We start from the raw sequence: 72089 nt of genomic DNA, 5'->3' as shown, positions 1-72089 counted from the left end.
CGCTGGGCGCAACCATGAGTGCGCTGGGCGCGTGACTGAGGTTTTATTATATGCTGGTTAATGTTGTTTCATGCTGAGATGAGTCGAAAATGGATGTATATGATGTGATGACTAATAGAGACCGTTGTTGTTGATGTTGAGTTGTATCCGGTGAATGTTGTTGCAAGTTGTGTTGACTCGTTGTAAGAGGATGTGTTGTGCTGTAAATTAGTGTAGTGTTGTATGATGGTTGAGTTGTTGTAGGCCTTAATGGCTGAGTTGTTGTAGGCCTTAATGGCTGAGTTGTTGTAGGCCATAATGGCTGAGTTGATGTAGGCCGAAAGGCTGAGTTGTCGTAGGAGATCTCCGAGTTGATATGCGTGACGACGCATTGTATGCTTATTGATGATCATGTTGAGAAACCGACGAGATGTATGTTGATGAAGTGTTGATAGTTGTAGTTGCTTATATTTCTTAAACCTTTCTATATGTTGTTTCTTTTATGCTAGCTTACCCTTTTGTTGTTTCCATGTGGTTGGACTGCAATGATCATACTATGTATAGGAGCAGAGCAGGGATAGGCGGTGTATCGGTAGCTGGCAGGTGGAGCTGACTCCTTTTGATGTTTTGTTTGTTTCAGTCACTTGGCATAGTGGCTTTTGATGTAATTTTTGTATTGTACGCCCTAACTGTAGTCGGATTCGGGACATCTGTATATATTTATATTCTAGATCTTATATTTATATACTTGTTTTATTCTGTCTAGTGTTTCCAGTGTGCTATGATTGTGAGTGTAGTGGTTAGCCGGGTCGTTACAAAAATAAATTCAAAATCATATCTTAAAATTATAAATAATTATTATTTTGAAAAGAGTATATGGATCCAAATTTATAAGTTAAAGAATCAAATCAAAATAAATTTTAAAAATAAAATAAAGAACAATAGTTTAATTTAGAAAAAAAAAAATAATGATCTTCAATAGAATTTTTCTACTTGATCACGTTGTCTTCAGATCCAAATGGATACTTTATTTGGTATGATAAAATAAAAATCTGAAAGGCTTGCCGTGCCCCGGGGATTGTTGAACTAATCAAACTTTTATAACTAATTCGATGATTCCTATTAATCAAACTTGTTTTATGAAACTAAATAAAAATCAATTTGTTTCGTACCAGTGGGACCCACCACGTTTTTGTTTTAACTCTATAGCAAATACTAAAATTATACATCATTTATCTTTACTTTTAAGAGGTAAATATAAAGCAATATAAGCTACCACTATATATAACCCTACACGAATCAATCTGATTGTAAGTGAGAATCGGATATATCTTCTTTTTAAATAAAAAAATTATTAAATCATGAAAATAAATCTCCTTTAATGATTTTTTTTAATAATAACAAATGAATTTATCTAGCCAGTTTTTCTCAACATATTAATACTTTCTTAATACTTCATTCATTTCAAATTGGGGCTATTTAATTAATTTACAAAAAATCATGAAACTGAACAAGAAAAAATATAATTATTTAATGTTTGACTTAAAAAAATTATAAAATAAGACAAATTAGTTGAAGAAAGATTATGAAATAAAAGTTATATATTTTGTTATTAAATAAATCATAAGACGACTAATTCCTATCTCATGTACAAAATACCCAAAAATAAAAACACTTAATGAACTAACTTTATTTCCAAATAATGAGAAAAAAAATATTTTCATCTAATGAAGAGAATGAGGGATATGTTTCCATTTTATAGAAAGAGGAAAATTCATAATATTAGAAAGGGTATTTTTAATAAAAAATATCTATTATTTATATTTATTTGATAATTAATAATTTTTAAAAAAATATTATTAGTATTTATGAATACTTGTTTGCATAAGTGGATTTTTTTTCTTCATACATGTATAGGGAGGGGAATGCTTGAGCAGATAAATTAATATCTTATGGGATTGAAGATAAATTTAATTTTGTTTGGTAGGCTCTTCTTCCTTCTTTTACTGAGAGGATTTTTATCATAAATGTTATAGTTTACTTTTATTTCATTTTTGTTGACTTTTATAGTGAATTTTAATACAGTCTTCCATGTTCTTTGTACATTTTACGTTTATTATTTGTTCTCTATTAGGTATGTTAGAGGTGATTGATAGACCTAAGAGTGTTGTTATTAGGATATCTAAGTTCTATAGTGATATTTTTCACTCCTAGCTTTTATTTAAAAGATTTAAGAATACTTTTTAAAATTTAAATCCAGAATTTACCTACTTTGTGACACCTTTACTACCCCAACACATAAAGCGTAATAATGTAATTAAATTAAGGAAATAAATTTTTTCAACAATGGTAAAAGGATTCACATAAAAACCTTCACAAATGTTCTTCAATATCCAAAATGATTGAAAAGGGAACATTGCAAAATAAAATGTAAGAGTTTACAAATTATAGTGTTGTAAAAACTTTGTTTCTTTTGGTTATATATTGTGGTGTTGTATTTGCTGTCAACTTGGACTTCTGAATTTGCTTTGATTGTTGTTACTCTTTTATAGTTTTGTAACAGATATCAAATGTTTGATTACCATTGTTTTTTATGTTGTTATTGTCTTTTTTATTTGACATCTTGTTGTCTATATTATGGGTTTCTATTGATAGTTTGTATATTCCCATTAATTTTTTTCTCTTATAAAAAAGTTAATATTATCCAATGGAATTTGGATTATGTTATGAGTACCTCCTTATTTTTTTGTATACAGGTTAAATGTAATTTAGATTAAAAAAATAAAATATAATGTGAAATTAAAAAAAAAAATCATTTAGATTGAGGAGGTCAAAAACCCCCGCTAAACAATGGAATTTGGATTATGTTATGAGTATCTCCTTATTTTTTTTATACAGGTTAAATGTAATTTAGATTAAAAAAATAAAATATATTGTGAAATTAAAAAAAAAAATCATTCAAATTGAGGAGGTCAAAAACCCCCGCTAAACAAAACGCCGCAGAATGCAAAAAGGTAGCGGAGGTTGGTAAATATCGCCGTATAATGCTAGTGGCGAACGTAACTGCAGCGTTTTTTTAAAACGCCATTATTTATTTTGAGGGGGGCAAAAACCGCCGCAAAATGAAGAAAAAACCGCCGCAAAATAACGAATTTCTTGTAGTGCATGTCCTAGAAATCCTCTGTCCCGATTTCACAATATCAGAGCATATTGTAACGTAGTTTAAAAAAAATGATTCAGTAGCCAGAACGGGCCGTTCCCAAACTGGAACAGGTCGTTCCAAACTACTGAATTGACCTATACAACGTTGTTGAGAACGGGCCGTTCCAGAAAGAGAACGGGCCATTCCGGAAGGAGTACGGGCTGTTCTGGATGAGTCCTAGAACGGGCCGTTCTGATTTTAGAACGGGTCGTTCTGCGAGTGATTTTTTTGCGTATTGATGGATTTCAGAATGGGTCGTTCCGATATCGGTAAAGGCCGTTCTGGGCAATCCGAAAAGTCTATAAATAGGGGTTGGGGGCCTTTAGGAGAATGTGAGTTTTTAGAGAGAAGTTTTAGAGAGAAGGTCTCTGGGTCTGTGAGCTCCTTTCTCTCCCAAATTTCTCTGTATGACTCCTTTCCTTTTCTAGATCACTAACGCCTTCTGACTTTTCTTGAAATTGAGATTAGGAAGCTTACTTTGGGAGGATTGAAGTTCCGGGTTGAGATTCGGAAAGGAATTCTACTTCTTCTTAGTTATTGACTATTTTGAGCCAATCTTCAGGTGAGGGAAGCTAGAGTGTAGATTGACTAAGTTGTTTTTATGTTGTTTATATAAGTTGACCTTATAGATGAATTTTAAATATGTTGTATATTGCTGAAGTTGTTTATAAAGTTGTTAAGTTACATTAAGTTGATATTGTAATGACTATAGTTGTTTAATTAAGTTGTTTGCATGTTGTAAGTTGTCTATTGTCGTTAAGATGTATATTGCTGTAAAGTTGATGTGATGTCTATTGCTGAAAAGTTGTATGTTGTTTAAGTTGTTATGCTTATTAAGTTGTGAGTTGATTGTGTTGTTCAAGTTGAAAGTTGGTTGAGATGATAAGTTGAAAAGTTATGTGTTGTGTAAGTTGTTGAGCTGATATATGTTGTTGGTTTATAAGCTGATTAAACTGTGATGATAAGTTGTTGATCACTAGGACTAGGGGAGATGTTTTTGAAGTTGCTCATCCCATTGTGTGGATTGAGATAATTGTGGTGCTCTAAGAGCCCAATTTGATAAAAAACCCTCCTTGGGAAGTTGTCCCTTGGAGTGGACGTTGTATTGTTCTCCTCTAGGACTTAGTTGGTCCCGTGTGTGGGCAAGGTCGAGGCACACGTGTACAAAGTGACCAAAGTATAGGGTCCAGGCCGAGCTATACTGATTACAAGCGGCCAGAAGTTGAGATACATAGTACTAAGGTGATAAGTTAAAAGTTGTTTTAAAGTTGAAAGTTGTTTTAAAGTTGAATCCCTTAGTACTGTGTGGGCGACAAGGAAATAGTCGATCCATGTCATGGTTGAATGACCAATTTGAGTAAGGTATCTAGTTAGAGATGCAGTCTTTGACTAGATACTGGAGGGTGCGTGGTACTTGGAGGACAGTGGGTGGGCTAACTCCACATGTAGATTGGTGAAGCTAGCAAAGGCCGTGGTAGGCTCATACCCAAACCCTTCTACCCTGACAGTAGTACTGGACCTCCGAGTCTAAGTGGCACACTTGAGAAATTGCCTATTGTTGTCTATACCTGGTTCTCTTTAGAGTTCCTAACGTTGTACTATACCTGACCTGGTGGAGATAGGTCAAACGTTGGATTTGGTAGGGTTGATGCCACCTAGACTGCTCAACTTCAGTTGTTGGAGATCTCCCAGTTGTACATGCGTGACGACGCATTAAATATTAAGTTTTATGTTGTTATTGTTGTTGTATTAAAGTTGCTTCTAAGCTGTATGAATGAGTTGGGTTTTATGTTGAACTGCATGGTCGTTTGTGATGATGATTGTTATGTATTTATTGCATGATTTTTAATATGTTGATTGTATGGTATGGACTATTGTCTGTACTTGTATGATTGATTTTTTTAAACTCTAGCTTACCCTTCTGTTCCATGTGGTGGAACTGCGATGATCATACTTGGTATGGGAGCAGGTCAGGGCTAGCTTGGAGTTGAGGTGACCACTGCGAGACGGGGAGTTTTGATCCTCGTGTTAGAGTTGCCACCTTGGGTAGCAGTTTTGTGCTTGACTGACACTAGGAGATAGTAGTTTTGGATAACTGTATAAATACCTAATAATTAAAAACTTATTGTTTTATATATATATATATATATATTTTTTTTTTGTATTTGTAAGTTATCCAATTTTATTATTTATCTTAGTTCACTATTTTTAGTGAGATTCCACTAAGTGTAGGGACCACGGCGGGTCGTTACACTTTTATGGTATCAGAGCCGGTCGAGTCTTTTGGGATACTCTGTGGGGAGTGATCCTTCTAGGTTTTTGCTGTGTCATATCTCTGATATGTGTTAGTGTTGGTGAGTTGTAGTGGTGAAGTGTTAGTAAAAGAATGTTTGAATTCTTTTAGTATGGTGATGCCTCAATTTGATCAGATCGCTAGGGCTATGGAGATGATGGCCATGGTGATGTAGCGGCAAAGTGCTCACTTTGCTCAGATGGAGGCAGGTAGAGCTGCGGTTGAGGCAGCTAGACTGGTGATCTCTCAGGATGGAGAGATTTAGCAGAGTTTAGGAGATGTTAGCTTCCTCAATTCAAGGGGGGTTTCAGATCTTGATGTGGCAGATTAGTGGTTGTGTAAGATGGAGAGGATCTTCAGTGTTTTGGGATCTTCTAAGAAGAAGAAGCTGGCCTATGTAGTTTATATGCTGACAGATGAGGCTGAGTACTGGTAGGGAGGCACTAGGCAGAGTTGTGGTTGTAGATTGGGATTGCTTCAAGAAAGTTTTCTTGGAGAAATATTTCCTGGACGGCGTTAGATATGCTATAGAGGCGGTGTTCATGAGATTGCAGCAGGAGAGTCTATCTGTATCAGAGTATGCCATGAGGTTTGAGTATCTGGCTCGTTTCTACTCTCAGGCCGTATCTGAGGCTTGGAGATGTAGGAAGTTGTAGAGGGTTTGAGGCATGAGCTAAAGAGGGTTATAGTCCTTATGTCCATAGTGGAGTTTCCTGCCTTGGTTGAGAAGGCAAAGACTGTTGACAGATTGGAGGGTGGTGGTAGCAGTGGTAAGGCTGCTAGAGTTCAGGAGGGGAGACTAGTAGAGAAGACCCTATGATAGACCTGCATAGTCTCAGAGAGGAGCTGTTAGTAGGGGACCTCGTCCTGCTACTCCTTAGAGTGGAGCACAGTCAGTGCGGTGCTACAGATGTGGAGAAACCCACTTGGTTAGAGATTGTTCCCATTCGGGGAATGTTTTTTTCCAGATGTGGCAGGCTAGACCATATTTCCAGAGATTGTCAGATGCCATCGACACTATCTGGAGTGCCTCGAGGCTAGTCAGGCCTATGGTTGCAGAGAGAGTTATTTTCTTTATCAAGTGTAGAGGCTTCCATTTCATCAGATTTGGTGAAGGGGAAGGTGAAAGTAGCAGGTGAGGATGTTTTGTTTTTGTTTGATTATGGTGCCACACATTCATTTATTTCTGTTGATTGTGTGGGGAGATTGGGTTGTCAGTGTCTACATGACACATTGATTTGTATGTATCTACTATGGCTTCAATTTCTTGGTGACATCGGAGATGTGTCCAAGATGCCGATAGAGGTGTTTGGTAGGAGGTTCCGAGTGAACTTGATTGTGTTGCTCAGGGTAGATATTGACATAATCTTAGGGATGGATTGGTTATTTTTCAATCACATCATTATAGATTATGTTCGGAGAGAATTGGTATTCTCTTAGTTTGAGGATGAGGTGTTGTTATCAGCAGGTCAGGCTCAGTAGTTGATGAGAGATGGAGCTGAGTGCTTCATGTTGTTTGTCATTTTGAGTGTTGAGATGAAGATGGTCATCACTGGGATTGGGTTGTCATTGAGTTTCCTGAGGTGTTCCCAGATGATGTGTCGGGATTGCCACTTATGCATGATGTTGTGTTTAGCATTGATCTGGTACTGGGTGCAAGATCGATATTAGTGGCTCTTTATAGGATGACTCCAGCTGAGTTGGTATAGCTAAAGAAACAGATTGAAGATTTGTTGGAAAAACGGATGGTGAGGTTCAACGTTTCTCCTTGGGGTGCCCTGGTACTATTAGTAGAGAAAGATGGCGGAACCCGTTTGTGTGTTGATTATCGGCAACTGAATAAGTTGATGATAAGGAATAAGTATCCCTTTCGAGGATTGATGATTTGATGGAACAGCTGAGGGGAGTTTCGGTGTTTTTGATGATTGATTTGAGATCCGGATACCATCAGATTAGGGTAAAGGAGAGTGACATACCAAAGACTATTTTTCAGGACTAGGTATGGTCCCTGTGAGTACGTAATGATGCGTTTCAGTGTCATTAATGCTCCAACAGTGTTCATGGATTACATGAACAAGATTTTTAGGTCATTCTTGGACAGGTTTGTGGTGGTCTTCATTGATGATATATTAGTGTATTCTAGATCTTTGGAGGATCACCGTGAGCATCTGAGGTTGGTTCAGAGGTGCTAAGGGAGATGTAGTTGTATGCCAAGTTGTCCAAGTGTGAATTTTGATTGTCTGAGGTGAGATTTGGGGGCATGTGATATCGGCAGAAGGGATTGTAGTGGATCCAGTCAAGGTGGAGGTTGTGATTCAGTGGGAGCGTCCGAGGACTGTTACGGAGATTAGGCATTTTGTTGGGTTAACGGGTTACTATCAGAGATTTATAGAAGGTATCTCTCGAATAGTAATGCCTTTGACTTAATTTACTCGGAAAGATCAACTTTTTGTTTGGATGGACGCTTGTGAGCAGAGTTTTCAGGAATTGAAGGGGTGATTGACTACTTCTCCAATTTTGGTGTTACCTGACACTGGTGAGTATTTTGATGTGTTCTGTGATGCTTCTCACCAGGGGTTGGGCTGTTTGTTGATGCAGAAAGGGAGAGTAGTAGCGTATGCTTCAAGGCAACTTAAAACTCATGAGAGAAATTATCCTACTCATGATTTGGAGTTTGCAGCTGTGGTGTTTGCCTTGAAGTCGTGGTGGCACTATCTGTATGGTGCGAGATTCAGTGTATTTAGTGATCACAAGAGTTTAAAGTACCTGTTTGATCAGAAGGATTGAATATGAGGTAGAAAAGATAGATGGAATTCCTAAAGGACTTTGATTTCCAGTTGATGTATTATCCTGAGAAGGCGAGTGTGGTAGCAGATGTATTGAGTAGGAAATCCATTCATGTTTCGGTTATGATGATTAGGGAGTTGGAACTGATTAAGAAGTTTAGAGATTTGAGACTAGAGGTGGAGGTTGTTCAAGATCACATTAGTTGTTGTATGATCACCATAACTAATGAGTTCTTGGGATAGGTGGGAACTAAGCAATTACAGGATCCAGAGTTGTTGAGGATTTTGGGATTGCTTGGTACTGAGAGGGCAGCTGGTTTTAAGCTTAGTGCTTTGAGCTTAGTGCTAATGGAGATTCCCAAGTGGAAGTATGATAGTGTCACTATGGACTTTGTGGTTGGGTTGCCTAGGATAGCTAGAAACAGTGACTCTATTTGGATGATTGTTGATAGGTTGACAAAGTGTGTGTACTTTTTTCCTGTCAAGAGGTGGTCCTTGGAGAGGCTTGCACAGTTGTATATTAGAGAGATAGTACGGTTGCATGGAGTGCCTTCCAGTATTATCTCTCATAGAGATCCAAGGTTTACTTCCGGGTTGGCAGACTCTGTATCAGGCTTTGGGGACGAGGTTGAGGTTGAGCTCTGCTTATCATCCACAAATAGTTGGTCAGTTAGAGAGGATAATTCAGTCATTAGAGGATCTCTTGAGATCTTGTGTTAGATCATCTGGGTAGTTGGGAGGAGGTGTTACCATTGGTAAAGTTCAATTATAATAACGGTTATCACTTGAGTATTGGCACGACGCCTTTTGAGGCTTTGTATGGCAGGAGGTGTAGGATTCCATTATATTGGTATCAGGAGGGTGAGTCAGTAGTGGTTTGTCCAGAGTTAGTTCTTTAGACTACTGGGATGGTGAGATAGATTCAGGAAAAGTTGAGGGCTACCCAGAGTCAACAAAAGTCCTAGCTGATAGGAGGGGGAGACCTCTAGAGTTTGAAGAGAGATAACATGTTTCATGTTTCATAGTTGAGAAAGTACATTAGAGACTCGAGTCATGTGGTAGAGATGGATGAGGTGCGAGTTAGATTGAACTTGACCTATGAGAAAAGATTGGTAGCTGTGGTTGATCACAAGTTGAAGGAGCTTCGTGGCAAGTCCATCAGCTTGGTGAGGATTGTCTGGGATGCAGCTACTGGTGAGGTTACCTGGGAGGTGGAGAGTCAGTTCAAGGAACAATATCCATTCCTCTTTTCAGGTTAGCCTATTTTCGAGGACAAAAATTCCTATTTGTTGGGAGGTATTGTAACGTAGTTTAAAAAAATGATTCAGTAGCCAGAACGAGTCGTTCCCAAACTGGAATGGGCCGTTCCAAACTACTGAATTGACCTATACAATGTTGTTGAGAACGGGCCATTCCGGAAGGAGAACGGGTCGTTCCGGAGGGAGTACGGGCTGTTCTGGATGAGTCCCAGAACGGGCCGTTCTGATTTTAGAATGGGCCGTTCTGCAGGTGATTTTTGTGCGTATTGAGGGAGTTCAGAACGAGCCGTTCCGATATCGGTACAGGCCGTTCTGGCCAATCCAAAAAGTCTATAAATAGGGGTTGGGGGCCTTCAGGAGAATGTGAGTTTTTAGAGAGAATTTAGAGAGAAGGTCTCTGGGTCTGTGAGCTCCTTTCTCTCCCAAATTTCTCTGTATGACTCCTTTCCTTCTCTGGATCACTAACGCCTTCTGGATTTTCTTGAAATTCAGATTAGGAAGCTTACTTTGGGAGGATTGAAGTTTCGGGTTGAGCTTCGACAAGGAATTCTACTTCTTCTTAGTTATTGGCTATTTTGAGCCAATCTTCAGGTGAGGGAAGCTAGAGTGTAGATTGACTAAGTTGTTTTTATGTTGTTTATATAAGTTGACCTTATAGATGAATTTTAAATATGTTGTATATTGCTGAAGTTGTTTATAAAGTTGTTAAGTTACATTAAGTTGATATTATAATGACTATAGTTGTTTAATTAAGTTGTTTGCATTTTGTAAGTTGTTTATTGTCGTTAAGACGTATATTGCTGTAAAGTTGATGTGATGTCTATTGCTGAAAAGTTGTATGTTGTTTAAGTTGTTATGCTTATTAAGTTGTGAGTTGATTGTGTTGTTCAAGTTGAAAGTTGGTTGAGATGATGAGTTGAAAAGTTGTGTGTTGCGTAAGTTGTTGAGCTGATATATATTGTTGATTTTTAAGCTGATTAAACTGTGATAATAAGTTATTAATCACTAGGACTAGGGGAGATGTTTTCGAAGTTGCTCATCCCATTGTGTGGATTGAGATAGTTGTGGTGCTCTGAGAGCCCAATTTGTTGACAAACCCTCCTTGGGAAGTTGTCCCTTGGAGTGGACGTTGTATCATTCTCCTCTAGGACTTAGTTGGTCTCGTGTGTGGGCAAGGTCGAGGCACACGTGTACAAAGAGACCACAATATAGGGGCCAGGCCGAGCTATACTGATTACAAGCGTCTAGAAGTTGAGATACATAGTACTAAGGTGATAAGTTAAAAGTTGTTTTAAAGTTGAATCCCTCAGTATTGTGTGGGCGACATGGAAATAGTCGATCCATGTCATGGTTGAATGACCAATTTGAGTAAGGTATCTGGTTAGAGATGCAGACTTTGACTAGATACTGGAGGGTGCATGGTACTTGGAGGACAGTGGGTGGGCTAACTCCACATGTGGATTGGTGAAGCTAGCCAAGGCCGTGATAGGCTCATACCCAAACCCTTCTGCCCTGATAGTAGTATTGGACCTCCGAGTCTAAGTGGCACACCTGAGAAATTGCCTATTGTTGTCTATACCTGGTTCTCTTCTGAGTTCCTAACGTTGTACTATACCTGACCTGGTAGAGATAGGTCAAACGTTGGATTTGGTAGGGTTTATGCCACCTAGACTACTCAACTTCAGTTGTTGGAGATCTCCCAGTTGTACATGCATGACGATGCATTAAATATTAAGTTGTATATTATTATTGTTGTTGTATTAAAGTTGCTTCTAAGCTGTATGAATGAGTTGGGTTTTATGTTGAACTGCATGGTCGTTTGTGATGATGATTGTTATGTATTTATTGCATGATTGTTAATATGTTGATAGTGTGGTATGGACTATTGTCTGTACTTTTATGATTAATTTTTTTTAAACTCTAGCTTACCCTTCTGTTCCATGTGGTGGAACTGCGATGATCATACTTGGTATGGGAGCAGGTCAGGGCTAGCTTGGAGTTGAGGTGACCGCTGCGAGACGGGGAGTTTTGATCCTCGTGTTAGAGTTTCCACCTTGGGTAGCAGTTTTGTGCTTGACCGGCACTAGGAGATAGTAGTTTTAGATAACTGTATAAATATCTAATACTTAAAAACTTATTGTTTTATATATATATATATATATATATATATATATTATATTTTTGTATTTATGAGTTATCCAATTTTATTATGTATCTTAGTTCACTATTTTTAGTGCGATTCCACTAAGTGTAGGGACCACGGCGGGTCGTTACACATACCCACAATTCAACCGTTGGCATTCTAGATGCCACTCATAGCCGAATCTTCCTCACCTAAAACATCCACAATTGCACGGTGAGAAAAGATAACATCTATATGTAAAGCACTCAAGGAAAATCACAACATAATCTCGTCAATTATTGAAGTCTTTACAAGCATATCCATACATTCTAATTCTATCAATCATGCATCATATTCACATCACGATTTCACAATTACACTAGTCTATCACAAATCTTGCAATTAACACTATGCCAATGGTCACACCACCTCAAGGTCGTGCCACTCTAGACATAAGTGATACGTATTAATTGTCTCACTCATCCCACACCATGCCAGGGGTACGCTCGTCCTTGTAGCATCACTTACTCAAGGTTCATCTCATCCCTGGTCATATGTGTGAGGAACCACAATCACATCACAATCACAACCATCAAAATCTTACTATGTCAAGGTCACGCTACCTTTTTAGTAGCCTAGGGTCGTGCTCACCCCTGACATAACACTGTGCCAAGGTCACGCTACCCTTTTAACAGTCTAGGCCCCTGGTCATCAGTATGAGGATCCACAACCACATCTCATTCACATTCCACATATCTCATTTCATAACACAAATTCATATCACATACACAATTTCATATCAGATACACAACAGATAAGTCCAACAAATCCACATCTAGATCATCAATTCTTAACAAGTAATATAAGAATAACATCTATAAATTAATATAATAATCAATGGAATTACCAATTTAATACAATCTTAACATAAACGGTAAAACCCCCAATTATTCTAAAACCTAACTAACAGACACTTTTCTATAATTTCGTTCTCTCTCCCAGATCATCATTCTTACAAATTTAATATATATTCATAATCCTAAATACATACAAAATCATATAAGACCAATAATTCTCCAAACAGACAATTATAAAATTACTCATAATCCTACGAGCTTCCTCTTCTACCCAATTCCCTCATGTAACTTTACATATAAATAATTCCCTTTTCCCTCGTACCTTGATATGTGGAAGCTGAACATACACAAGATCTGGTTGGTCTCCCTCGCTGGGTTCCCCTTGGTCTGAAGCAGAAAGTAAAGGGAAAGAAGAGAGAGCAGAAGAAAAGAAATCAGAAAATGAAAGGTGTGCTTTTTGGGAGAGAGCTCAATTTATAGGCATCAAGCTTCACCGGAACGGCCTGTTCCAAATCCGAAACGGCCCGTTCTGGACTCTGATGGCATATGTAAAATTCACATCCAGAACGGCCTGTTCTCAAACCAGAACGGGCCGTTCTAGGGTTGCACTTAACCCACAATGGCCATATCTGGAATGGCCTGTTCTCAATTAGGGTTATAGACATTTTTGGTGATTTGGAACGCCCCGTTCCCATCTAAAAATTGTAGAGAATTTTTGTATTTTGGAACGGGCCGTTCTAGTTTGGGAACGACCCGTTCTAAACTACAAAATCACTTTCGTTTTAGTAGTTTGGAACGACCCGTTCTGGGCTACTAAATTACCCTATTTTTAGTAGTTTGGAACGGCTCGTTCCAATTTGGGAACGGCCCGTTCTAGGCTACTAAATTACCCCTATTGGGCTTTTGGGCCCTCAAACAATTTGTAAAAATTGGGTTGTTACAATTCTCCCCTCCTTTTAGAAATTTCATCCCCGAAATTCACCTGAAAACAAAAATAGGTAGGCTCCTCGCATCTTATTTTCTAATTCCCATACAACCTCACGACCTTACTCATGTACAACTCTAACAATCTCACTAAGGAATATCTATTATCAATAAGGGTAAGGCAAGTAAACTTGGTGAGTCTAACCACTATAACCCAAAAAGAATCAAATTTCGTAATCATCTTAGGCAAGCCTACAACCAAGGTTTATCTACACACCATCTCACTTCCAAAATGGAACCTTTAAAGGCTGCAAAAGTCCCAAAGACTTCTAGCATACTAAACATGAGTACACAAATTCCTCTACTCCTCTCTTCGCCTTAGGCCACTACGCTTCCGCTGCGCCACTCTGATACATCCTCCTAAGGTCCCGATACATCTCAGTAGCTCCTAAATGAATGTTAGGAGTACTCTTATGTCCTTCCTCTAAAATCATATTTCTTAATTCAAGGTTACTAAGCACCCAAGTTTGTTCTGCACCTCAAAACAACATCGATTTCTACTCAGAAATGGTTATCTATACTTCTACCGATCTTCTCCACTTGGTTCCCTAAGAAAGGATCTGACTCCTAGGCTTCCCTAATCTCATCCATTAATTCACTAGTCACTTTCAACATAATCAATTCAATGCTCCTAAGGATAATCTCACACACCAAGCATAAGTCTCTAAATTCTTCAATCAAATCTAACCCTTAAATCATAAAAATGATATATCAGAGGTCATCATAATCATCTGCCACAATATTGGTTTTACTTCTATGATCATCTCTAAAGATCAAGCACGTAAGCGTAAGTTCACTAGGTATACATATCAGATCTCTAATTTCACCACTCCATCTACACCCAAGTCAAACTCTTATCCATCACCTTATCCTATAGCCTTATATCTTGTCACCAAAATGAATCAACTAATTATGCTTCTCCAATTTCCTTCAACAATCCATTCGTTACTCAAGTCATACTTAGTCTCACACTACTAAGGGTAACCTTATAAGCCAAACTTAAGTCTCTAATTTGAGCCAAAAAGATCCATCTCTCTAATCATAAGGGAGGATAGATGTAGAGGTTTTTTACTCAAAACATTGGTCACCATAATGGCTTTACTCAGATAACAACTAAGTTTGAAATATTAGTCCTCCAGAAATTTAAACTATCTCTTTTGTCTCATAATTTAATTCCTTCAGTCAACAAATAATTAAGGCTCTAATGATTAATAAATACCTCAAGCTTAGAATCATATAGGCAGTGTCTCTAAATATTACAACCGCTAACTTAAAATCATAGGTAAGGTAATTCCTCTAATGAGTTTTCAATTGCCTAGAATCACAAGCTACTACCTTTCCTTCTTGCATCAACACTCCACCCAAACCTATCTTAGAAACATCAACCTATACTACAAAAGGCTTACTAGGATCGGCCAATGCTCATACTAGTGAACTAGTCGATCTTTCCTTAAGAATTTGGGAACTACTCTCACACTTACTATCTCACACAAAAACAACACTCTTCTTACTCAATATGTTCAAAGGTAATGCTATCTTAGAAAGTTACTCAATAAATATCCAACAACAATGAGCTAATCCAAGAAACTCATAACCTCACTAATAGACTCAACTATCTCTCACTTAAGCACAACTTCTATCTTAGATAGATCTATGTTATAACTCTGCTAGAAATTACAGGGCCTAGAAAACCCACTTCATACAATCAAAAATCACACTTAGCTAGATAACAACTTAAAACTATCTTGGATACATCTTCATCCTCATCTCTAATATGATGATATCACACCCTAAGGCCAATCTTACTAAACACTCGCTAATTGATCCATAAGATCATCTATCCTCATATCAACATACATGCATATCAAATCATATTAGAATACCTACTATAAACCTTCATATATACCATCCCTAATCATGTACGAATCAATCATCGTTTACACCATATAGCATGTACATGAACCAACCTTACCACATAGTATCATATCATCTTAAACAACCTCTCAATGACAAAACCTCAAAACATCATATCCAAATCTATTTTTATCTTTGCTATGCCTAACAACTCAAAAACATCATGACAACATATACCTACTTTCAACAACTGTCAAAGAAAATGACACACAGAGAGTTTAAACTCATCCAAATGATCTCAAACCTATCTCAAAAGAAAGCTAAGAGAATAAGCTACAACTCTTATGAAGACATAAGATTTCAAAAAAATCATCCTCTTAGCTAAAAATTAAAAAAAAAACACAATAGATATATTCAGCGCTTACAGCTAGATCTCTGATCACTAAAGTAATTATAACTAAAGTTCTAAACCTCCGTTTTATCTGATTCCAGTTCCATTGGAAAGATAACATCCAAGGCTTCAACTTTCTTGAAGACTACAAAATCTAATTTTGTCATTACAGTACTCATACCGATACAACAAAACTGCAGCAAAACATCCTCTACAGTAGATAGCAACATTATATCAACATCTAAAACCACGAAAATACCTCAATCCTTTCTAACTCACTCCTTTCCACCTCAAACTCATATTCAAGCTTCCCACTACAATCCTAAAACAAAACAACTCACATATTCCACACAAAAGACATATATTTGAAATAAAATCCTCATGCAACCTAACCCCTAACTAGGTTAATATGTAAGCATCAAAACTTAAGGAAATCACCAAAACTTTGACCTTTCATCAAGAACACTCAAAGCTCTAATGCTCAACACATAACCTCTTGGATTCAATCACTACAACTATAGCATTTGGAAACTCCACCAATCGAAAACTCTTAATACACTCGACAAATAAATGTCTTACCCACATCCAAGGTTCTAACAGTCCTAGTTGGCTAGCACAAGGCTTCGTCAACTACTACTGGCACATATGCTCGCAACACGAGCGATACCACTTAACCACTACTTCTTATGTAAGCAAGAAGTATCAAAACAAATAAGCAATCATGAATAACATCAACTAAGCTATATCATGTCTTTTAGCCAAACTATGAGAAAACAAAATGAGTGTAAGCACAACATTAACAACGCAAGGGAAACATCATTATCATTAACTTCATCATAAAGAAAAACATTGTTAGAGTACACACAATAAAATAAACAACAAACATAGTCGTTCATCATTAGCACATCAATAAGTTCCACAATTCATTTCATCATTCATCTACCAAACAAGCATAGTAGACTCATAACTCACGGCTGATTGGATCGACCTGTTCTAATACCACTAAATGTGACACTCTTACTACCCCAACACATAAAACGTAATAATGTAATTAAATTAAGGAAATAAAATTTTTCAACAATGGTAAAAGGGTTCACATAAAAACCTTCACAAATGTTCTTCAATATTCAAACTGATTGAAAAGGGAACATTGGAAAATAAAATGTAAGAGTTTACAAATTGTTTTTAACGTAATTAGTAAAACTCCAAATCCATATAAAAATCCATGTCCTAGAAATCCTCTGCCCCGATGTCACAATATCAGAGAATACTCACAATTCAACCGTTGGCATTCTAGATGCCACTCATAGCCAAATATTCCTCACCTAAAACATCCACAATTGCATGGTGAGAAAAGATAACATCTATATGTAAAGCACTCAAGGAAAATCACAACATAATCTCATCAATTATTGAAGTCTTTACAAGCATATCCATACATTCTAATTCTATCAATCATGCATCATATTCACATCACGATTTCACAATCACACCAGTCTATCACAAATCTTGCAATTAACACTATGCCAATGGTCACACCACCTCAAGGTCGTGCCACTCTAGACATAAGTGATACGTATTAATTGCCTCACTCATCCCACATCATGTCAGGTGTACGCTCGTCCTTGTAGCATCACTTACTCAAGGTTCGTCTCATCCCTGGTCATATATGTGAGGAACCACAATCACATCACAATCATAATCATCACAAATCTTACTATGTCAAGGTCACACTACCCTTCAGCCTAGGGTCGTGCTCACCCCTAACATCACACTATGTCAAGGTCACGCTACCCTTTTAGTAGCCTAAGGTCGTGTTCACCCCTCACATAATACTGTGCGAAGGTCACGCTACCCTTTTAACAGTCTACGGTCGTGCTCACCCCTGGTCATCAGTATGAGGATCCACAACCATGTCTCATTCACATTCCACACATCTCATTTCATAACACAAATTCATATCACATACACAATTTCATATCACATACACAACAGATAAGTCTAACAAAATAAGGGTTTACACACCCCTCAAGCAATCCACATCTAGATCATCAATTCTTAACAAGTAATATAAGACACTACAAGAAAATTCGGTATTTCAGACGACAAAAATCCGTGGGAAATGCCCAAAATCCGTGGGTAATGAGGCATTTCCGACGGATTACCGACGGACACTAATCCGTCGGTAAATTGGTCGTCTAAAATTTACCCACGGATTTTTATCCGTGGGTAACTTTCCCACGGATTTTCCCACGGATTTATCCGTGGGTAATTTCCCACGGATTTATGCGTGGGTAACTTTCCCTCAGATTTTCCCACGGATTTATCCGTGGGTAATTTCCCACAGATAAATCCGTGGGAAATTACCCGAAAATTATAATTTTTTTTAATTTTAATAAATTTATTAATGTAACAACCCTCATATTTAGCCTCTCAAGGGTTCTATTTCACGATATGTCATTGTTTAGTGTGTTTTATCCTTACTTGTGCAATTTCTGGGAAACTTCCCCTGTACTACTCCAGGTCAAGCACGCTTAACTGTGAAGTTCTTATGAGTAAGCTACCGAAATGTATATGTATGTTGTCAGTATAACTTGTACAAATTAATTCATTTAAGTCATCCTCAAATATACAATCTCATATTTGTACTATAATAATAATATATAATAATTTTATATTACATATAATAATAATTAATAATAATAATAATATATTTAATTATTATTTATTTATATGTACTTACTTTTATAATTAACGTCTACTTATTTTTATTTAAAATTATAATTTAAATTATTTAATTTTATAATTTATAATGATAATATAATTTAAAAAATTATAAATATTTATTTAATACATACTTATAAATTAAATTTTAATATTTTAAATAAATTATTAATTAATTTAATATATTTATTTACCTTAAATCAAACATATAAAATTCAAAAAATGTATTTATCCTTGTTGTTTTTTTTTCTAATTATCAACTATTAATAAAATACTAACTTAAAATCTTATCTAATTATATATAATATTCTCATATCAAATTTAAAATCAGATATTAGTTATACAAAAATATTAAGATCATATAGTAAAACCAGATATTAATTATACAAAAATATTAAGATCATATAGTAAATTGTCAATAAGATTTTAGTTAAATAATTTAAAATAATTAATGTTTCAATTATATTGTTAATTCACAAATAATTTATTCCAAAACTAATTAATTTTTTATATTAATTATTAGTAAAATTTAGTAACTTTTAATTTAACAATTAATTAGATCGATAAAATTCAACACACGCCATGAGTTACTGAGCGGAATAACTTTCCCAAAGAGTTATTTTATAAGTTATCTTAAATCAAACATATAAAATTTAAAAAATGTATTTATCCTTGTTTTATTTTTTTATTATCAACTATTAATAAAATACTAACTTAAAATCTTATCTAATAATATCATAATATTTTCATATCAAATTTAAAACCAGTTCTTACATTTTCGACAAATATAAATTTGTCTGAAATATTTTATCAATAATATAGCTTTTCCTACAAAAATTTTCTCATCGAAAATATAAATTTTTCAACAGATTTAATTTTGTTTTATAAGAAATCATCTTCGATTAATATAACATTTTGTATATATGATTTAAGAGTAAAATATTTTTAATTTAACGGTTGAATTTATAAAATTCACATTTAATATAAAGTTATACGTCATCTTGTAACTGATTTTGTCTAAAAAATAATAGATAATCATACCCTTAACTAATTTTTATTTTATATATTCTAATTTTATTTGTAATAATATGATTATATATTTAAATAATTTAATTTAAATAATTTTTTAAGTATATTTTTGTCTTTTCACTTAAAATATTTGAATTTCCATATTTTAATTTGAATTATTTTTTAAGTATATTTTTGTCTTTTTGTCTTAAATTTTTGAATTTCTATATTGTAATTTAAATAATTTTTTATTTCTATTATTTATTAATTCTTTTCTTTTTTAATGTTTTATAACATTATTAAAATTTTATAATTTTAATCTCTCTAATTTTATCTTACTTTTTATTTTATAAATATAATTTGGATTATTCATTTTATAATTAAATTAATTTTTTTAAAATTTTTTATGAGTTTACATTCTAAGAATGTATTGAAACTCCTCAATTTTGAATTTAAAAAAAATAATTTCACAGAATTTCCCACAGATTTATCCGTGGGAAATTCTGTGAAAATTTATTTTTTTAAAATTCAAAATTTTATTAAATAATTATCCTATTTAAAGATATTAAATCAATCATAATTATGTAAATCAAAACAAGTTCATTCATACAAAATAAAATGTCATACATAACAAATAAAGTTTAGGAGTTCAAATTTAAAAATAACATATAGTACGATCATTAGTAGAATTATAACATAATGTCTAATAATCAGAATATTCATGTTGTTGCTATCTAATAATTAAATATTGAGGAATTTCAATACATTCTTAGAATGTAAACTCATAAAAAATTTAAAAAATTTAATTTAATTATAAAATGAATAATCCAAATTATATTTATAAAATAAAAAGTAAGATAAAATTAGAGAGATTAAAATTATAAAATTTTATTAATGTTATAAAATATTTAAAATAAAAAGAATTAATAAATAATAGAAATAAAAAATTATTAAAATTAAAATATAGAAATTCAAAAATTTAAGACAAAAAGACAAAAATATACTTAAAAAATAATTCAAATTAAAATATAGAAATTCAAATATTTTAAGTGAAAAGACAAAAATATACTTAAAAATTATTAAAATTAAACTATTTAAATATATAATCATATTAGTTCAAATAAAATTAGAATATATAAAATAAAAATTAGTTAAGGGTATGATTATCTATTATTTTTTTAAACAAAATCAGTTACAAGATGACGTATATTTGCCTTTATCTATTACTATAGATAATCAAACAACTATATATTTAACTATTTTTCTTCTATTCATTTTCTCTGTCTTTATCTCTACTTTCTATATATAGATTTATTGAATTTTTAAATACTCATATTTATACTCGTTACTTTGTATTTTACTGATTTACTTAAATATAAAATTCAGAAATCAATAAAATGTAAATTTAAGAAATTACTACAACTTAAAGAGAGATTTTTAAATCAATAAGTTATTAGGAACAAAAATAATTATTTAGTGTAATTATTTTAACTTTAATGTTTTAAGTTTTAAATAAAGAAGATTTAATCTAGAAAAAATTTCATTAACCCCTACTTGAAGTTTTTCTCAATAACGTCATACATATATCTCTTCTCAAATTTTTAAGTGAGTATTAATTTTCTTATTTATTTATTTAAGTGGCACATACAACTACTTATATAAGATAATACTGTTTATATACTATTAAGAGAAAATAATTAATTAATACAAATATCAATAATTAAATGAGATTTGATCTCTTATTTCATTATTTCAACTTTTTTGAAATTTATTTTAAATATCATGCACACTGTGATTTAAAAAAATATATTAAATTTAAGTAATAATTTTAAAAATGAATTGAAAAAAATCTTATTTTCAAAATTGAAGATCAATGAAAGTTTTCATCAAAATGACATAGTATTGGATGTAATTTAGAAATAAATGATAGATACATATATATGATTTGTAGAACATAATTTAACTTTTTCCCCCTTATTTAATTAATAACGTTATTTTCAAAGAGATGAGTGATTTTTAAAAATTAAAGAAAAGATGTGTTATTCTTAAATTTGAACGTCATGTGTTGGTATTTTTCAAGATAAGTAACAAAAAACACATTTACGCTAATTAGTTTATAATTTATAATAACCTAAACATATAATTATATATAGGTAATATAAGTCATACCTCACACACTTTGATTTATATTTATCTTATCTATATTTTGAAAACACTCATATAATAATGAAAATATTATATAGTGCATTGTTGTGTGTATTGATGCGATTAGGATTGGTTGCATTTGAAAAATAATTGGCTTAAATTTTATTTAATAATTTCAGACGTGGGAAACTCCGTCAGAAATTTCAGACGGATTTTAATCCATGGGAAACTTCGTCAAAAATTTTAGACAGATTTAAATCCGTGGGAAATTCCGTCGGAAATTTCAGACGGATTTAAATCCGTGGGAAATTCCGTCGGAAATTTCCCACAGATTTAAATCTGTCGGAAATTCCGTCGGAAATTCCTTCATGTAAAAATCCGTGGGAAATTTCCCACGGATCTAAATCCGTGGGAAATTTCCGACGGATTTTGGTCCGTGGGAAATAATCCGTGGGAAATTTGACTTTTTCTTGTAGTGAGAATAACATTCATAAATTAATATAATAATCAATGGAATTACCAATTTAATACAATCTTAACATAAACGGTAAAACCCCCCAATTATTCTAAAACTAACTCACAAGCATTTTTCTACAATTTCGTTCTCTCTCCCAAATCATCATTCTTACAAATTAAATATATATTCATAATCCTAAATACATACAGAATCATATAAGACCAATAATTCTCCAAACAGACAATTATAAAATTACTCATAGTCCTACGAGCTTCCTCTTCTACCCAATTCCCTCATGTAACTTTACATATAAATAATTCCCTTTTCCCCCGTACCTTGATATGTAGAAGCTGAACCTACACAAGATCTGGTTGGTCTCCCTCGCTGGGTTCCCCTTGGTCTGAAGCAGAAAGTAGAGGGAAAGAAGAGAGAGCAGAAGAAAAGAAATCAGAAAATGAGAGGTGTGCTTTTTAAGAGTGGTAGAGAGCTCAATTTATAGGCATCAGGCTTCGCCGGAATGACCTGTTCCAAATCTGGAATGGCCCGTTCTGGACTCTGATTGCATGTGTAAAATTCACATCCAGAACGGCCTGTTCTCATACCAGAATGGTCCGTTCTGGGGTTGCACTTAACCCACAACGGCCATATCTGGAACGGCCCGTTCTCAATTAGGGTTATAGACATTTTTGGTGATTTGGAACGCCCCGTTCCAATTTGGGAACGCCCCGTTCCCATCTAAAAATTGTAGACAATTTTTGTATTTTGGAACGGCCCGTTCTAAACTACAAAATCACTTTCGTTTTAGTAGTTTGGAACGACCCCTTTCCAATATGGGAACGGCCCGTTCTAGGCTACTAAATTACCCTCTTTTTAGTAGTTTGGAACGGCCCGTTCCAATTTGGGAACGGCCCGTTCTAGGCTACTGATTACCTCTATTAAGTTTTTGGGCCCTCAAACAATCTGTTAAAATCGGGCTGTTACATATCTTAAACTGAGCTAAACTCTACACACTTGTTGGGAAAATATGAACGCAAATCGCATATTTATCAACTTTGATTATTTTTTACACCTTAATTTTTCTACTCATTGTATATATAATTTTATCTATTTTTTTTCAACCGTATTATATTTATAATTATCATTGTTCAATTCATTTCTAAACTTTACACACATCCTAAACGATGGTGTGAAAAATTCTTCTTTACATACGTATATTTATTCAATTTCCCCTTTGATATGAAAGATGATTGACAAAATGTTTGTAAATCCTATACCTACGAAATATCAGAATGTTATATATTAATGGATATATAGTTATTTTAAATATAAAAAATTATTTTTTAAAAATGACATATAAAAAATATCACTATAGGTATATAATATGTAGGCATAAATTTATTTAACATATAACTATAAATAATTTTAGTGTTAATTTTAAATGAGATTTAACAACATATATTATATGTCATTATAGTCTATACCTGTATTTTTTTTTAATAATATACTAACATATATTATATCTACGGTACAAGTAAAAATAATTTTTAATAATAAGATATTTTGTCCTTATAGGACAATTTTGTTGCAATGTTCCTTATAAATAATATCAACTTTCAAATCAATCACACAACAATAATGAACACTAAAATAACTGATATAAGATTATTTCAACTTAATTAGTAGTCTCGAGTTTGAGTTTTAAATATATAATTATGTTAAATACTTTTGAGAGATAATCTGCTTATAATACAAGTGATCTACAAAAAAAAATAATATCATGATATATATATATATATATATATATATATATATTAATAAAAAATAATAATAACAATAATAAAAGAATCTATAATTAGTTATGTATATTAATATGGTTTTTAGATGTATTATTCATCTAACAATTCAAACAATTAATTTTTATTTTTATTCTTTATCACAATATTTATAATTATGTACATTTCTATCATTTTCTTCTTTTATTATAAAAGGTATTCTATAAATAATTTTGATCTAATTTATATCTATCTCTCACGAAAATTCTTATTAGAGGATGTTGAAGATCCTTCACCGAATTGAATGAAAAATAATATTTATTATAAGTTTTTTTTTATTTTAAATTTTAATACTCAATTAATTCTCTTTTCTTAAAGTTGTATTGATATTCAAGTCTATAATGACCCATCATGGTTGGCATACTGAATGAAATCACTATCACTAATAGCAGAAATTAGATTAGTAAGACATACATGATTAAAGGAAAAAAATGCATCATACATATATATACATAATATAAGTATAAAAGTAAAACATCTGAACTAATATAAACAAGTCATATATATGTGTACAGTAATCGCAAATGATCATATATCCTAATGTCAATTAAGTACGACTATACAAGTGACATGTAGTAGCACTATCATCAACAAAAGATCATACCCTTACCAAAAGTAGCTCCTCATATCTAGTCCTAATCTGCTCTCATACAACGTATGATCATGCAGTCCAAACTCCCATAAAAACAAAAAGGGTAAGTTAGAGTTTGAAAACATGTATATATAGAAAACAATCCTATAACATACAACATTACACCACAATCATACACATGAAAGTTACACCACTCCAAGTAAACATGTATCTAATCCAAACCATGTCACACAAGACATCAACAATGCATGTGAACACACCTCAACACCCATCATATGCAAACATATTAACCAATGTGTCATCACGCATTCACCTATGGAGATCTCCTAACAAAATGAACAGTTTAAGTGAGTTCTGTCCTATTAAACCAACCTAACCATTTTCAAACCCGAAGTGTCTGTTCGATCACAGTAAAATGGGATACCAATCCCACTTCTTATTTCTTGGGCCTTATCACTTACACTAGGAAGGTCTGGTTCCACCATTAGGAATAGTACAATTGGATATAGACTTACCACGACCTTGACATGTATTATCAAGTCACTTATAGAATTCGCCCACTAATTATTCTCAAGAAACACTACAAGAAAACTGTGAATAAGCGGCGAAAAATAAACGTCGGCTAATAGCTGACACAAATAGTGTCGGAAAAGCCGACGCTATTTTAAGATATAGCGTCGGCTTTTCCGACGCTAAACTTAAAATAAATTTAAATTAAATATTTTAAGTTTAGCGTCGGAAAAGTCGACGCTATATTTAAATAATATACGTGCTTTGAGAGAGATAAGATAATTTTTTCAATGTTATATAAGCATAATGTGTTCTAGTACACTTGGTTATCAAGTTCACTTAAGACCTCAAGGTTCACGGATCGAGTCCCAGGAATGTTAAAAATGCAAACGAATAAATGATTAGCGAGAAAAAGAAGATAAAGAAAAAAATAAAAAAAATTTTGTGTCAACATAGTGTCGGCTTAACCGACAATAAAAAACTAAAATAAATAAATTTGTTAGTGACGGCTTAGCCGACACAAAAAAAATTGTGTCGACTTATTTAGCGTCGGCCAAAAACTGACAAATAACTGACAATATTACGTCGGTTTTCATGATTTAGAGTCGGCTTTTGGATGACTCTAATTTGAAACATTCTTGTAGTGAAACCACACAACTTTTTCATTAAGTACTTGGTTAAGGGTTATAGCCCTCAACCTCCTACCTTATCAACCACTAACTAAGGACCTAGAGGAAACTCAACACACCTTAAAAAACCCACTCCAAGAGACATGCCTACTCAAGAAAGGTTTTCCAATAGTAGCCTACCCGAGCACCACACCAAGATACCCTATGTGAGATCTTTCATTTTCAAAATAATTTTCTCTCCTCAAGTCCTAAGTTAGCCAACACGCTTTAATGCCATATCGTATTTTCAACATCTACACCTTACCATAATCTGCTATATACATCACATCCAATCTATGTATATAGAGATCAACAACATCAATCATGTATAGTATACCAATGCTTAACACCTCAACCAAGAATAACATACCAAGGCTTAACAATTCATCCAAGTATAACATATCAATGCCCAACAATTCATTCAATAATAATATATTAAACATACATAGCATATCAATACTCATCACCATTTCAACCACACAAATATAGCTTATCAATGCTTATTATCATCATCCTACATCATGCAACATACAATAAATACAAATATTTTATTCATGTTCACCAAATTAAACATCATAGTACATGTATCAACATACAACTTATCAAAATCACTTATTATACAATGACAACCTTTACATAAAAAAAATACATAGAAAATTCTACTACTTCTATCATATTCATCCTTATCTCGTGAAAAACAAGAGGATTTTCTACAACTCTCATGAAGACCTCAGGTTCTAATTCCATCATCTACCATGTTCAAAATTATAAAAACTGTAATAGTTTGTCTAAATGTTGATAGCTTGACCTTTACTCACTAAAAAAGTCATAACTAGAGTTGTAAATCTCCTTTTTATGTGATTCTAAAGTCATTAGAAAGTTAACATCCAAGCCTACAACTTTCATAAATATCCCAAGACCAAATTTGGTCACTTACCCTTCTGCTTCAACACTCAATTTGACGCTTTAGTGTTGGATTTTTGCCAGCTTAGTTTTTTTCCCATTATTATAGTGCTCAACTGTAGTTGTAGCATTGGATCTTTGCCAATCCAATTTTTCGCCATAGTTACAACGCTCAACTGTAACTATATCGCTGAATCTTTGCCAGATCCTATTTTTCACTACTGAAGCACTAATTTTTTCGTTGCAGCATTGGATCTCTGTTTGAACCTCTTATTTGGAGTACTACAAGCACTCTAGCATCGAAACCAGTGCTCCAATTAATGTCAAAACCAATGCTCTAGCATTAAGTTCAAAGTTCTTTTGCATTTCGCGAATATTAGACCTAACAACTAAGAACCCTATCAAATTTCCAAAATCCTCTCACCCAACTAATAATTCATGCTTCCAAATTCAATATTTCTCACCCATTAGCAACATATAACTTAGATTTTGAAGAAAATCAAACATGCAACCATAAAACAATAATTAGATCATTAAATCTTTCTTCTTTCACCAAGAACACCAAATTCTTCCAAGGCCACTACCCACCCCAAATTAAGCAAACCACCTAGCACTCAACGAGAATCAAGGTATATGTAACACCAATTCCACAAAAAATCAAGTTCTAGCTCCCTTACCTAGATTCCAACCACGGAAAGAAGAGAAGAGAAACAAAAAGGAGGAGAAGAGAATTTTGCAACCTTTGAGCTTCTGAGGTAACACCCCACAACCATCACAACTTGTTTTTCCTCTTTCATGAGTCAACCACGAAGAAGGAAGGAACACTTCAGCCACAACACTCTCAAGGCTTGTGAAGAGAAAAAGAAAGAAAAGAGACTCAATGTTACAAAACCTATACCCATCTTTTCAGTTAACCTACTGGACTTTTTGTCCATTCTAAATTAAAAGAAAATAAAAATATCGAAAAACTATTTACCAGAATAAATAATTTATAGCAACATAACACCATATTAAAGAAAACGCTTCTAGAGGAGTGACATTTTCTGAACATAGAATATTTGAACAAAAAAAAAACCTCCCCTTATACGTTTTTTGTTCAAAAAAAAATTTTACTCTCAAAATGTTTAAGTTGTAATCTAATTTACTTTTTAATTTTAAAAATTATATTTTTTTTTTTGTATTATTAAATTTTAAGTTTATAAATTTAAATGTCAATTTTATTATGTGTAGATTTAATATAAAACCCGTGAACATTTTCGATCTGTTCAAATATTCTATATATGTTTAAAAATCGTCACTCCTGAGACATTTTCTTTAATCCTGTGTCAGGTTAACACAAAGTATTTATTTTGATAAATAATTTTTAAAAAAAATTAATTTTGGTATTTTTATTTTTATTTTTTAATTTAGAATGGGCAAAAGGCATATATAACCCGCTGTCGGCTGTCGTGATGCCGATAGATGCACGTATTCATGCCATTTTAATACTATTACATATAATCAAGAAACGTGTTGCGTGTTCATATTCTGCACAAACACAAACACGTGACGTAGCTGATGTAACTTCTAACCTGTATAAATACCTGAATCTGCCTTGATAATTAAGCAGCGAATTAAAGAAAAGACACTACACAAGTACGCATATCTTGAGTCGTTATTATTGCATAGTCATTCATCATCTATAACAACTGAAAGCCAATGTCGAACTCTCGGCATGAGAACTCTTCTTCATGCAGCTTCTACTTCCCACTAGTTACCATCATCATCCTCTTTCTTTTACGCACACTCTTCAATCTTGTTCTCAAATGGAATAATAATTCCAATTCTGCAACAACACCACCATCTCCTCCAAAGCTTCCAATAATAGGAAACCTCCACCAACTTGGAACCCTAACTCACCGCACTCTCCAGTCCTTTGCTCAAACCTATGGCCCTTTGATGTTACTTCACTTTGGAAAAGTTCCAGTTCTTGTGGCCTCAACAGCTGAGGCTGCTCGTGAGATTATGAAAACCCATGACCAAGTTTTCTCCAACAGACCACATCGTAAGATGTTTGATATCTTCTTGTATGACTCCAAAGACGTGGCATCTGCTCCATATGGCCACTATTGGAGGCAAATGAGGAGCATTTGCGTCTTGCATCTTCTCAGTGCCAAAAAGGTTCAATCCTTTCGTGCAGTGAGAGAAGAGGAAATCTCCATAATGATGGAAAAGATTAGACAATGTTGTTCTTCTTTGATGCATGTGAATTTAACTGATTTATTCTCTACAGTCACCAATGACATAGTGTGTAGAGCTGCTCTTGGAAGGAGATACAGTGGAGAAGGTGGGAGTAAGTTTCGGGAGCCAATAAATGAGATGTCGGAGCTGATGGGTGCTTCAGTTTTAGGAGACTATATACCTTGGCTTGATTTTTTGGGAAGAGTTAATGGAGTGCATGGTAGAGCACAGAGAGTGGCTAAACAGCTCGATGAGTTTTTGGAAGAAGTTGTTGATGAGCATGTTAGTAAGAGAGGACACGATGTGCATGATGATGGTGATGGTGAAGGGCAGAATGATTTTGTGGACATTTTGTTGTGGGTACAAAAGACAAATGCCGTAGGATTCCAGATTGATAGAACAACTATAAAGGCTTTGGCTCTGGTACGTAAGATTAGTCCCTAACTTTTCTAGTTTCTAACTTCATAAAATATCTGCTTATCCTGTAATTAAAGCATGCATGCATCACTTGTCATCCTTAATGTCAATTGAAAATGACGTGAACAAAAAACTGAAATGTAAATGATATTTTATATTAATATCGTGTTTGGATATTATAACAATATTGATACAATATTAGCCATAATTTATTGCTTAATTTTTAAAATTGGGCGGTGTGTGAAATATATTCTCATTTTAGGTAGTCAACATGGAAGATGCAAGTCAAATCTACTTAGCGTGAAAATATAGCTTTGGCCCGTATCTTTCATGTAATTATATTTCTAAACAATCTCATTTTGATAATTAATTTCCAAAAGACTTTACTTTAATCGATCAGTCCAATATTTCTTTAATAAACTCTTTTCGAAGACACACTTTTTTTTTTTTTTTTTTACTATCAGATGAAATTCAATTGGATTAATCATTCAAAATTCAATAACATGAATCTTGTAAAGTTACACATTTTATTTAAAGAATATGTTGCTATAACTTCTCTACTCCAGGTTAATTAACAAAAGTTATAAATTCTTTTTAATTTCACTTGTTGTATGTTTTTACACCACTTTCCTAGGCAAAAATTTGGCAACAAACGCAGAATCGCTGTAAACTTTTATTTTCCGTCTTAGAATTTAAAGATAGAATATGACGTTGACAATGGATATGGTTGTATTTCTTTCAGGATATGTTTGTTGCAGGTACTGAAACGACCTCCTCAATGCTAGGATGGTCCATGACAGAACTCTTAAGGCATCCAATTGTGATGCAGAAGCTACAAGATGAGGTGAGGAACGTGGTTGATGATAGAACTCACATAACTGAGGATGATTTGAGTAGCATGCATTACTTAAAGGCAGTGGTTAAAGAAACTTTTCGATTACATCCCCCACTTCCCTTATTGCTTCCAAGGGAATCCATGCAAGATGCCAAAGTGATGGGTTATGACATTGCAGCTGGAACACAAATAATAGTTAATGCTTGGGCAATTGCAAGAGATCCTTCATGTTGGGACCAACCTCAAGAGTTTCAACCCGAGAGGTTCTTAAATAGTTCAATAGATATCAAAGGACATGATTTCCAAGTGATTCCATTTGGTGCAGGAAGGAGACGTTGCCCAGGAATCATGTTTTCCATGGTTGTGTATGAACTGACCCTAGCAAACCTTGTTCACCAATTTAATTGGACAGTGCCTGGTGGAGTAATTGGGGATCAGACATTGGACATGACTGAATCTACTGGATTATCCGTTCGAAAAAAATTCCCTCTTGTGGCAATTGCATCTCCACATATATAAGAAATGAATTATTAAAGATAAAAGTAATAACTTAAGAAGAAAAATAAGTGTTGCGCTCTTGATTAAGTATTTTAGAATAATTTAAGGCGAAGAATGCTTTCAGAGTATATATACTCTATCGCTCTTGATAGTTGAACAATTGTATTGGTTGATCAATATTTAAGTTAGTTGAGCTCTCAACTTTGTACGTGGGTAATATATATGTGCAATGTTTAATCAAGTGATCTTAATATTTTTATTTTTAAGTCTGGTAAACTAAATTCTCATTTTTATCAACATAAGTGTTTTTGCGTTTTATACCTTTCATGGTGTTACAACTGGATCGATCTATCAAAGCTATTGTCTCCTTTCTTTGTGCAACCTTCACTACAATATTTTTACAATCCAATTGTGCTTCAAGTTGAATGAAGATAATTTTCTACCATAGCAATAGCATGCTATAGCAACATTCAAAGATTTCAAACTTCAAAATACATCAGTGAGAATGTTACGTACAATAAAATTAATATAGTTGTGAATCTTATGGATCATAGGAAATTTACAATGATGTATATACATTTTAGGATCAATTGTAAGATCCCAAATTTTCTAAAATTGTTAAAAGGATGTTTTTATTAATTAAATGAGTTTTAAAAAATATTTTAGAGTCTTTTAATAATAATAAGTATTTTTAATTAATAAAAAATATTATGAAATTATTTTTATTATGGAAAGTATTTGGAGAAAATATATGTTTTAATTAATTATGTAATTAAATGTATTTTGAAAAATATATATTTTTGTATAGTGAAATATTTAATTATGTTTTGTTTTAAAAAGAAATTAGGGAAAGAGCAATTTTTATAAAAAGTTAGGTTAATTTTTTGGTATTTCATGTTTACGCTTCCCTCATATGTTTACACGCTAGCTCTTCTATATGGAGTAGAAGAAATGCATGAAAAATAGGAAGAACATCATCCTGAAGCTCTATAATCGTCACCTAATGTTATTGAGATGAGGGTGAGTGAGGATTTTCTCCCTTGAGAGTCAATTAATCTGTTGGGTTGCAATCACTTTTTGCCTGGATATCTAGTTCGGGAAAAAATCATGATTTAACTTGAGAAAGGAGAATTAGAGTTCTATGTGTTTCTGATGAGTCTTATATGTGATAATTGATTTATGTGTGTGATTAATTTTGTGTTGAGTATTTTTTATTTTGAATCTATGAGTGTTTTGTAGAAACCTTTGAATTATAGAGTAAAGATTGATAAAATTGATGATGAATTCTGAAAGTAATGTATGTATTTGTTTAATTGATGGTATAGAAGTATATTTTGAGTGTTAATTGTGATGATAATGGATTAAATTAAGTGAATTGAGTCAGGTGTGAGTTATGCAATTTTTTACACTTTGTTGTAGTGAATTTTTTCCTAAGGCATACAAATGGCACACTCATACCCACTTTCATGCCCATGCAAACGTCTCCTAAATGAATTAATTTGCTTTTTATTTCTTTACAAGAGTTGTAGTATTAGATATGTTAGCTTTCCAATGGTGTTAGAATCATTCAAAAAGGAGGTTTAGAACTCAAGTTATGATTAAATTAGTGAGTAAAAGTCAAATTGTCATATTTTGGCTAAAAAGTTATGATTTTATAATTAAGTTGCGTGTGTTGTAATTCATGAACAAATGAAATTGTATGATAAAATGTTGTAAGATGTGTATATGATGTTGACATAATGTTATATGTTATTTTCTTTTTACAAGCTTAACATATGTTTTTCATGTGTGATTGAGACTACGATGATCTTGACATTTCATGGGACTAGGACAAAATTAACTAATTAAATGACTTACATGTGTAGCTAGTAGTGAATCACGTTGATGGTGACTCTTTTTAGTGATATATGAGAATTTTTTTTTCATGTAATGAAGAGAATGAGGGATATATGTTTCCATTTTATAGAAAGAGGAAAATTCATAATATTAGAAGGGGTATTTTTAATTAAAAAAAATTCCATTATTTATATTTATTTCATAATTAATAATTCTTTTTAAAAAATATTATTAGTAATTAAGAATACTTGTTTGCATAAGGACTTCTTTTCTTCATACATTTACATTTATAGGGAGGAGAATGCTTGTGCAGTTAAACTAATATCTTATGGGATTGAGCATAATTTAATTTTGTTCCTTCTTTTACTGAGAGAATTTTTATCATAAATGTTATAGTTTACTTTTATTTCGTTTTTGTTGACTTTTAGTGGATTTTAATACAGTCTTCCCATGTTCTTTGCACTTTTTACCATTATTATTTGTTCTCTATTAGGTATGTTAGAGGTGATTGATAGACTTAGGAGTGTTGTTATTAGGATATCTAAGTTCTATAGTGATATTTTTCACTCCTAGCTTTTATTTAAAATATTTAAGAATACTTTTTAAAATTTAAATCCAGAATTTACCTACCTTAAGCTGAGCTCAACTCTACACACTTGTTGGGAAAATATGAACGCGAATCGCATATTTATCAACTTTGATTATTTTTTACACCTTAAATTTTCTACTCATTGTATATATAATTTTATCTATTTTTTTCAGCCGTATTATGTTTATAATTATTATTGTTCATTTCTAAACTTTACACACATCCTAAATGATGGTGTGGAAAATTCTTCTTTACATACGTATGTTTATTCAATTTTCCCTTTGATATATGAAAGATGATTGACAAAATGTTTGTAAATCCTATACCTACGAAATATCAGAATGTTATATATTAATGGGTATATAGTTATTTTAAATATGAAAAATTATTTTTTTAAAAATGACACATAAAAAATATCACTATAAGTATATAATATATAGACATAAATTTATTTAACGTATAACTATAAATAATTTTAGTGTTAATTTTAAATGAGATTTAATAATATATAGTATATGTTATTATAGTCTATACCTGTATTTTTTTTAATAATATACTAACTGTTAGGCCTACTTGAAAATCGCATGAGTCGAAAAGAGTATAAAAAGATTTCTCGAAAAATATTATGAAATCAACACTTACCAAGAACAGATTTTCGAGATCAAAGAGAATTATTTCGAGTTGAATAAAGATATGCTCGAAAATTAGTGAAGTTGTCTGGGGTACTTATGGTCATACTAAGGTAGTTATCAAGTCCAGGTCGAGAAGTCCATACACGTGGGAGAACGGTTATGAGAAGTTACAATTTAGAGCCACGAAATAAGCAAAGTGGATAGCGGTTATCTTATAATGACCTACGTGCACGAAGCTAACCATTTTTTATTGGCTCTATAAATTCAAAAGTTTTGCATCTTTACAAAGGTCGAAAAATTCATACTAGAACTAAACTCTCAAGCAATCTCCGCCTGCGCATATGACTTTCGTGCAAGGAATTGTTTTCGGGTATGACTACTTCTCGGTCATTTTCCTTTTCTCTTTATAGGAGTAGAATTAGTGTAGTCTCTTGTTCTTCTTTTAATCACGTAGTGAAATTGTATACTTTGATTCATATGCTCCAATGTGTAATGTAATTTGATCAACATGTGAATTGAACCATGATTTGTATTGCTAACATACGTGTTGTTCATTCTGTGCATTTGAATATTTACATACATGAATGTTATTGCTTGATAATAATTAGCGAATATTTAGAAACAAGCAATTATTAAAACTTTCTACTCTGTCTCTTCTTGCATTACATTTCATCAATTTGTAAAAACACTAAAAATACCTAAATTGAAACATTTCTTGTGCTAATCCGAGTAAAAAGAATCCGTAAAACTAATTCCACCGAAAACACTAACATATATTATATCTACGGTACAAGTAAAAATAATTTTTAGTAACAAATATTTTTTCCTTATAGGACAATTTTGTTGCAATGCTCTTTATAAATAATATCAACTTTCAAATCAATCACACAACAATAATGAACACTAAAATTAATTGATATAAGATTATTTCAACTTAATTAGTAGTCTCGAGTTTGAGTTTCAAATATATAATTATGTTAAATACTTTTGAGAGATAATCGGCCTATAATACAAGCGGTCTACAAAAAAAATAAAATATAATGATATATATATATATATATATATATTAATAAAAATAATAATAACAATAATAAAAAAATCTATAATTAGTTATGTATATTAATATGATTTTTTAGAGATGTATTATTCATCTAACAATTCAAATAATTAATTTTTATTTTTATTTTTTATCACAATATTTATAATTATTTACATTTCTATCATTTTCTTCCTTTATTATAAAATGTATTCTATAAATAATTTTGATCTAATTTATATCTATCTCTCATTGAAATTCTTATTAGAGGATGTTGAAGATCCTTCACCTAATTGAATGAAAAATAATACTTATTATAAGTTTTTTTTTTAAATTTTAATACTCTATTAATTCTCTTTTCTTAAAATTGTATTGATATTCAAGTTTATAATGACCCATCATGGTTGCCATATTGAATGAAATCACTATCACTAATAACATAAATTAGATTAGTAAGACATACATGATTAAAGAAAAAAAATGCATCATACATATATACATAACATAAGTATAAAAGTAAAACATCTTAACTAATATAAACAAGTCATATATATGTGTACAGTAATCCCAAATAATCCTATATCCTAATTTCAATTAAGTACGACTATAAAGTTACGTGCAGTAGCATTGTCATCAGTAAAAGATCATACCCTTACCAATAGTAGCTCCTCATATCTTGTCCTGATCTACTCTTATACAACGTATGATCACCCAGTCTAAACTCTCATAAAAACAAAAAGGGTAAGTTAGAGTTTGAAAACATGTATATATAGAAAACTATCCTATAATATATAACATTACACCACAATCATACATGAAAGTTACAACACTCCAAGTAAACATGTATCTAATCCAAACCATGTCACACAAGACATCAACAATGCATATGAACACACCTCAACACGCATCATATGCAAACATATTAACCAATATGTCATCACGCATTCACCTATGGAGATCTCCTAACAAAATGAACAGTTTAAGTGAGTTCCATCCTATTAAACCAACCCAACTGTTTTCAAAACCCAAAGTGTCTGTTCGATCACAGTAAAATGGGATACCAATCCCACTTCTTATTTCTTGGGCCTTATCACTTACACTAGGAAGGTCTAGTTCCACCGTCAGGAATAGTACAATTGGATATAGGCTTACTACGACCTTGGCATGCATTATCAAGTCACTTATAGAATTCGCCCACTAATTATTCTCAAGGAATCACACAAGTTTTTCATTAAGTACTTGGCTAAGGGTTGTAGCCCTCAACCTCCTACCTTATCAACCACTAACTAAGGACCTAGAGGAAACTCAACACATTAGAAACCCACTCCAAGAGACATGCCTACTCAAGGAAGGTTTTCCAATAGTAGCCTACCTGAGCACCACTCCAAGATACCCTATGTGGGATCTTTCATTTTCAAAATAATTTTCTCTCCTCAAGTCCTAAGTTAGCCAACACGCTTTAATGCCATATCGTATTTTCAACATCTACACCTTACCATAATCTACTATATACATCACATCCAGTCTATGTATAGAGATCAACAACATCAATCATGTATAGTATACCAATGCTTAACACCTCAACCAAGAATACCAAGGCTTAACAATTCATCCAAGTATAACATATCAATACCCAATAACTCATTCAATAATAGTATATTAAACATACATAGCATATCCATGCTCATCACCATTTCAACCACACAAATATAGCTTATCAATGCTTATTATCATCATCCTACATCATACAACATACAATAAACACAAATATTTTATTCATGTTCACCAAATTAATCCATCATAGTACATGTATCAACATACAACTTATCAAAATCACTTATTATACAATGACAACCTTTACATAAAAAAAATGCATAGAAAGTTCTACTACTCCTATCATACTCATCCTTATCTCATGAAAGACAAGAGAATTTTCTACAACTCTCATGAAGACCTCAGGTTCTAATTCCATCATCTACCATGTTGAAAATTATAAAAACTGCAATAGTTTATTTAAATGTTGATAGCTTGACCTTTACTCACTAAAAAAGTCATAACTAAAGTTCTAAACCTCCTTTTTAGGTGATTCTAAAGTCGTTAGAAAGCTAACATCCAAGCCTACAACTTTCATAAATATCCCAAGACTAGATTTGGTCACTTACCCCTCTGCTGCAACACTCAATCTGATACTTTAGTGTTGGATTTTTGCTAGCCTAGTTTTTCCCCATAATTATAGCGCTCAACTGTAGTTGTAGCATTGGATCTTTGCCAATCCAATTTTTTTGCCATAGTTACAACGCTCAACTGTAACTATAACGCTGAATCTTTGCCAGATCCTATTTTTCACTACTGAAGCACTCATTTTTTCGTTGCAGCATTGGATCTCTGTTTGAACATCTTATTTGGAGTATTTCCAGCACTCTAGCATTGAAACTAGTACTCCAATGTCAAAAACCAACGCTCTAGCACTAAGTTCAAAGTTCTTTTGCATTTCGTTAATAATAGACCTAACAACTAACAACCCTATCAAATCTCCATTCTTCCAAGGCCAATACCCACTCTAAATTAAGTAAACCACCTAGCACTCAACTAGAATCAAGGTATATGTGACACCAATTCCACAAAAAAATCAAGTTCTAGCTCCCTTACCTAGATTCCAACCACAGAAAGAAGAGAAGAGAAACAGAAAGGAGGAGAAGAGAATTTTGCAACCTTTGAGCTTCCGAGGTAACACCCCACCACCATCATAACTTGTTTTTCCTCTTTCATGAGTCAACCACGGAGAAGGAAGGTGTAACACCCCAGTTTTTATTTTATTTTTTTTTTATTTTATTTTAATCAAGGGTATGTTGGTAATTTTACAAAAGTATAGGGGTGATTTAGTAGCTTGGAACAGGCTGTTCCGGAATTAGAACGGGTCGTTCCAAACTACCAAATTATATGTGAGTTAATAGCCCAGAACGGGCCGTTCTCAAGTTGGAACGGGCCGTTCCAGACTATTAAAAATTGCCTTAAACTTTAAGTGGGAACGGGCTTGGGACGGGCTATGGCAGTTGTGAGTAATAAATGCACACCAGAACGGGCCGTTCTGGTTTGAGAATGGGTCGTTCTGGGTGTGATTTTTACCCATGATCTAAGGGTCCAGAACGGGCCGTTCTGAAATTGGAACGGGTCGTTCCGGCGAAGACTGATGCCTATAAATTGAGCTCTCTGCCACTCCCAAAAAGCACACCTCTCATTTTCTGATATTTTTTCTTCTGCTCTCTCTTCTTTTCTCTCTACTTTCTGCTTTAGACCGAGGGGAACCCAGTGAGGGAGACCAACCAGATCTTGTGTAGGTTCAACTTCTACATATCCAGGTACGGGGGAAAAAGAGATTATTTGTATGTAGACTTACATGAGAGAATTGGGTAGAGGAAGAGTCTCTTAAGATTATGAGTAATTTTATAATTATTTCTGTTTGGAGAGTTATTGGTCTTATGTGATTCTGTATATATTTAGGACTATGAATATATGATTTATTTGTAAAAATGATGCTCTGGGAGAGAGAACGAAATTATAGAAAAGTGCCTGTAAGTTAGGTTTTGGAAAAATTAGATTATTTCTGTTTGAGGAATTAATGATACCATTAGATTCGATATGTGTTGAGGATTAGAAATATATATTTAATTTGTAAGAATGATGATTTGGGAGAGAGAACGAAATTGTAGAAAAGTGCCTGTGAGCTAGGTTTTGGAATAATTGGGAGTTTTACCGTTTATGTTAAAATTATATTAAATTGATAATTCTATTAATTATTTTATTAATTTATGAATGTTATTGTTATGTTAATTGATATGGAATTGTGCATGTTTTTGAGATATGAGATGGGATGTTGTGTGGATATGATTATGATTGTGATTGTGGTACCTCACACTAATGACCAGGGATGAGACGAACCTTGAGTAGTGATGCTTCAAGGATGAGCTTGCCCCTGGCATAGTGTGGGATGAGTGAGGCAATTAACACGCATCACTTATGTCAAATATGGCAGCCCTGGCATATGGTTAATTGCAAGAGATTGTGTGGATTGTAATGTGACTGTGGTTCCTCACATGTACACTAATGACCAGGGATGAGAAGAACCTTGGGTAAGTGATGCTACGAGGACGAGCGTGCCCCTGGCATGGTGTGAGATGAGTGAGGCAATTAACCCGTATCACTTGTGTTAGTTGTGGCGTGGTCTTGACATAGTGTTAATTGTAAGATTTATGTGGATTGTGATGGATTGATGTAATTGTGAATTGAGATGTGAAGATGATGAATGATTGATAAATTATGATATATATATATATATATATATAAATGCTTGTAAATATTTTATTAAGTAACGAGTTATGATGAGATTACATTTGTGGTGTGTTTGTATGTGCTTTGCATATAGATATTTTCTTTTCTCACCGTATAAATTGTGGATGTTTTAGACGAGGAAGATCCGGCTACGAGTGGCATCTAGAATGCCAACAGTTGAATTGTGGGGATGCTCTGATATTGTGACATCGGGGCAGAAGATTTTTAGGACATAGATTTTTATATGGATTTGAATTGTAATTATTATTTTTTTGAAAACAATTTGTAAACTCCTGGGTTTCATTTTTTTTTTTATCATTGTGGAATAATTTTGAAGATTCTCATGTGAACCCTTTTATCAAAATTGAAAAAAATATTTGTAAGTTTTCATTACTACAATATATGTGTTGGGGTAGTAAGGGTGTCACAAAAGGAACACTTCAGCCACAACACTCCCAAGGCTTGTGAAGAGAAAAAGAAAGAAGAGGGACTCAATGTTACAAAACCTATACCCATCTTTTCAGTTAACCTACTGGGCTTTTTGTCTATTCTAAATTAAAAAGAAAATAAAAATATCGAAAAACTATTTACCAGAATAAATAATTTATACCAACGTAACACCATATTAAAGAAAACGCTTCTAGGGGAGTGACATTTTCTAAACATAGAATATTGGTTAAAATACTAAGTTGGTCCCTTATAATATTTTTTGTTTCAATTTAGTCCTACTTTAATTTTTTGTTTCAATTTGATCCCTAATAATTTAAATTACTGCAATATCAGATTTCTGTCTAAATTATATAAACGGAGTTAACTGTTGGCCACGTGGATGTCACCTAGATACATAAGTGGATTCAAATTTCTTTAATGCATCTGAAACCAGAACGACTCGTTTTGAAACCAGAACGACCCGTTCTGCTTGCACTCTTGGTGTGTTAATTTTGCATATGGAACAAGCCGTTCCATATGCATTATTTAACACACCAAGAGTGCAAGCAGAACGGGCCGTTCCAGAATGCCAACCACATATGTACGTTCAACAAAATGCAACAATGTGGTTCAAAAATTGAAAACAAAAATTCATAACATAACATAAATTCAAAGACTGAAAACAAAAATTCATAACATAACATATACTAAGAAAGTTCAAAGAAATTACTGAGAAAGGAAATCATCTAGATAATGCTAAAGGTGCCAATAATACATCTTATCCACCAAGAACAGGTTGTTGGGGTATATCGGTCATCCTTGACCGTATAGTGCCGATTTGGTAGTAAGTGGTTCACTTAAGTTTGACTAACAATGAAATAAAACCTGCCACCATTGTCCTTAGTGATACACTGCATTATCCTTAGTGATACACTGTATAGCCCAAATGTTTAGCAATTGAAGTTATCAATCCCCATTGACAATATTATCTAGTGTTCGAAATGCTTTGTACCTTGGGTCTTTTTCCTTGCACGATTCACAACCGTGATTTAGAATCACGGGCGTGAACTATAATCATCGACCGTTTGAGTTTGGCATTCTGGAACCAGAACGACCCGTTCTGTTTGCACTCTTGGTGTGTTAATTTTGTACCTAGAATGACCATAATCATCGACCATTTGAGTTTGGCATTCTGAAACCAAAACGACTCGTTCTGAAACTAGAACGACCCGTTCTGCTTGCACTATTAGTGTGTTAATTTTGCATCTAGAACGGCCCGTTCTAGGTGCAAAATTAACACAACAAGAGTGCAAGAAGAACATATTGTTTTGGTTTCAGAACGGGCCGTTATGGTTCCAGATGCATTAAAGAAATTTGGCATCCACCTATGCATCTACATGGCATCTACGTGGCTAACAGTTAACTCCATTTAAATAATTTGGACGGAAGTCCGACATTGCAGTAATTTAAATTATTAGGGACCAAATTGAAACCAAATATTAAAGTAAGACTAAATTAAAACAAAAAAAAATATTACAAAGGACCAAATTAGGTTTTTAACCTAGAATATTTGAACAAAAAACACCTCCCCTTACACGTTTTCTGTTCAAAAAAAATTTTACTCTTAAAATGTTTAAGTTGTAATTTAATTTACTTTTTAATTTTAAAAATTATATTTATTTTTTTTTGTATTATTAAATTTTAAGTTTATAAATTTAAATGTCAATTTTATTATGTGTAGATTTAATATAAAACCCCTGAACATTTTCGATCTGTTCAAATATTCTATATATGTTTAAAAATCGTCACTCCCGAGACATTTTCTTTAATCCCGTGTCAGGTTAACACAAAGTATTTATTTTGATAAATAATTTTAAAAAAAATTTAAATTTGGTATTTTTATTTTTATCTTTTAATTTAGAATGGGCAAAAGGTATAACCCGCTGTCGACTGTCGTGATGCCGATCGATGCATGTATTCCATTTTAATACTATTACATATACGTGTTGCGTGTGTATATTCTCCACAAACACAAACAAAAACACAAACACGTCACGTAGCTGATGTAACTTCTAACCTGTATAAATACCTGAATCTGCCTTGATACTTAAGCAGCGAATTAAAGAAAAGACACTACACAAGTACGCATATCTTGAGTCGTTATTATAGCATAGTCATTCATCATCTATAACAACTGAAAGCCAATGTCGACCTCTCAGCATGAAAACTCTTCTTCATGCAGCTTCTTCTTCCCACTGGTTACCGTCATCATCCTCTTTCTTTTACGCACCCTCTTCAATCTTCTTCTCAAATGGAATAATAATTCCAATTCTGCAACAACACCACCATCTCCTCCAAAGCTTCCAATAATAGGAAACCTCCACCAACTTGGAACCCTAACTCACCGCACTCTCCAATCCTTTGCTCAAACCTATGGCCCTTTGATGTTACTTCACTTTGGAAAAGTTCCAGTTCTTGTGGCCTCATCAGCTGAGGCTGCTCGTGAGATTATGAAAACCCATGACCAAGTTTTCTCCAACAGACCACATCGTAAGATGTTTGATATCTTCTTGTATGACTCCACAGACGTGGCATCTGCTCCATATGGCCACTACTGGAGGCAAATGAGGAGCATTTGCGTCTTGCATCTTCTCAGTGCCAAAAAGGTTCAATCCTTTCGTGCAGTGAGAGAAGAGGAAATCTCCATAATGATGGAAAAGATTAGACAATGTTGTTCTTCTTTGATGCATGTGAATTTAACTGATTTATTCTCTACAGTCTCCAATGACATAGTGTGTAGAGCTGCTCTTGGAAGGAGATACAGTGGAGAAGGTGGGAGTAAGTTTCGGGAGCCAATAAATGAGATGATGGAGCTGTTGGGTGCTTCAGTTTTAGGAGACTATATACCTTGGCTTGATTTTTTGGGAAGAGTTAATGGAGTGCATGGTAGAGCACAGAGAGTGGCTAAACAGCTCGATGAGTTTTTGGAAGAAGTTGTTGATGAGCATGTTAGTAAGAGAGGACACGATGTGCATGATGATGGTGATGGTGAAGGGCAGAATGATTTTGTGGACATTTTGTTGTGGGTACAAAAGACAAATGCCGTAGGATTCCAGATTGATAGAACAACTATAAAGGCTTTGGCTCTGGTACGTAAGATTAGTCCCTAACTTTTCTAGTTTCTAACTTCATAAAATATCTACTTATTCTGTAATTAAAGCATGCATGCATCACTTCTCATTTTAGGTAGTCAACATGGAAGATGCAAGTCAAATCTACTTAGCATGAAAATATAGCTTTGGCCCGTATCTTTCATGTAATTATATTTCTAAACAATCTCATTTTGATAATTAATTTCCAAAAGACTTTACTTTAATCAATCAGTCCAATATTTCTTTAATAAACTCTTTTCGACGACACACTTTTTTTTTTTTTTTTTTTTACTATCAGATGAAATTCGATTGGATTCATTCAAAATTCAATAACATGAATCTTGTAAAGTTACACATTTTATTTAAAGAATATGTTGCTATAACTTCTCTACTCCAGGTTAATTAACAAAAGTTATAAATTCTTTTTAATTTCACTTGTATGTTTTTACACAACTTTCCTAGGCAAAAATTTGGCAACAAACGCAGAATCGCTGTAAACTTTTATTTTCCGTCTTAGAATTTAAAGATAGAATATGACGTTGACAATGGATATGGTTGTATTTCTTTCAGGATATGTTTGTTGCAGGTACTGAAACGACCTCCTCAATGCTAGGATGGTCCACGACAGAACTCTTAAGGCATCCAATTGTGATGCAGAAGCTACAAGATGAGGTGAGGAACGTGGTTGGTGATAGAACTCACATAACTGAGGATGATTTGAGTAGCATGCATTACTTAAAGGCAGTGGTTAAAGAAACTTTTCGATTACATCCCGCAGTTCCCTTATTGCTTCCAAGGGAATCCATGCAAGATGCCAAAGTGATGGGTTATGACATTGCAGCTGGAACACAAATAATAGTTAATGCTTGGGCAATTGCAAGAGATCCTTCATGTTGGGACCAACCTCAAGAGTTTCAACCAGAGAGGTTCTTAAATAGTTCAATAGATATCAAAGGACATGATTTCCAAGTGATTCCATTTGGTGCAGGAAGGAGAGGTTGCCCAGGAATCATGTTTTCCATGGTTGTGTATGAACTGACCCTAGCAAACCTTGTTCACCAATTTAATTGGACAGTGCCTGGTGGAGTAATTGGGGATCAGACATTGGACATGACTGAATCTGCTGGATTATCCGTTCGTAAAAAATTCCCTCTTGTGGCAATTGCATCTCCACATATATATTTAAGTTAGTTGAGCTCTCAACTTTGTACGTGGGTAATATATATGTGCAATGTTTAATCAAGTGATCTTAATATTTTTTTTTTAAGTCTGGTAAACTAAATTCTCATTTTTATCAACATAAGTGTTTTTGCGTTTTATACCTTTCATGGTGTTACAACTGGATCGATCTATCAAAGCTATTGTCTCCTTTCTTTGTGCAACCTTCACTACAATATTTTTACAATCCAATTGTGCTTCAAGTTGAATGAAGATAATTTTCTACCATAGCAATAGCATGCTATAGCAACATTCAAAGATTTCAAACTTCAAAATACATCAGTGAGAATGTTACGTACAATAAAATATAGTTGTGAATCTTATGGATCATAGGAAATTTACAATGATGTATATACATTTTAGGATCAATTGTAAGATCCCAAATTTTCTAAAATTGTTAAAAGGATGTTTTTATTAATTAAATGAATTTTAAAAAATATTTTAGAGTATTGTAATAATAATAAGTATTTTTAATTAATAAAAAATATTTATGAAATTATTTTTATTATGGAAAGTATTTGGAGAAAATATATGTTTTAATTAATTATGTAATTAAATGTATTTTGAAAAATATATATTTTTTTATAGTGAAATATTTAATTATGTTTTGTTTTAAAAAGAAATTAGGGAAAGAGCAATTTTTATAAAAAGTTAGGTTAATTTTTTGGTATTTCATGTTTACGCTTCCCTCATATGTTTACACGCTAGCTCTTCTATATGGAGTAGAAGAAATGCATGAAAAATAGGAAGAACATCATCCTGAAGCTCTATAATCGTCACCTAATGTTATTGAGATGAGGGAGAGTGAGGATTTTCTCCCTTGAGAGTCAATTAATTTGTTGGGTTGCAATCACTTTTTGCCTGTATATCTAGTTCGGGAAAAAATCATGATTTAACTTGAGAAAGGAGAATTAGAGTTCTATGTGTTTCTGATGAGTCTTATATGTGATAATTGATTTATGTGTGTGATTAATTTTGTGAGTATTTTTTATTATGAACCTACGAGTGTTTTGTAGAAACCTTTGAATTATAGAGTAAAGATTGATAAAATTGATGATGAATTCTGAAAGTAATGTATGTATTTGTTTAATTGATGGTATAGAAGTATATTTTGAGTGTTAATTGTGATGATAATGGATTAAATTAAGTGAATTGAGTCAGGTGTGAGTTATGCAATTTTTCACACTTTGTTGTAGTGAATTTTTTCCTAAGGCATACAAATGGAACACTCGTACCCACTTTCATGCCCATGCAAACGTCCTAAATGAATTAATTTGCTTTTTATTTCTTCACAAGAGTTGTAGTCTTAGATATGTTAGCTTTCCAATGGTGTTAGAATCATTCAAAAAGGAGGTTTAGAACTCAAGTTATGATTAAATTAGTGAGTAAAAGTCAAATTGTCATATTTAGGCTAAAAAGTTATGATTTTATAATTAAGTTGCGTGTGTTGTAATTCATGAACAAATGAAATTGTATGATAAAATGTTGTAAGATGTGTATTTGATGTTGACATAATGCTATATGTTATTTTCTTTTTACAAACTTAACATATGTTTTTCATGTGTGATTGAGACTACGATGATCTTGACATTTCATGGGGGCTTTTTGACCCATCTAAATAAAAAAAAAAAATACACGAAATAAATTAAAAAAAACTATTTACCAAAATAGGTAGTTTCGGACACGTAGGCGCCAACGTGGCACTGAAAACGCCTGGGGGGTGGGCGTTTTTTTAGAAAACTCCTCCCCCCCAGGCGCCATCTATGCTGATGTGGCATGGCTAAAAGAAAACGCCCAGGGGGGCGGCGCCATCTACACATGGCATCATTTAGGTGAAGACGCCCCAACCCCAGGCGTCTTATATGCGGAGCTGGCGTGCACAAAAGGCGCCTCCCCCCAGGCGTTTTGCCATGTGGCATGTGTGGGGGAGAAAACGCCCTCTCCCTGGGCCCCTTGTACACCCATCAGTACTGATTTACAGAAACGCCTCAGGGCCAGGCGCTATCAAATTAGTTAAATGTATTGGATTGCACAAAATTCATTTGTTCGGTTTGTGGTCCAACATTTTTTATTCGGTGGTCCAGGTGCTGCAAGTAAGTAAGGGTGTTTAAATTTTTGTAAGTTTAAATTTTAAATTTTATAATATGTTGTATGTATGTATCATTGTTAGGTTTGTAAAGTAGAGTGGTATAAAAATTAAAAATTAGAATTTTTTTTTGTTTGAAGTTCAAAACGAGATTTATAAACCTAGAACGGGCCGTTCTGAAAAAGCACGTATTCAGAACGGGCCGTTCCTGTTTTCAAAGAAAGGTTGTTAAGTTATGGTTTGGAACGGCCCGTTCTCTTTTTAGAACAGGGCGTTTTGGATCAAAATTTACATGTGATTAGTTCCCTGAGAACGGGCCGTTCTGAAATCAGAACGGGTTGTTCTGAAATCAGAACGGCCCGTTCTGAAATCAGAATGGGTCGTTCTGAAGTCAGAACGGCCCGTGCTGAAATTCAGAGGCTGTTCTGGATTCACAGACCAAACACATTTGTTGCAATGAGAACGACCCGTTCTGAAATTAGAACGGGTCGTTCCAGTGGCCCAATTAATATTTTTTTAAATGAAAAAGCTATTTAATTTGATTTTTATAATTGAATATATGTATTTATTGCAATGTTAAAAATTGTGATATTATACTGAATATTTGAAATTTTAAAATTTGAGACACAATACTAATGAAATATTTATTTTGATTTGTATTTGATTAGGAATGTCTCGTAGAGGTATTGATTACGTACCTGATAGTGATGATGAAGTAGACATTGTTCCATCAAATGAAGTATGGACAGATGAACAATTTTTGGCATCAATGAGAAGTGCAATGGTAGCTAGACAGGCTGAAGAGGCTCGAGAACAGGAGCCATTGTCTCCGTTGTCACCCCCTACACCAAAACTTGGGGATGATGACGAAGGGACATCTAGTACACGTGACATTGGCCGTGTTATTCCTGGACCAGCTGGTTTGGTCCAAGCTACAATGAGGAACAGGGAAGCTGAAAATCCGTTGCCAACACAAGAGTTTTTGGCTGATCTTAACGGACCTGCGATGTTGGTGTTCAACTCTAACCCGTGGCGCTATGCTATGCATTATGTGAAATCTAGAGGTTTGTTTAGCATATTAAGTTTCATGTGTGTAAATTTAATGATGCAAATAATGTTAACTGTAATTGGTATTTTTTTAACAATAGGTCTACCTGAAGTGACAACATTGATTAATATCGACCACAATTTACAAAGAGTCCCAACAGTTGTTGCTTTTGTGGAGTCTATGACCCCAACTGGACAGGAAAATTATACTATTAATTTAAAGGTATGGTTAGTGAATTTGTTATACATTAAAAGAAATTGTTTTGTAATTAATTGTAAATATTTATTTCAGGACCCAACTGCAGCGATTGGTGCAAGCTTACATTACAAAGTTAAGCAACACCGACAATATGGGGAAGACATTGTTGTGGGGTGTGTGTTAATTCTGAAAGAGGTAAAATTTGTTGTATAAAATTAAATTATATGTTATTTATGTGTTGAATTGAATTTGTTTGTTTTTTCTTCAGGTTGCCGTGTTTGCCCCCAGGGGTTTCCGTGATCCTTACTTCCTCAATATAACTAAAATTAATGTAAAACGGGTGAGTAGTGTTAGTTAAATATAATTTATTTTGTAAGTAATATTGTTTAACAAATGTATGTTTAATTTTTTTCAGGTTATTCCGAAGGATATATGATTTGATGAGAAAAAATATTTGTAATTTAGTTTTAGGTTTATTGTTAATTTGGATGGTTGTAATGTAAACTCTATTGTGGATTGTAATATTTAAATTTGGATAATATTGTTATTAAATATTCATAAAATTATGCACTTTAGTTATATGTATTTGTTGTTGTTGTTTTATAATTTTGTTAAGGAAAAAAAATTGTTAAATTATGCACTTCATATTATTTTATTATTTCAGTTAGGGTCCATCTACCTATAAATATAAGTGTGTGTGTGTTTTATGTTCAGACACTTTCTCTTCAACTTAAGATAGAAATATTGTAGTAGTGAGTTCGAAGAATGGGTTCAGCAACAATGTTTGCTCTTGTGTTTCAAAATGTTCAGATATTTGAAACTCAGTACGGTCTTGATTATGTCATACACATGCCATCTAGTGGGAGAGTTATCAAACTTAACGAACACATGACACTTGTTGATTTGTTGAATGAGGTACATAGGAGGTTGATCAAAGGGGATAGCAAACGCATAAGTCAAGTTCATTATCGTTGTCCAGTTAGATATGAAGATGGAGGAAAGCAATATACTCCATATCCTTTAACCTGTGATGAAGATGTGGCATTCATGTTTCACAAATTTGCAGAAGACCTGAATGAATTACTACTGAATTTGTTTGTTACTTTAGAAGATCTTGAGCCTCAACAATTGCAGATGTGGAACATGGTCAATTCATTTGAAAGACAACTAAACTTCATGTAGGTTACCGTATATGTGTGGAGTCAATGTTTTCTTGTTTGTATCGTTGTTTATTTTGTAAACAGTCAGTGTTTACTTTGTTAACTTCATGTTATTGTTGTTGTTGTTGTTAAACAATATTTAAGTGTTTGTTGAAGTTTAAAAGTATTGTCTTAATTTGAATGTAGTACTAAAGTGTTGAAGTATGAATAATATTTACGTGTGTGATTAAGAAATGTCATAATATTATCCTTACAATGAAAAATAACAATTGAAAATGTAAAGTATAAAGTAGGTTAAACGAACGGCCCTGATTGCATCGACAGAATCGACGGTGTAGATCATCTCAAATTTAAATCGATCACTGTTCATGGGTTAGATTTGTTGTCTCCTAGTAGCAGGGGAAATGAACGGCCCTGATCGCACCGACAAAATCAACGGTGAGGATCATGTATTTTTTAAAATCTTCACTGTTCATGGGTCAGATGTGTTATCTCCTAGTAGCAGGGGAAACGAACGGCCCTGATCGCACCGACAGAATCAACGGTGTAGATCATGTATTTTTTAAAATCGTCACTGTTCATGGGTCAGATGTGTTGTCTCCTAGTAGCAGGGGAAACGAACGGCCCTAATCGCACCGACAGAATCAACGGTGTAGATCATGTATTTTTTAAAATTGTCACTGTTCATGGGTCAGATGTGTTGTCTCCTAGTAGCAGGGGAAACGAACGGCCCTAATCGCACCGACAGAATCAACGGTATAGATCGTGTATTTTTTAGACAAATGCACTGTTCATGGGTCTATAAATATACGAATGCCATTGAAAATATTTCACCATCCAACTTATTTGGCTTTTGTTTGTTTTGTTATCTGATTTGTTGCATAACTGCTGTGTTTGTTATTTAGTATCTGTTAAATTTCGTTTAAATCATGTCTTTCATTTGTGTAGTGTATTACAATGGTACAATTAACCAAACTGCTGAGGGTTGTTCATTCGTGGGTAGTCATAAAACAATACGTATTAGTCGTGGTATTGATGTTGAATATTTAAAGAATAAAATTCATGGAAAGTTACATCTTAATGCTAATCAAATTATCTCCAACATACAATGTAGATATTTACGTTGTCTTGATCCTGTATCATATGAAAGTGTTGATGTATGTGATGATGAAGATCTTGAGTGTATATTTGATAGCTTTGAGAGACAATATAAAATGAATATGATTGAATTGTATGTTCATGTAGATGTGGTTGTGCCATCTTCAATTCATGTTAATGAAACTCAGGCAACCACTAGTCATCATGAATTTGAACAAACAACATCTTACCCAGCAACTAACATCCCTAATTTACAACCCAGAAATGTTCCAATCTCACCACCAATAAATCATCCTGACTCAAACATTGATTTTGAGACAAACTTGAGTGACGATGATATCAATCTGGGACAAGGTGATGAAGCCGATAATTTGAATTCATCTGATACAGAAGATGAAGAAGATGTCAATGCAAACAACAATGTGAGGGTGCAATCACCATATGAAGTTGAACCTCCCCAGCCAACTGAATCAGGTTTATTTCAAGTTCTATTAGTTTGATAAATAATATGGGTATTTACTTAACATTTTTTCCCATGTAGGACCTTCAAATAATCCATTTTGGACAGAAACTCCACATTATAGTTATATTGACTGGAGTCATCCAGATGAAGAGAGTTGGTATCGTGGTTTAGATGTCCCTAATTCTTGGAGAGTTGGCGATAAGCTATATATCGGCCTTCGTTTTCACACAAAAAATGATGTACAGATGGCTGTTAAACATTATTCTATGAATGCACATCAAACTTTTGTTGTTGTTGAGTCTGGCCAAAGGGTTTTCTCTGTCAAATGCCCTAATAGCAATGAAGGTTGTCCTTGGAAACTAATGGCAATTATGTCTAGTAAATTGAACAACAAATGGGTCATCGAGAAATGGGGCGGGACACACACATGTATTAACCCCATGCTATCTCAAGATCACAACAAATTGGATTCTGAGTTCATATGTTGTTGTATATTAGGTAAGTGCATATTTAACTTTGCAGTTAAAACTTATCATATGACTTTTTCTAACATGGTTAGCATTTATTTGTAGGTATGGTTAGGGAAGATGCTTCCATTTCGATTTCTCTAATTCAAGAAAGAATTAGTGGACAATTCAACTATAAGGTGTCGTATCGGAAGGCATGGAAAGCCAAACAAAAGGCAATTGAGAGGGTTTATGGTGACTGGAGTGACTCATATGATCTTCTACCAAGGTGGTTGGACAGGATGGTTGAATTTTGTCTTGGGTCTGTGTATAAACTTGAAACCACTGAGTACGTGTCAAACAATATAGTGGATCCAAATTTCCGTCAATTTCGTCGAGTCTTTTGGACATTTAAACCAGCATGTGATGCCTTCAACTACACTAAACCCATTATACAAATAGATGGGACATTTTTGTATGGAAAGTACCGAGGCACACTACTAATCGCTACGACACAAGATGGAAATGCTCGTGTGTTACCACTTGCATTTGCAATAGTAGAAGGAGAAACACTAAGCGATTGGTCATGGTTTTTGTCTAACATTCGTCGGTATGTTACGAGAAAACAAGGCATTTGTTTAATAAGTGATCGACACTAAAGCATAAAGTCAGCAGTGGAAAATGCCCAAGGGTGGCAACCACCTCAAGCATATCATGTATATTGCATTCGACACATCGCTAGCAACTTCAACCACCGATTCAAGAATACTAAACTTAAAGAAGAATTGATTAACATAGGTACTAAACGCTTTATTGTTTTTATATGGTGTACTATTTACTTTAATTTTATAAATATTAATACATAAACTTCTTATATGGCAGGGTACACAACCAACAAGCATAGATTTGAAAGAAGGTTGGAAAGGTTCCGTGAGGTCATCCCTGAAATTTGTCGTTGGATTGATGGCATTTCCCTTGAAAAATGGGCAATCGCACACGACGAAGAAGGACGTCGATATGGACACATGACAACAAATTTGTCCGAGGCAGTCAACAAAGTCCTTAAGGGTGCACGAAACTTGCCTATAACTACGCTAGTTAAATGCACGTATTCTAGGTTGGTGGAGTATTTTATTCAAAGGTTAGGTCAGGAAAACGCTGACCTTGCTCTAGGTAAACGTTACTGTTAGAAGTTAATGGATGCTATGGAAACAAATCAACAAGAAGCAACCTCTCATTTCGTTCGTAGGTATGATTACGAGTCTACGAGATTTGAAGTTGAAGAAATCTTCAATGCAGTCACACAACGAGGTGGCAAGGTTTTCAATGTTTTTTTAAATGAAAGAAAATGTGAGTTTGGTGCTTTTCAGGCGTATAGATATCCATGTTCACATGCAATAGCAGCCTGTGCACACGTTCGTATAGATCCATTAACTTTTGTTGATGCCGCATATACTAACGAATACATCAAAGCGGCATATTCAGGTCAATGGTTCCCACTTGGAAGTGAAGAAAATATTGAACCTCGTATACTCCCAGATGAGACAATGATACGTACAAAGGGACGCCCAAAATCCACCCGCATTAGAAATGAAATGGATTGGACTGAATCCCAAAGGAGGTAACGATGTTGACATTGTAGGCGTGAAGGGCATAATAGAACCAATTGCCCTGTGCTGGCTGAAGATGTAATCAATAACGCATAACAAGTTTGTATGTTGCTGTGTATTTAAAGAATAAAATTCCTCCAAAGTTATATCATATGTCAATTCTACTTTAATTAAATTGTTCTGTTATACAATAAATTAATTACAACAACGTTTACAGTAAATATTAAAACAAATACAAATTACTTCTTCAACGTATTATCGTATTTCTGGAGCGTGTAACCAGCGTGGTCCGGTGGCATATCAATTGTAAAAAAAATTTTATATTAGTAAAGTTAACATTTAGGTAAATAAATAAATATAGAACAATCAATTAAGTTTAAGTGCTAACAACTTATTATTCAAATTACCTATTCATTTCTCCGCATGTGCTGCTCATGTGGACTTAGGATACATTGCCGTTGTCTATGGCGAGCACCACGATCTGGGTTCCTCCAAACTAACTCATCACCATCTCCCTCAGGACTTCCAGCTTCCGCTGCTAATGCTGTATTCAAATCATGCCCTAAACCTGGATGATGGGAAGATGAACCCCCACCATAAAATCCTCCTCCCATAAATGATTGCTGTCCAAATCGATAATCTCGATAATCCATCATAGGTGCTGATGGAGAGATCATGTTTGGAACATATGGAGAAGGTGTAAACTGGAACATACTACCACCCGACATACTCGGGACATGACCCATCGACTCCGATGCCGGGAAATTACCTGCACCAGAGACTCTTGCTGTGTCAAACCCAAAAGATGTGTCCTGTGCAGTACCATACACATATTGTGTCACATCTGCATCTGGGGTCAATGTACTTGGATAATATGTCCCAGTTGGTGGCTTAGTCAGAGGAACTGGTATCGGTAAACCCTGGTGTTCAACTCGCCTTCGTCGACGACTTAGTCCCTTTCCTTCACGTCGACCCGCCCCAATGTGCTCCACCTGAACTTCGTCTGGTTGTGATAATGTTGCAGCTGCAGCCGGTGTAAAAGGGAAACTGGCCCTGCTCACCTCGTCTCGCAACTGCAAGCAGTGACCGATGCTCTCATGCATCATGGTAAAATCAAAGGAATCCCTATGTTCTTCACTGGTGCCATGATACATGTGTTCCAGAACATCGGTCTACATATAACATAATAAATATCATCAGAACACTAAATTTGAAAATATGTCACAAGTAATTATTTAAAAACATGCGTAGATTTGTACTCACCACATATCCTTCCTTTGCACTAGAAGGAGAAATCCATCGCCTTGTATGTTTCCTATACCACACCATGTATTCTGAGCTATAGCTCAAGTGTGGTGTATCACACGCAGGTTGTGTCCATACACGATGATGTCGTGACTGCCACTCCTGCACAAATTGAACGTGCATGCGTGACCAGTCCGTGTTATCCTTGCCTCTCAACAAAAGATCATGCAATTTCTCCGGATGAATAGGAGGCGCAGGAATGTGTTGGACCATCCCAAATTGTCGCATGACACGATCTGCATAATGATACTCGACGATGTGGAAATTAATCAACGGGACTGTTGACCTCCATACGTGTGAGTCCTCCAAACAGTAAGGAGGTAATGTAGGTAGTAACTCCAAGTATGGTTGTCATACAAACTGCAAAATAACAAAACAATTATGTTCTTACGAATTATCATTTATAATCACAATTTTTTAATCTAAATCTTAAATATAATATTATAATTTAAAACTTACATCCTCTCTTTTTAAACGGTCAAAATACTCTCTATACTTCACAATTTTTTCTTTTGTTTCCTCTCTAGGTTTATGCAAGGCATAATTCCACCTGTTATAAAAACAAAAAAACCATTAAATCTTCAATTTCCAAATTAATTTTAAATATATTTATTCTTAAATCGATCACAAGTAATATAGTTACTAACCTTGCCCCTAGAGGAACATGAAATGTAGATAAAGGTGGATGAGGTGGTGCAATAAATGGAAACCGATACCATGCCCATAATTGTAGTAAAATACCTGACCCAACAATTTCCTTGTGATCATAATTCGTCGCCACACACAACTCCCTGTACATATTTGCCAGGACGCATGACCCCCAACTCATTTGACCACAAACATCTAGGTCTTCGAGGAGACTCAGGTATCTGAGGGATACAAACGAGCTAGAGTGATCAGTTAATAAATATCCCCCGATCATGCGTAAAATGAACGCTCTAGTATAGCGTTCCAACTGTTCCTAGCTATGTATATGCTCAAAAACATCCGAAAAGTGCTGGTCAATCCACCTCATCCTCAATCGACCGCCAACAAGCATTGCCTTAGGGGGTGTCATGCCTAGAAGGCGCTGCACAAGAGCTCCCCAATCCATACTTGCGTATCCAGTAATGGGTGCCCCAGAGATCTTCAACCCAAGTAAAATTGCAACATCCTCCAACGTGATAGTACACTCGCCAAAGGGCATGTGAAACGTGTGGGTCTCTGGTCTCCATCGCTCAACTAACGCAGATATTAAATGATTATCCACAAGAAAGTAACTAATCTGCGTCATCCCCATAAAACCAGCCCTCTGTAGAAGATCCTGAACAGCAGCTGGAATGTCACCACCACGCAACTTTGATTGTTTTGCACTCCTAACCTTCAGAACCCTATCCTCAGCTCCATTCCATATATGCTCAGATATATGGAATGGTTGAAGCCTTAATAATAGGTCTTGCATGAATCATCTGTCTAGACATCCTGATATAATTCAACAAACAAACAAATTAAATTAACTCAAACAACAAATTATTTAAAAATTTTAGAAACACGTAAATGCCTAACTTAAACCCTCATAATAATTCAACATTTTCAATTGAAATCCTTCATTACTGCAATGAGAACGGCCCGTTCTGAAACCAGAACGGGCTGTTCTCATTGCACAAAAAGTGTATAAATTTGGGTTTTGGAACGGGCCGTTCCGAAAATAGAACGGGCCGTTCCGAACCCTTCCATACTTCACTAAATGAAACAACGAGCACGGCCCCACAACGACCCGTTCTACTTTCAGAACGGGCCGTTCTGAAAGTAGAACGGGCCGTTCTGATTTCAAAACAGCCCGTTCCAGATCCAAAAGAACACACATTTACTTTATCCAGAACGGCCCGTTACAAAAACAGAACGGGCCGTTCCACACCCACAAACCAGTAACGAATATCCCTCAACATTTTCTATTTAAATTTTTTTCTTAATTTAAAATAAATAAACTTAAAAACATACCTGATAACAACGTGTAAATATACTTTTGTGGGCAAAACTCACTGGTAACACAAAAATCACTGGTATTCTCAGAGAGCGCCAGGACCTCAAGCGTTTTCTCTCAATAATCTTCCTCTTCCAACACCATCATTTTAAACAACACCATCATTTTAAACACAAAGTGAGGGGACCCCTGCCACGTGTAACAGATGGCGCCTAGGGGGAGGCGCCTTCAGTGTGTGCCACATCAGCACACATGGCGCCTAGGCTGGAGGCGCGTTCAACAGCACACATGGCGCCTGGAAGGGAGGCGCCTTCAGTGTGTGCCACATCTGCACACATGGCGCCTGGAGTTGGGGCGCCTTCAACAAAATTGTGCCACGTGTACAACATGCCTCCCCCAGCGTTTTCTATTCACCGTGCCACCTCAGCATACATGGCGCCTGGGGGAGAGGCGTTTTCTAAAAAACGCCCACCCCCCAGGCGCTTTTAGTGCCACATTGACTCCTACATGTCCGAAACTACCTATTTTGGTAAATAGTTTTTTTTTTTAATTTATTTCGTATATTTTTATTTTATTTTTATTTAGATGGGTCAAAAAGCCTTTCATGGGAATAGGACAAAATTAACTAATTAAATGACTTACATGTCTAGCTAGTAGTGAATCACGTTGATGGTAACTCTTTTTAGTGATATATGAGAATTTTTTTTTCATGTAATGAAGAGAATGAGGGATATATGTTTCCATTTTATAGAAAGAGGAAAATTCATAATATTAGAAGGGGTATTTTTAATTAAAAAAAATTCCATTATTTATATTTATTTCATAATTAATAATTCTTTTTAAAAAATATTATTAGTAATTAAGAATACTTGTTTGCATAAGTGACTTTTTTTCTTCATACATTTACATTTATAAGGAGGGGAATGCTTGTGCAGATAAACTAATATCTTATGGGATTGAGCATAATTTAATTTTGTTCCTTCTTTTACTGAGAGGATTTTTATCATAAATGTTATAGTTTACTTTTATTTCGTTTTTGTTGACTTTTAGTGGATTTTAATACAGTCTTCCCATGTTCTTTGCATTTTTTACCTTTATTATTTGTTCTCTATTAGGTATGTTAGAGGTGATTGATAGACTTAGGAGTGTTGTTATTAGGATATCTAAGTTCTATAGTGATATTTATTTTCACTCCTAGCTTTTATTTAAAAAATTTAAGAATACTTTTTAAAATTTAAATCCAGAATTTACCTACCTTAAGCTGAGCTCAACTCTACACACTTGTTGGGAAAATATGAACGCGAATCGCATATTTATCAACTTTGATTATTTTTTACACCTTAAATTTTCTACTCATTGTATATATAATTTTATCTATTTTTTTCAGCCGTATTATGTTTATAATTATTATTGTTCACTTCTAAACTTTACACACATCCTAAATGATGGTGTGAAAAATTCTTTTTTACATACGTATGTTTATTCAATTTTCCCTTTGATATGAAAGATGATTGACAAAATGTTTGTAAATCCTATACCTACGAAATATCAGAATGTTATATATTAATGGATATATAGTTATTTTAAATATGAAAAATTATTTTTTTTAAAATGACACATAAAAAGTATCACTATAAATATATAATATATAGACATAAATTTATTTAATGTATAACTATAAATAATTTTAGTGTTAATTTTAAATTAGATTTAACAACATATAGTATATGTCATTATAGTCTATACCTATATTTTTTTTAATAATATACTAACATATATTATATTTACGGTACAAGTAAAAATAATTTTTAGTAACAAATATTTTGTCTTTATAGGAAAATTTTGTTGCAATGTCCCTTATAAATAATATCAACTTTCAAATCAATCACACAATTATAATGAACACTAAAATTAATTGATATAAGATTATTTTAACTTAATTAGTAGTTTCGAGTTTAAGTTTTAAATATATAATTATGTTAAATACTTTTGAGAGATAATCTGCATATAATACAAGTGGTCTACAAAAAAAAATAATATCATGATATATATATATATATATTAATAAAAATAATAATAACAATAATAAAAAAATTTATAATTAGTTATGTATATTAATATGATTTTTTAGAGATGTATTATTCATCTAACAATTCAACAATTAATTTTTATTTTTATTTTTTATCACAATATTTATAATTATTTACATTTCTATCATTTTCTTCTTTTATTATAAAATGTATTCTATAAATAATTTTGATCTAATTTATATCTATCTCTCATTGAAATTCTTATTAGAGGATGTTGAAGATCCTTCACCTAATTGAATGAAAAATAATACTTATTATAAGTTTTTTTAAAAAAAATTTTAATACTCAATTAATTCGTATTGATATTCAAGTCTATAATGACCCATCATGGTTGCCATCCCGAATGAAATCACTATCACTAATAGCAGAAATTAGATTACTAAGACATACATGATTAAAGAAAAAAAATGCATCATACATATATACATAACATAAGTATAAAAGTAAAACATCTGAACTAATATAAACAAGTCATATATATGTGTACAATAATCCCAAATAATCCTATATCCTAATGTCAATTAAGTACGACTATAAAGTTACATGCAGTAGCACCGTCATCAATAAAAGATCATACCCTTACCAACAGTAGCTCCTCATATCTTGTCCTGATCTACTCTTATACAACGTATGATCACGCAGTCCAAACTCCCATAAAAACAAAAGGGGTAAGTTAGAGTTTGAAAACATGTATATATAGAAAACAATTCTATAATATATAACATTACACCACAATCATACATGAAAGTTACAACACTCCAAGTAAACATGTATCTAATCCAAACCATGTCACACAAGACATCAACAATGCATATGAACACATCTCAAAACGCATCATATGCAAACATATTAACCAAAGTGTCATCACGCATTCACCTATGGAGATCTCCTAACAAAATGAACAGTTTAAGTGAGTTCCATCGTATTAAACCAACTCAACCGTTTTCAAAACCCAAAGTGTTTGTTCGATCACAGTAAAATGGGATACCAATCCCACTTCTTATTTCTTGGGTCTTATCACTTACACTAGGAAGGTCTAGTTCCATCATTAGGAATAGTACAATTAGATATAGGCTTACCACGACCTTGGCATTCATGCATTATCAAGTCACTTATAGAATTTGCCAACTAATTATTCTCAAGGAATCACACAACTTTTTCATTAAGTACTTGGTTAAGGGTTATAGTGTAACGACCCGCCATGGTCTCCACTTAGTGGAATCGCACTACTACTAGTGAACTAAGAGAAATATTAAGTTGGATAACTCATACATATAGGTATAGATAGGAATAAAAATAACTAAATTTCTTAAATATAAAATAGAACGCCATATATGTACAATCATCCCAAAAATAATATTTCTTAGTGCCGGTCAAGCACAGACAAAACCATTACCCAAAATGGTAACCCTCTAAAACGAGGATCAATCTCCCCGTCTCGCAGCGGACACCTCAACTCCAAGCTAGCCCTGACCTGCTCCCATACCAAGTATGATCATCGCAGTTCCACCACATGGAAACAGAAGGGTAAGGTAGAGTTCAAAATCAATCATACAAGTATAGAATAAAATCTATACTATACATCATCCATCTATCAATCATGTTCATAGAGTCACACCATACACTCTATCCAACACTACTCATGTATAAAATACAATCCACTAATCATGAAGTCAAACACCACACTTCATCATATTAATAATCATGCAATAAATGCATCTCATGACAGATATCAATGCATATCAATCATCTAATGCATCGTCACGCATACACCTAGGAGATCTCCCTAACAACAGAGCTGTATAAGTGACATTCCATCCTACTGAAACCACCCCAACCGTTTTCACGCCCAATGCGCCCGCTCGGTCACAACTAAACAGGATATAATCCTCACTCGGGTTTACTCGGATGATGTCACTTACACAATTGGAAGTCCAGATCCACCGTCAGGTATAACACAGCTGGGTACGGGCTTACCATGACCTTGGCATGCATAACCAAGTCAATAGTGGAGTTCGCCCACTGACTATCCGCAAGGATCCACGCACCTTCCGGAGTACTTGGTTAAGGGAATAACCCTCGACCTCATACCTCGCTCTTCCAGTTCAAAAATATTTTTCCTCTCCTCAAGTCCTAGGCTAGACTCATGCCATAAGGCATCACATGCAATCATGCATCATACATCATACATGGTCTGCCCACCATCATGATCAATAATCATACACATGTCATAAGACATCACATGCAATAATGCATCATACGTCATACATGGTCTACCCACCATCATGATCAATAAACCTAACCATATGAACATATAAATATGTCATATCATATTTAAACATTCATAAGTATCATCACAAAGCATACATATGAATCACCCCTCACCATACATCATATATCATACATACATGATCTAAAACTTCAACTTTAAACATGCATAAGCATCAATTCATTCATAAACATATTCACGCCTGGCATAGCCTGAGCTCGCCCAGCCTAATCCCAACCTGAGAGTCCTAAGACTCATCCACGCCAGCGCATTCAACTCATGGTCGGTGTCCTTGAAATAGAGACTCCTAAGAGTATCCACACCTGACGCAACCAAATCACGTCTAGCCCAACATCCAACTCGAGAGCCCTAAGCTCTTCCACACCTAGCGCGCTCAACCTGCGCCTAACCTAATCCCAGTCAGAGAGTTCAGAAACCCTCATCCAAACCAACAAATCCAGCCACATGCAAACACAAAAACACAATGCATAGGCTCCACAAAACACAAAAACAAACTCAAAATCTATATGCACCCATCCGATGCATCAATTCCACCCAAAACCTCGAAAAATGAGTGAATTCTCCGATCCAGCCATGGATACTCAATTTTCATGCATCAATTGAATTTCTAATCTCACATGCAACTTAAATAACAAACATTCTAGCTTCCCTCACTTGATGATTGACTCAAAATAACCAATAACTGAGAAAAAGTAGAATTCCCTTCCGAAGCTCAACCCGGAACTTCAATCCTCCCAAAGTAAGCTTCCTAATCTAAATTTCAAGAAAAGACAGAAGGCATTAGTGATCTAGAGGAGAAAAGGAATCATACAAAGAAATTTGGGAGAGAAAGGAGCTCACAGACCCAAAGTCCTTCTCTCTAAAACTTCTCTCTAAAAACTCATTCTCCTCAACTGCCCCAACCCCTATTTATAGAAATTCCGGAGTGGCCAGAATGGCCTGTACCGAATCTAGAACGGCCTGTTCTGCAACTCATCCAGAACGGCCCGTTCTCCATCCAGAACGGCCCGTACTCCCCTCCAGAACAGCCCGTTCTCCCTCCAGAACGGCCCGTTCTACAACCAGAATGGCCCGTTCTCAACTACATTTTATAGGTCAAATCAGTAGTTTGGAAAGACCCGTTCCAGTTTAGGAACGGCCCGTTCTGGCTACTGAATCACCCATATTGGGCTTTTGGGCCTTCTGCAACAACTTGCTACGTTACAATATCCCCCCAAAAATAGGAATTTTCGTCCCTGAAAATAGGCTTACCTGAAAAGAGAAATGGATACTGTTCATTGTCGCCACCGGCCCGAAACGGGCTTTCGGCATTCGCGAAGGATGGTTGGACTCTTTTATTTGTTTAAAAATATGGATTGCTAGAATGACTTATTCTCAAACTGAGACCTTGTCAAACGAGCAATTTTATTAAAAGGCTCACCAATCCATATTAATCCCAAGCGGGACCCTCCATGGATTAGTGGTTTTCATAAAAAGAAGGGTTCTTGGAGTCGCCACCAATGTTTTACTCAAAACATTGGAAAAAGAAGTTTAAGGCAATCGATTAAAAAATCGACTTCGGCCATGACAACCAGAGTCGGGTAAGGGAGTCGGTTACGCGTGGGGAAGGTGTTAGCACCCCACAGCGCCCCTTTCGGGTTCCCTATGACAGATTATTTATTAAATAATAGCGTAAAATTACTAAATTACCCCTATTTATTATAAACGATTATATATTAAATATCTACATGATGACGAATTTAAATATGCAACAATCAGAAAGCAGTAAAAGAAGGGTTTTTTAGAGAAGAAACCTCTTGAAGCGTGCTTTTTATATATCAATGAAGTTTAGGAGGCTTTTTGGCGCTCCCTCCCTCTACAAGCTCGCTCGCTCCTTCCTAAAATATAATTTTTTACTGTGGAAATCTAAAAGATTTCCCTTCGACTAAGTTCGAATCTCCAAGCTAAATGCTCGGAATTCCAGAACTTCGTCGGATCGACTCCCAGAGAGATTTCTAGGGCAGAACACTGCTCAAAAACCCCAGAATACTCAAGGAGGGAGTCAAAACTGTGTCCCAAAAGTGTAGAATGACGTCCAATTGACGTCATATTTATAGGGATGAGGCTCAATACGGTTTCTGGGGGTCAATACGGTCCGTATTGAAGTTTTGAACTACAATACGGCCGTATTGAATTCAATACGGCCGTATTGAAGTTCAAAAAACCTCAATACGGCCGTATTGAAGTTCAGTGCAGCCGTATTGAGTTCAGTGCGGCCGTATTGTAGTTTAAAATGTGCAGTACGGCCGTACTGAACTCCAAGGAGGCCGTATTGAGCTCCAAACCTCCCACTTTCTTATTTTTTGTTACTCTAAGACCTCTAAACCTACAGATTGTCATCCTAGGGTCTTCCAGGGTCTTCCAGGAGTCCTTCCGGCTGACTTTCCTTTGGTCTTCGAGAGTCTTCAAGCTTTATTCCGGACAATTTTAGGGGTCTACAGCTGCCCCCCCCCTTTACTTAGTCGGACGGTCTTTTGGTGTACCGGCTGACAAGTAAAGGAGTTGACCCAATTGTCCGGGTGATGTGCCAACCTTCTGACTTGTAGCGTCTTCCGGCGGAAAATTGTTGAGTAGCCTCTCCAGGTTGAGTTTGCCCTCTCCAGGGTGAGTATTAGTCGTCGCCTCTCCAGGCTCATGCATACTTCCGTGTTCTTGACAACCTCGGGGTAGCTGAGTACCGCCTCTCCAGGCTATACCAACGTGTTCTTGACAACCTCGTGGTAGTTGCATACCTCCGTGTTCTTGACAACCTCGGGGTAGCCGAGTATCGCCTCTCCAGGCTATACCAACGTGTTCTTGACAACCTCGTGGTAGTTGCATACCTCCGTGTTCTTGACAACCTCGGGGGTAGCGTGAGTTTTCCCTCTCCAGGGTATACCAACGTGTTCTTGACAACCTCGTGGTAGTTGCATACCTCCGTGTTCTTGACAACCTCGGGGTAGCGTGAGTTTTCCCTCTCCAGGGTATACCAACGTGTTCTTGACAACCTCGTGGTAATTGCATACCTCCGTGTTCTTGACAACCTCGGGGTAGCGTGAGTTTTCCCTCTCCAGGGTTTTGTGATGATTTTGTCTTCACAGTCCACGATGCTGTTTCGACGGTTGTTTTTTTGATTTTTGTGCCACTGAGGGCTGGATAACGCAGGGATCCGTCTAGGGGATGTGCAGTTACTCATAGGTTCTTGTGTCCCAACTTTCCATTACGTAGTTGGTACCCATTGAGGAATTTCTGTTTCCTTGGGGTGTAGACACGAAGATGCTCTTTCTAATGTGAGCGATGCCTTATGATTGGCTGACGTCCTTTTGACGGTGGTGGAGTATCCCGGTTATCCTTATTCGGGTGACTCTTTTTGATTTTCTGATTTTATTGCCTCTGCGTAGGCTGTTATCCACTAGGGGATTCTGTCGTTGATTGTGATTAGCCTCTTCTGTTAGGCGGATCATCTTGACGCTTGATGTTTGGCTGAAAGCCGATTTCCACTTGGGGAATGGTTTATTGATTTTCTTTTTTGGATTTTCCTTTTTGAAGGAGTGCCTCTTGTGTAGGCGATTGGGGATTTGAAGTTCTTATGTATCCCAGAGTATTATTTAGAAAGCCTCTTCAGGCTTAGCTTCACTCCTTGTTTGAGTTGGAAAGCTATCTTCCATTGAATAAGTTTAAGTCCTTTCGACTTGGATATTCTGTTTAGATGATCAAGCCTCCCTTGGGAATTTTGCTGATCTTGGTTTGATAGCTTTCACTGGGGAATTTGGTCCAAGGGTGAAAGCTAAAATATCTCTGGGGAGTATTATTTCGGCAAGCCTCTCCAGGCTCAATTATTCTGTGGGAGTATTATTTCGGCAAGCCTCTCCAGGCTCAGTTATTCTGTATGATGAGAGAGTATTGTTTCTGCAAGCCTCTCCAGGCTTAGTTATTCTGTACAATTTTGCTGGATTTTCTGTATTTTGCCTTTTTTGTCGTTTTTGGCTTTTTCTGTATTTTTTGCCTTTCTTGTCATTTTTTGGCTTTTTCTGTATTTTTGCCTTTTCTGTTGATTTGCGGCCCTTTCTGTTGACCGCTGCCATACACAAGCAATTTTTTTTATTTTATGCAATTACCTTATGATAAGGTCTTTGAATATGCAACTAATGTGTGTGTGATGCACAATGCAAGTTTGATTATTTTATTAATGCTTTTTAGAAAAATGAATGGCTCTCCCTATCCTCCTCTTCTTGGAGGAACTTCTGTCATTGACGTGAGGGAATATTTTTGTGAGCCTTTTTACGCAGGAGATTACGGATTTTATAGGAACCCCTCCCATTTTCTTTTATTGACCGATTATTAGGGAATTTCATACAATTTTTTAGAAATACCAATTCAGAGGCATAATCACATGGTCAAGAGAGAAAAGAAATGAATAGATATTTTATTAATATTCACAAGTGTTTTTACAGAAAGATATACAGAAGGAAATTTCTGAAGAATGGCTGGGCTGGGTAGGCTATTTACATTGGGCTTAACAATTATATCTGTAATTGTTGCTCCGTACATTCTCCTAGTTGTTTCGGGTGATATGCCTGAGTCAGGAGTGTAGACACTGCAAGACGCTTGCTTCTAGAAGATAATCACATGAATCGCCTTTCGATTTTCGATTCAAGTGATCGTTGCTTGCTTTATTTTTATGTCTTATTCTTTTGCCCCTAACTTTTGCCTAGGACGTATCCTAGCGGGAGTGATTTTGCCTTTTTTTGCCTAGTACCCTTGTACTGGCGGGCTTTTTATTTTGCCCTAACTTTTGCCTAGGACGCCCTTTTCGGGTTTTCATCCTAGCGGGCTTGTGCAAGCAACGTCTTCAAGCGTAGTACTTCTTTACCACGTCAGCGTTGACTGGGTATCGAAGTTCTTCTCCATCCATGTCCGTGAGGATCAGTGCTCCTCCTGAGAAGGCTCGCCTCACCACATATGGTCCTTCGTAATTTGGGGCCCACTTTCCGATTTTGTCCTTTTGAGCTGGTAGCAACTTCTTCATTACCAGTTCTCTCTCATGATAGACTCGAGGGTGGACTTTCTTGTCAAAAGCCTTTTTGATCTTTCTCTGATAGGCTTGACCATGGCATATGGCGTCCAGCCATTTTTCTTCAATAAGGTTTAACTGGTCATACCGGCTTTGAACCCATTCTGCTTCGGAAAGTTTTGCTTCCATGATTACCCTTAGAGAGGGTATCTCGACTTCGACGGGTAGAACTGCCTCCATCCCATAGACAAGGGAGAATGGAGTAGCTCCGGTAGATGTGCGTACGGAAGTCCTATAACCATGGAGAGCGAAGGGTAACACCTCGTGCCAATCTTTAAATGAGACAACCATCTTTTGCACTATTTTCTTGATGTTTTTATTGGCTGCCTCGACTGCCCCATTCATCTTTGGCCGATATGGGGAAGAGTTGTGGTGTTGGATCTTGAATTCTTGGCACAGTTCTCCCACCATTTTGTTATTCAAATTGGATCCATTATCAGTGATGATCTTATCAGGAATACCGTATCTGCATATCATATTCTTTTTGATGAAGGATGTTACCACCTTTCGGGTCACATGAGCATACGATGCCGCTTCTACCCATTTGGTGAAATAGTCAATGGCCACAAGAATGAATCTGTGCCCATTGGATGCTTTCGGCTCAATGGGTCCAATAACATCCATGCCCCACATTGAGAATGGCCAAGGCGAAGCCAATACGTTGAGTGGGGTTGGTGGGATATGAATATTGTCGGCGTATGCTTGACATTTATGGCATTTTCGCACATATTGGTAACAATCCTTTTCCATGGTCGACCAATAATATCCCGCCCTGAGGATCTTTTTAGCCATTGCGGGCCCGGGAATGTGGGTACCGAAAACCCCCTCATGAACTTCTTTGATCATGTTTTGAGCTTCGACTTGGTCTACACATCTCAACAAGACCGAGTCATAATTTTTCTTGTAGAGGGTTTCGCCGACTAGCAAAAATCCCATGGCCCTTCTTCGGATATGCTTCTTGTCATTATCACTGGCCATATCAGGATATTCCCCTTTTGTCAAATATTGCTTGATGTCATGGAACCATGGATGATCATCAACCACTTCATCTATCAGAAGGCAAAACGCTTGCTTATCATGCCTTCGGATATTGATGATGGGCATTTCATGCTCAGTATCCAAGGCGAACATTGATGATAGTGTAGCAAGAGCGTCAGCAAACTGATTTTCCTCCCTTGGAATGTATTCAAAGACGACACTTTGGAAGAGTTGTGTCAAATCTTTGATGTGCTCAACATATGGTATCAATTTGGGATTTCGGACTTCCCATTCACCTCGTAATTGGTAGATGACTAGGGCCGAATCACCAAACACTTTGAGCTTTAGGATACCATTGTTGATGGCTGCTTGGATTCCCAACGCGCAAGCCTCGTATTCTGCCATATTGTTTGTACAATCGAAGTTGAGTCTTGCCGTTATGGGAATGTGTTTTCCTTGTGGAGAGATTAGCACTGTGCCAATCCCTCGTCCAAGCATGTTGGAGGCTCCATCAAAATACATGGTCCATGCATCATCTTTAAGCTCTTCATGTTGTAGATGCATTATATGCTCATCGGGGAAATCATCCTGAAGGGATTGGTAGTCGTTGGTCGGCCCGTGTGCTAGGTAATCAGCTAGGGTACTACCCTTGATGGCCTTTTGTGTGACATGTATTATGTCAAATTCTGATAACTGTACTTGCCATCGGGCAATCTTCCCAGTGATTATTGGTTTGTCGAACACGTACTTGATTGGATCCATTTTGGAAACCAACCAAGTAGTATGCCTAATCATGTACTGCCTGAGCCTTTGCGTTGCCCATGCTAACGCGCAGCACGTTTTTTCTAGCGGCGTATAGCAGGTTTCATGATCAAGAAATTTCTTGCTCAGGTAGTAGATGGCTTGTTCTTTCTTTCCTGTTTCATCTTGTTGTCCCAGCACAGCCCCCATAGACTCATCAAGCACCGTCAAGTAGAGGATTAATGGTCTTCCCTCGACAGGTGGCACCAATACCGGTGGATTGGCCAAGCACTGTTTGATCTTATCAAAAGCTTGTTGACAATTTTCATCCCAAACTTCGGAATGATTCTTGCGCAACAGCTTGAATATTGGCTTGCACGTGTCAGTCAACTGTGCGATGAACCTTGCGACGTAGTTCACCCTGCCGAGGAATCCTCTAATTTCTTTCTCAGTTTTAGGAGTAGGCATTTCCATTATTGCCTTTACTTTATCGGGGTCCACCTCTATGCCTTTTTCACTGACGATGAACCCGAGAAGCTTACCCGACCGGACTCCGAAAGTACACTTAGCCGGATTTAGCTTAAGCTGATACTTGCGAAGCCGATTGAATAATTTTCTCAAATATTGGACATGGTCCATCTCATCTTTTGACTTTGCGATCATGTCATCCACATATACTTCAATTTCTTTGTGGATCATATCGTGGAATAACGTCACCATCGCTCGTTGATAGGTGGCACCCGCATTCTTGAGTCCAAAAGGCATTACCCTGTAGCAAAAAGTACCCCAGGGTGTAATGAAGGAAGTCTTCTCGCGGTCTTCCACATTCATCTTGATTTGGTTATACCCCGAGTATCCATCCATAAAGGAATAGAGTGTGTTTGTGGCTGTGTGATCCACAAGTGTATCGATGTGTGGCAAGGGAAAATCGTCCTTTGGACTGGCACGATTTAGATCCCTATAGTCAACACAAACTCTAACCTTTCCATTCTTTTTAATGACCGGCACTATGTTAGCCAGCCATTCGGGATACTGGGATACAATCAGGAACCCCGCGTCTAATTGTTTTTCTACCTCCTCCTTGATCTTTAAAGACCATTCGGGCTTGACTCGTCGGAGCTTTTGTTTGACGGGTCAAAACCCTTCTTTCAGTGGTAATTTGTGCTCGACGATATTAGAGTCCAAACCGGGCATATCATGGTACGACCATGCAAATACATATTTGTATTCCTTTAACAACTGGATCAATTGCTCCCTTATTTCATCACTGATATGGGTTCCAATATTGATCTCTTTTATTTCTTGGCCTTGCCCCAAATTCACGGTCTCCAATTTTTCTTGATGCGGTTGGAGTAGACGAGCCTCTTGATCTAGCAGTCTTTGCAAGTCCGGAGAAATGGTCTCCTCATCACTGTCCGACTCAACCCATTCATCCTCAACTTTCGGATCCCGGTCGGAGCGAACAATCACAGACATAATTGTTTTATTGGTTCTGTTTAGGTTTAGAATTTATTAATATTAATGAGGAAAGAGAGAAAAGAACAAAAGAGAGAATGATATGTGAAAAATGCCTCTTTATTGATATGTATTAAAACTGTACAAAAACCTTTATTTACATGAAAAGGTTCTCATGATCTCGGGTACTGATCATGAGTCCCAAAAAGAAAAAGAAAATTAAGGAGGGGCCCTATCGTGGCTTGCCCTTCTCTCTAATCCTGCTTTGGCCGAGGATTCTTGCTCACGTCGGGCGCTGTTGAATCAAAAGTGATCCACCCAGCATTGATAAGGTTTTGGACCTTATATTTGAGAGCTCTACAGTTCTCCGTTGAATGCCCCGATGCCCCCGAATGGTACAGACATTTGTCTTGCGATTTGTACCAATAGGGATGAGGTGGATCAATCTTCTTTAGTGGAACGTAAGCTAGGAGACGTGCTTCCACTAGCTTTGGCAGGAGGTCGCTATATGTGGTCGGAAGTTTATCAAACTTCTTCACAGAGTTGTATTGCGACTTTCCTGACTTCGAAGTGGAGGAAGACGAGGAAATGGTTATGACGCTGACTCCTCTCTTCTTCTTCTTCTCAAAGGTCTTCTATTGGGAAGGTTTAGCTAGCTTCCCACTTTTCAGCTCTTGTTCCACTTTTCCTTCAACATGATGGGACTCATGGTCACTGTGCTCAGCCCCGTGTATGTTGTGGTGACGCATGAGTTCCATCATTTGCGCCATTTGTTCCTTGAGCTGTGAGAGCTCGGTTGTGAGCTTCTTATTTTGCTCTTCCAGCGCTTCCATTTTCTTGATTTTCTGCGCGCGCGTGAGGACAGAGAGATGACCAGCCACTTTCTAAAAATGAATATTTAATTTAATTAATTTATGGAATGAATACGCTCTTGGCATGAGCTTGATAACCTTCCATTTTTAAGGCGCTGCCTTTTTAAAACGGAGTGTTACCACCCTCCTTGACTTATGATCTCTCCCCAACGGAGAATCTCGATAATTGTGGGTCTCTTTTACTCATGTCAAGAGGTATTGGTGAACCTAGAATGCATGGTTTATGAGGATGCATGATATCTTATTGGTAATGATGCACATGCTCCTCACTTTTATTATATTTTCACACACGGTCTTTTCCCTCATGTCATGGCATTTTGATGCATGGGGATTTATTCTTAGACCTTATCACGAGGTTTATTTATTAATGCACAAACAATTGCACATAAGCATTTACACAAACAATTCACTCATCCACGAATAGTCACGAGCGAATCACGAGGTAGGGGTTTCCTGCAGAAAGGTGCATATTCAAGGTGGTTCTAACTGTTCTCACCGGTCTGAGGCCCCCAAGGTGCCCCCATTATAGGGACCCAATTCCTCTCGTCGTAAGTCGATGGAAAGCTCCAACGCACTGTCGGACTCGAGTTCATGGTTATCACCTTGAGCGATGCTTTCCGACAACGGTCTGTCGCCACCGGCCCGAAACGGGCTTTCGGCATTCGCGAAGGATGGTTGGACTCTTTTATTTGTTTAAAAATATGGATTGCTAGAATGACTTATTCTCAAACTGAGACCTCGTCAAACGAGCAATTTTATTAAATGATTCACCAATCCATATTAATCCCAAGCGGGACCCTCCATGGATTAGTGGTTTTCGCAAAAGGAGGGTTCGTGGAGTCGCCACCAATGTTTTACTCAAAACATTGGAAAAAGGGATAAGGCAATTGATTTTATAAATCAACTTTGGCCATTACAACCAGAGTTGGGTAAGGGAGTCGGTTACGCGTGGGGAAGGTGTTAGCACCCCACAGCGCCCCTTTCGGGTTCCCTATGACAGATTATTTCTAAAATAACAGTAAAATTACTAAATTACCCCTATTTATTATAAGCGATTATACTTTAAATATCTACATGATGACAATTAAATATGCACACAGAAAGCAGTAAAAGGAAGGATTTTAAGAAGAAACCTTTGAAGCGTGCTTTTATATATTTCGTAAAACTGGGAAGCTTTTTGGCGTTCCCTCGCTCTACAAGCCCGCTCGCTCCCTCCTATAAAATTTTGACTATGGAAATCCGGAGGATTTCCCTTCGACTAGGTTCGAATCTCCAAGCTAAGTGCTCGGAATTCCAGAACTTCGTCGGATCGACTCCCAGAGAGATTTCTAGGGCAGAACACTGCTCAAAAACCCCAGAATACTCAATGAGGGAGTCAAAACTGAGTGAAAAAGTCCGGAATGACGTCCAATTGACGTCATATTTATAGGGAATAGGCGCAATACGGCCGTATTGAAATTTTTGAACTTGAATACGGCCGTATTGAGTTCAATACGGCCGTATTGAAGTTCAGAAATTTCAATACGGCCGTATTGAGTTCAATACGGCTGTATTGAAGCTTCAATACGACCGTATTGATTTCAGTACGGCCGTATTGAAGTTTCAGAAACTTCAATACGCCGTATTGAGTTTACTGCGGCCGTATTGAAGCTTCAATATGGCCGTATTAAGTGCAGTACGGCTGTATTGGGCTTCATTCCCTCCACTTCCTTATTTTGAGCTATTCTAAGACCTCTAGACCTACAGAGAACCCTCCTAGGGCCTTCCAGGAGTCCTTCTGGCGGATCTTCCTTCAGTCTTTGAGAGTCTTCAAGCTTTATTTCCGACCCGGACAATTTTAGGGGTCTACAGCTGCCCCCCCTTTACTTAGTCAAACGGTCTTTTGGTGTACCGGCTGACAAGTAAAGGAGTTGACCCAATTGTCCGGGTGATGTGCCAACCTTCTGACTTGTAGCGTCTTCCGGTGGAAAATTATTGAGTAGCCTCTCCAGGTTGTTGCATACCTCGGCGCTTTTGACAACCTCGGTAGCTAAGTTTAACACCAACGTGCCTCTGACGACGCTGATGGCTGAGTATTGTCTCTCCAGACCTTGAGTATTGTCTCTCCAGACCTTGAGTACCGTCTCTCCAGACTTTGTTTGAGTACCGTCTCTCCAGACTTTGTTCGAGTACCGTCTCTCCAGACCTTGTTTGAGTACTGTCTCTCCAGACTTCGTTTGAGTATTGTCTCTCCAGACCTCGTTTGAGTATTGTCTCTCCAGACCTTGTTCGAGTACCGTCTCTCCAGACCTTGTTTGAGTATTGTCTCTCCAGACCTTGAGTACCGTCTCTCCAGACTTTGTTTGAGTACCGTCTCTCCAGACTTTGTTCGAGTACCGTCTCTCCAGACTTCGTTTGAGTATTGTCTCTCCAGACCTCGTTTGAGTATTGTCTCTCCAGACCTTGTTCGAGTACCGTCTCTCCAGACCTTGTTTGAGTATTGTCTCTCCAGACCTTGTTTGAGTACTGTCTCTCCAGACCTTGTTTGAGTACCGTCTCTCCAGACCTTGTTTGAGTACTGTCTCTCCAGACTTTGTTTGAGTACTGTCTCTCCAGACTTTGTTCGAGTATTGTCTCTCCAGACCTTGTTTGAGTACTGTCTCTCCAGACCTTGTTTGAGTACCGTCTCTCCAGACCTTGCCTCTCAAAAATGAGGTAGTTGAGTATAGTTTGTCTCCACAGTCCACAATGCTGCTTCGACGGTTTGTTTTTCTGATTTTGTGCCGCTGAGGGCTGGATAACGCAGGGATCCGTCTAGGGGATCTGCAGTCATTCATAGGTTCTTGTGTCCCAACTTGCATTGCTTAGTTGGTGCCCATGGGAATTTTTGACTCCTTGGGGTGTAGACACAGATGCTCTCTCTCTGAGTTGAGCGATGCCTTATGTTTGGCTGACGTCTTTTGACGTTGGTGGAGTATCCCGGTTATCCTTATTCGGGTGACTCTTTTTGATTTTCTGATTTTTACTGCCTCTGTGTAGGCTGTTATCCGCTGGGGATTCTGGATGTTGATTTTGTCTCCACAGTCCACGATGCTGCTTCGACGATTGTTTTTGATTTTTGTGCCACTGAGGGCTGGATAACGCAGGGATCCGTCTAGGGGATGTGCAGTCATTCACAGGTTCCTGTGCCCCAACTTGCATTGCATTGTTGGTACCCTTGGGGAATTTCTGACTCCTTGGGGTATAGACACAGATGCTCTTTCTCTCTGAGTTGAGCGATGCCTTATGTTTGGCTGACGTCCTTTGACGTTGGTGGAGTATCCCGGTTTATCCTTATTCGGGTAACTCTTTTTAATTTTTGGATTTTGTTGCCTCTGTGTAGGCTGTTATCCACTGGGGGATTTTGTCGTTGATTTTGATTTTGGTGCCACTGAGGGCTGGATAATGCAGGGATCCGT

The 72089-nt window shown here is 35.6% G+C and overlaps 4 protein-coding genes across 5 annotated transcripts; all 4 read left to right on the top strand.

Moving 5' to 3' along the window:
- Positions 1 to 28165: 28165 nt before the first annotated feature.
- LOC145958360 (cytochrome P450 736A117-like) lies at positions 28166 to 30802 on the top strand. The gene is made up of 2 exons (XM_083075336.1): positions 28166 to 29209; positions 29946 to 30802. The coding sequence occupies exons 1-2, from the start codon at positions 28265 to 28267 to the stop codon at positions 30555 to 30557; spliced, it is 1557 nt and encodes a 518-aa protein (XP_082931462.1). The 5' UTR covers positions 28166 to 28264; the 3' UTR covers positions 30558 to 30802.
- Positions 30803 to 41486: 10684 nt separating this feature from the next.
- Positions 41487 to 43862, top strand: LOC145958358 (cytochrome P450 736A117-like). Its single transcript, XM_083075324.1, has 2 exons — positions 41487 to 42536; positions 43110 to 43862. The coding sequence occupies exons 1-2, from the start codon at positions 41592 to 41594 to the stop codon at positions 43728 to 43730; spliced, it is 1566 nt and encodes a 521-aa protein (XP_082931450.1). The 5' UTR covers positions 41487 to 41591; the 3' UTR covers positions 43731 to 43862.
- A 145-nt stretch (positions 43863 to 44007) lies between these two features.
- LOC114917027 (uncharacterized) lies at positions 44008 to 48572 on the top strand. Of its 2 annotated transcripts, XM_083075332.1 has the most exons (5): positions 44008 to 46907; positions 46992 to 47113; positions 47183 to 47284; positions 47358 to 47429; positions 47505 to 48572. In XM_083075332.1, exons 1-5 carry the CDS (start codon positions 46514 to 46516, stop codon positions 47523 to 47525), a joined length of 711 nt encoding a protein of 236 aa, XP_082931458.1. In that variant the 5' UTR covers positions 44008 to 46513; the 3' UTR covers positions 47526 to 48572. The 2 variants fall into 2 exon arrangements, with proteins under 2 accessions (XP_082931458.1, XP_082931454.1); XM_083075328.1 differs by having other exon boundaries at positions 46992 to 47284.
- A 2880-nt stretch (positions 48573 to 51452) lies between these two features.
- LOC145959000 (uncharacterized) lies at positions 51453 to 51881 on the top strand. Its single transcript, XM_083076866.1, has one exon. It carries the CDS (start codon positions 51453 to 51455, stop codon positions 51879 to 51881), a length of 429 nt encoding a protein of 142 aa, XP_082932992.1.
- The last annotated feature ends 20208 nt before the right edge of the window (positions 51882 to 72089 follow it).

The sequence above is a fragment of the Cajanus cajan genome, chromosome 1, assembly GCF_000230855.2.
Source record: "Cajanus cajan strain Asha chromosome 1, NIPB_CcT2T_4, whole genome shotgun sequence".
NCBI classification, from domain to species: Eukaryota; Viridiplantae; Streptophyta; class Magnoliopsida; order Fabales; family Fabaceae; genus Cajanus; species Cajanus cajan.
Note: the sequence above shows the minus strand (reverse complement) of the source record. Positions and strands in the feature narration are given on the sequence as shown.

What these genes read in the sequence shown, in the direction of transcription:
- LOC145958360 (XM_083075336.1), top strand. Translation starts at nt 28,265, where the DNA reads ATGTCGAACTCTCGGCATGAGAACTCTTCTTCATGCAGCTTCTACTTC. An exon ending in CTATAAAGGCTTTGGCTCTG is followed by an intron (nt 29,210 to 29,945) that starts GTACGTAAGATT and finishes TATTTCTTTCAG; the next exon opens with GATATGTTTGTTGCAGGTAC.
- LOC145958358 (XM_083075324.1), top strand. Translation starts at nt 41,592, where the DNA reads ATGTCGACCTCTCAGCATGAAAACTCTTCTTCATGCAGCTTCTTCTTC. An exon ending in CTATAAAGGCTTTGGCTCTG is followed by an intron (nt 42,537 to 43,109) that starts GTACGTAAGATT and finishes TATTTCTTTCAG; the next exon opens with GATATGTTTGTTGCAGGTAC.
- LOC114917027 (XM_083075328.1), top strand. Translation starts at nt 46,514, where the DNA reads ATGTCTCGTAGAGGTATTGATTACGTACCTGATAGTGATGATGAAGTA. An exon ending in GTGTGTTAATTCTGAAAGAG is followed by an intron (nt 47,285 to 47,357) that starts GTAAAATTTGTT and finishes TTTTTTCTTCAG; the next exon opens with GTTGCCGTGTTTGCCCCCAG. An exon ending in CTAAAATTAATGTAAAACGG is followed by an intron (nt 47,430 to 47,504) that starts GTGAGTAGTGTT and finishes AATTTTTTTCAG; the next exon opens with GTTATTCCGAAGGATATATG.
- LOC145959000 (XM_083076866.1), top strand. Translation starts at nt 51,453, where the DNA reads ATGGATGCTATGGAAACAAATCAACAAGAAGCAACCTCTCATTTCGTT.